General features: G+C 53.3%; 3 protein-coding genes across 4 annotated transcripts; 1 reads left to right on the plus strand and 2 right to left on the minus strand.

Annotated features, from left to right (window-relative positions):
• Positions 1–25614: 25614 nt before the first annotated feature.
• On the plus strand, positions 25615–30678 carry CTSB (cathepsin B). Its single transcript, XM_009488629.2, has 9 exons — positions 25615–25760; positions 26345–26430; positions 26844–26958; positions 27202–27320; positions 28031–28116; positions 28704–28850; positions 29534–29650; positions 30213–30341; positions 30454–30678. The coding sequence occupies exons 1-9, from the start codon at positions 25635–25637 to the stop codon at positions 30549–30551; spliced, it is 1023 nt and encodes a 340-aa protein (XP_009486904.1). The 5' UTR covers positions 25615–25634; the 3' UTR covers positions 30552–30678.
• Positions 30679–34402: 3724 nt separating this feature from the next.
• Positions 34403–52585, minus strand: FDFT1 (farnesyl-diphosphate farnesyltransferase 1). The gene is made up of 8 exons (XM_075707966.1): positions 52484–52585; positions 51343–51440; positions 45456–45639; positions 42772–42900; positions 42096–42287; positions 36243–36419; positions 35821–35973; positions 34403–34624 (listed from the first exon to the last, which is right to left on the minus strand). The coding sequence occupies exons 1-8, from the start codon at positions 52583–52585 to the stop codon at positions 34403–34405; spliced, it is 1257 nt and encodes a 418-aa protein (XP_075564081.1).
• Positions 52586–54792: 2207 nt separating this feature from the next.
• On the minus strand, positions 54793–60386 carry NEIL2 (nei like DNA glycosylase 2). 2 transcript variants are annotated; one of them, XM_075708369.1, is made up of 6 exons: positions 60227–60386; positions 60165–60194; positions 59230–59406; positions 57827–58158; positions 55579–55775; positions 54793–55109 (listed from the first exon to the last, which is right to left on the minus strand). In XM_075708369.1, exons 1-6 carry the CDS (start codon positions 60233–60235, stop codon positions 54793–54795), a joined length of 1062 nt encoding a protein of 353 aa, XP_075564484.1. In that variant the 5' UTR covers positions 60236–60386. The 2 variants fall into 2 exon arrangements, with proteins under 2 accessions (XP_075564484.1, XP_009488895.1); XM_009490620.1 differs by lacking the exons at positions 60165–60194; positions 60227–60386 and having other exon boundaries at positions 59230–59367.
• Between the last annotated feature and the right edge of the window lie 5925 nt (positions 60387–66311).

Below are 66311 nucleotides of genomic sequence, written 5' to 3' on the forward strand. Positions count from 1 at the left end.
ACGTTCCTGGCGAGGTGCTCTGGGCTCTTTCGGCAGCCCCACGTGGAAGAACAGCAGTGCTGGAGCAACGCAGCCCCCCTCTCCACGGGGAGGGAGCGCTGGCCAGTGGGGATGCTCCAAAAAAAACAGGGCGGCAAGCAGCTGCCGGGCTGCTCCCCAGCGCACCGACAAAGCCACCTGCAGCCAAAAGCTTGTGGTTCTTGGTGCGGAGACGCCCTGGGGATGAGAGGCGATGATGAATTTGGGGAAAGTGCAGGGGAAAGGCTTTGCCCCTGATGAGGGAGGGTGAATGAGCCCTTTCCCCCCTCCACCCTCCTCCCCAGGGCCACCGCTTACAGGACCCTTCCCCAAGACCTGCAAGCACTCGGCCCTTCCTCCAGGACCAGGTCCCCATGCCTGGGACGGACACGAAAGCTGTCAGAAGGCTTTATTGTCCAGATCTTCATGCCGCTATCAGCAACTCCCACACACTGGAAGTAAGATATGTGTGACAACATTTTTTCCATTGGTGAGCTTATCGTTGCTGAGAAGAGGGGAAGGGGCTGGGAAGGGCGATGGGGAGGATGGGGGAAGGAGGGGAGGTGCATTGGCATGAACGTCCACGCACTCCATCCTTCACCCAGCCCATGCTCCCCAAATCTATGGAAGAAGGAGAGGAAAAACAGGTTTTTGGAGGAATGTGTTGGCAAAGCAGTTGTGTCAGACCTACAGCCTCCTGGCCCAGTAGAGACAGTCCTAAATTCCTTGGGTAAGATCCGAAAACTTCCTTCCTGAAAACACATCTCTTAATTCATATGGGTGTACATACAAATGGAGAGACCTTCTGCAAGGATGTTGGCTGGGCTAGCAAGACCCCAGGGGGTATGACCCCTCCTTGGTGTCAGACTGATCCTTCCCAGGACTGGGGGAAGCTCCAGCCAGCAGGAAAGATATTAATACAGCAAAAAGCTCAGCTGTAACAGATGGAACAACTGGGACCCCATCACTGTGGCTGCAGTTGTGAACTATGCATTGCATCTCGCTGGGTTTTTGCAGTGGTCACTTTTATCAAGCCCTGGGAAGGCAGGGTCTTGGCCCACAACCCTGTTTTGCAGAGCAAAACCTGAAACCTGGCTTTCTTGGTCTTCATCTGGACAAGATGAAGGGAATAGAAGTAAGGCATGGTTCTTCAAGCCTGGCAGTCCATCCCCAGCCTGCAGGACCTGATGCAATGGTCCTGGGGCACCAGGAAACAGCGAGGTTTGTGCAGCTACAGGAGCTGTGGGGACAAAACCAAACCTGCTGCTGGACGATGGGAAGGCTTTAGGGAACTACAAGACTTGGTGAGTCTTCTGACAGAGGTCTGGAATTGGCAGCACTTGCAATGGCAACACGTCTCAGTGAGGCCTGCAGGACAAGGAGCTGAAGATACAGGTTTGATTTCAACGGGTCTGTACATTTGCTCTGGAAACCACTAGACTTATTCCAGGGTGGGCAAGTTCAAACACACCCCAAGTTTGCTATTAGCCCCTTTCCTCCCAAGCACTGGGTTTCTGCTTGGCCCATAGCAGCCCTTTAAAGCAGCCACCTCAAATAACACGTGGTTCCTGGGATTAAAAAAAAAAATAGACTAAATAAACTCTCCCACCAAGCTGCTGCTTGCAAGGAAAGCCCAAGACAACGCTGCTCTGGTTTTGCCTCAAGGTGAGAAGTTTGGCAATGCTGTCTTGGGACCATGGGGAGGTAATTGCCCAAAGGAGCTATCTCTGAAGGCAGAGGTGAAGCTCAAGTCCTCTTTTCTGGCATGTCAATAGCTTTGTCTCCCCAAGAAGGACAGTTATGGATTTGCCCGTTAAGTTCCTTATGGACTCTCCAGGTTGGTGTTTCCAAGGATGGAGCTGGATGACAATATAATCTTTTAATGTATGGTCCACAGTCAAGGGGCAGCCCTATCTGAGCACCAGACATCTCCTGACACTGAGCACATGTGAGAGAAAACACATGGGAGCTCACAGCAGGGGAAAAATGCTCATGTTTTGTCTGCTCAGTGATGTGATTACTTCTGGTAGCTGGTGTGGGGAGGTGACATGCTTCTGTGATTAATGGGAGGTTTCACCATCAGCATCGTCACTCCCAGGCTGCCAGTTCCTTGGGGAGCTGCTATCTGCTGGGAGATGATGGTCTTCAAGCACAGCTCGTTAGCAGAGTGCCCTGGGGGGTGACTGACTGCGGTGGGTTAAGCACAGGCTGGAAAAGGGTCCCTTGCATTTTGTGAGCTGACACAGTGGGGGATGAACCAAGGTTCTGCTGAGTGTAGGCAGAAGAAATTTTGGCTGGAGCTAATCTAGTTATCAGCCCCCACAACAGCCTTGTCACTCACCAGAGTCACGTGGTGAAAGCCTTCAAAATGCCTTCAGAGACGGGCAGAATCATCCCACCAGCTATTGCCAGCCCCCAACCCACCAGCTGGACCACCCTGAGATAAAACTGAATCTCAAAATATGTGTGGAGACCTTCTGGGACAGAGACGAGTGGGTTTGTCATGGATGAGTCTGCAGCAGTAATGCTCTCATGAGGGCAGTGGTCATCCTTAGACCAATAAATAAGGTTTGTGAAGGAAGGTGGTGTTATAAGGCCAATAAATATCTTCAGTAGAGTAGGGAAGGAGAAGGTGCCTTGTTTGTGTTTTTTTTTTTTAATTCTCTGTTATCTGTACATAAGAACAATGCATCCATGTCAATGTTGTGTTGCTCTTGAGAACAGAAGACTTCTGCCAGATTGCCCTTTCACCATCCAGGCAACTGAAGGGGTGAAGGGTTTTTCCTAGACCCCCAGAAGGTCTTCTGAACCTGACCATCCAGCAGATAAGCAGTCCACCCAGACTGCTGGGGTGACAGCCTGGCAGAGGTCAGAGACGTCTCCAGTTGTTTCCTTGCCCAGGTGCTCCTTGCCTATCCCTTTGCTATTCTCTGTCTTCACAGCCTGTAGGTCACCAAAGTGGGGAGAACCTGCTCTGGAGGGGTGGTATCTGCACCAGAGAAGGAAGGTGAGCTAATGGTACTGGAGGTAAGGGTCCCACTGCTGGGGTCACGGGCTAGATAACAAAGGCGAAGCATGGACCAACTTGCATGGACCAAGACACAACAGCACAAGGAACTAGGAAGCAGACAGGAATATACTGGCCATGTGTCAGAGGACAAACCACCACACACCATCAGGATCAGAAAGAAGCCACTGCTCGTGTATAGCAAAAGAGCAATCCTGTTTCCTTGGAAAGGTTATGTTTCTCAACCTGCCATGCTCACATGTCTATATGAGCTGTCCCTGAGCTGGCAGCTCTGCTCCCTGTGCCTGGGACTGTCCTTTGAGCTCAAGAGGTATCAGCGGACATCTGCGGGGCACCAAAAGTGATGGAGGAGGGACTTAGCAGACCTTTCCTTTCTCCTTTCCTCTCCTTTCCTTTTCCCCACAGGGTGGTGAGTACACAGATATGCTTGTTTTGAGGGATGTGGGGAAGGTCCTCCATTAGCCGGGAAAACTTGATGTAACAGATGGTAAAGCCAAGGCATCCATGCACCACGAAGTCTTTGGGGAACCCATCCTTGTGGGCCCATCCTGGCTTAGATCGAGCAACCACCCAGCAAGAGGTTATGAGGCTGCAGACCCAATTCCACAGCACGCAAAACAGCCACGAGCAAAACCAGGGTTCTCTCTTCCCTCCATAAGCAGTGGTAATACAGAGAGTTGGGAATGTCTGTGTCATTGATTTGCCAAAATCACATAGGGCATCGCTGCCTGACCCCAGTGATACATTTCTGAAAGGAGACAGCTCCCAAATTAACATTCAACCATGCACTGATTAGCTAGTGAAATCATTTGCACAGGGGAAACACTGAAGAGACTTCCCCTGATGGTTTGTCCTCCTTGAGAAATCCCAGGAATAAACCAGATTTTTTTGACTCATTAAGGCCCACTGTCAATAGACACACACAGCAAAACAGCTACCAACAATGTCTACTTTCAAGGAGGTGTTGCCTGTCTGGATGAGTGCATGCACCAGTCCAGAAATATCCCTTGTGCTGGATGCTCCTCCCAGACAGTGACAGAAATGTCGAATCAAAAAATCAGTCGGTTTTTTTCTGGGCTGAGCCTGCCTGCGTCAGTGCCCCGGCAAACAGGAGGTCAGTAAAGGCTTGCTGTGAGAAACAACCTTATTTAAGGTTTGGCGCTTGTTCAGCTTAAGGATGGAGTTTTTCCTACAGCATGCGACCAGGCACATGGAGAGTCTCTGCTCCTGCCTCTGAATGGCTTTGCAAGCTTTCCTGCCTCGGTTTACCCATCTGTACAATGGGGGCAAAGATAACTCTGTCTCCCAAAGCTGAATGCTGGAGAACAGCTCATGAAATCACAGAGTAACTGAGGCTGGGTGGGACCTCGGGAGATCTCTTGATCTACCCCCCGCTCCAGTCAGGGCAACCTAGATCAGCTGCTTTTGGGGAAAGCTGAAGGAGGTGTCCTAGCATGTCAAAAACCATTTATTAGATTTTTAAGAAATATCTTAGAATTATTATCTTTAAAATAACTTACAATAGTAACGGCTATCTTGGGACATGGGCTGTTAGAAACATCCATTCTGAAGAAAGTGATTTTTGACAGGGTTAAACCTCCCACAGAAACATCCTGTGACCCTGTGTTGTTTTTTTTAACTTGTGCAAATTGAAAAGCAAAAACATTCAGCCAAAAAAAAAATTCCATGAAACCTTCTTACCATGAAACTTTCCTTCTTAGGGGTGGTGGAGGGGGTAAACCTGTTTCCCTCCCCACCCACCATTCCAGGAGAAGATGGATTGACTGGAGGTCACCCAGCACCCACGCGCCGTCCGCAGGGGTCTCCCTGGGGCAAGCCCCCCGGGCTGCCTCCTCCTCTGCCGGTCCCCAGGGTGCCCAGCCGTGCTTGAAGAGACCGTGGGAGTTTGGCTACTGCTTCCCGGCTCTTATCGGCACTCATGTGCAGCCTGTCACCGATCCCACTTAGCTCAGCCACCGCACGCCCACCCCGGGGCCGGCCCCGTCTCCAGGGGACCCCCGCTATCTCCAGCACTGGCTGAGACCTTGGTGAGGGCTCATGGTTTTTTGATGGCAAAGGAGCCACCCCGGCTCCCCACCCTCTCCCATTTCCCCGCTCCCCTCCAGCCCCTACCACCGCTGCGTCTGGCACATGCTTGGCTGTTTCTTGCCGACCAAAATAGCAGCAGAGATAACCAACGCAGGCAGAGAGCTGGTGACAAATTTCCATTCAGAAGAACATCCTCCCCACCTCTTTGGGGAGGACAACCCAGCCACCACCACCTGGGTGGACCCCTGTTCTTCTCCCTCCTCACCTCCAGCCTTGCAGGCAGGGGAGAGGGGATGCAGTAATGTGACCGAGGTCGCACAGCCTGCCGGTGGCAGAGCTGGAGGCTGATGGGTTACCAAGTGCTCTCCCAAACCCAATGCCATTCATAACAATGTTCTTGCTGGAGTTTGGCTGTGTTTTACATATGTATGGAAGAAGCGAAGCCACTGCAAGGAGCAGACCGTGCCTCAGGGGCTGGCTTCTGCTCTCACTTGTTTCCTTCTCTCTTGCAGTGATGCTGCCCTTTGGGTGGCTCAGGAAGGGAGACAAACCCAGTCTTGGGCGCAGCAGTTCCTGGAGTGCAGTCCTGGAGATGACCCAGCTTTGGGCACTGCCACTGTCATGCGCAGAGTTACCCAGACTTTCTTTTTAGAGTCATTTTACCACCTAACAGGCCACAAGGGAGCCTGCCCTTCCCTCCAAAGGCTTTCTGATCAGGCCTGGAGAAGCTGGTCTGGCCTCCTTGGCCAAGGCACCCCCATGACAATGCACCAGGGCATTGTATGTCACTCACTCTCTTCTTTTTATGTTGGAAAAGAAAAGAGGGGCTGATCCTTCAAGCAGCCCACACACAAATGACTCACGGAGCCCACCTTTCTTTCATTAACTAGATGCACTTTAGGATCATGGTTCTCCCTTGTCATGGCCCATCCCAGGCACCACCTCCTCATAGCCTGCCCTCCATGTCATGCCCATGATGTGATCACATGTCCACCTCCAGGCCCATCTGATGAGGACTCATGGTATCCGTCTCTAGAGCGTGCTTGGAGACATCCAGATCAGCAGTAGGATGCTGAGGGACAGATCACACGATCACACAGCCCCTGGGATTCCCTCATTTCTTTCTCCAGATGACCTGGCTGGGCTTCACCACCAAGTTTTTGTGGTCAACCATGCCCCGCTGATGTCAGCTGGAGACCTGCCAGTGGTACCATGAGCACAGGCTCTGCTTCAGCATATCACTGATGTTAGTGGTGGGATGAGATGGACTGTCTGTAGAGAAGGCTTGTGGCCAAGCTCTTCCTTTGTCCCTTCTTCTCAAGGCTGCCCAAGCCATGCTGGGAAATGCCAGGGGAGTTTGTCTACCATTACCTAGCTCTTATCACCACATGATGTCCCACCCTGCCCTAGAGAGATGGGGATCTTGGTGGAAACACAAAGAGAAGAATGGAAGACTACCCTGTGGTAGGGATGGATGGAGGGATTCAGCCCACAGATACTTCACCTCCTTTCCTTTTGGCCCAAGTGCCAAATCCTAGGTGTTAGAGGAAGTAGTTCTGCCTTTGGTGGACACAAGCCATGTCCTGGCCAAGTCAGCCAGTTCCCTGTGTGCTTGTGGTTGTCACTCTCAGGCTGGGATTTTGGTTTCCATCCCCAGCACCATCAGTGATGGCTCCTGGATCAGGTTACTGAGATGATTCTGCTTGGGCTTTATGTGCCCACATCCCTTTTCTGGCAGCTCAGGCAGGTGTCTCATCTCATCACGGGGAATGCAGTCACCCTGTAGTTCTCTTCAACTTCTGGTGTATCTGAAGGATTGACCTCTTCCCTTCCAGGGTTATCATCTACCAGACAACCCTCACTGTTGGCAGGGTACCTTGGCAGGGCATGGATAATCCCTCCTTGATAGGAGGGAATTGAATAAGTGCCTTTGCCTACACTTCTAAATTACTAGGTCCTTGCTTTTAATGCTGACTAGTGAGCACTGAACTAAACAAGCCCTGGACACAGTTTGGCCATCAGTATGTTCCCAATAAGCTCTCCTGCAGTGAAGGGGTCTCAGACCTGGCATGCTCCCAGGAGCCTGTGGGTAGAGAAATGATTCTGAAGGGCCACCAGGTTAGGTGTCCCTCCATCGCACCCATCTGCGTTTTGGGGAGGGTTACACCAAAGGTTACAGCCATAGTCGGGATAGAAGATGGAAAGCTGTGTTGGGTTCGCATCAAGTCCTGTCCCCAGGACACTCCCTCTCTAGGGCTGTCTATGCACAAGGCAATAACTCGGTCTCACCACAAATGGAAGCATGCCACTAAGATTAATTAGCAGGGCTTCACAACAGGCTAATTAACCATTTCCCACAGCACTGTTCTTGGAATCTCCTGGCCAGGTACGACCCCGCTGGTGTGTGACAACCCCCCCGCAGACAGACCTGCTGGAGCACCCCCAGTTCCCACCTTGCTGTGAGGCTGAGACCTGTTTCCTCACGCAACAAGAAAGACTTTTCTGGGCTGCCTTTGTCTCGGCAGCTTCCTCTCCCGGCACGACGTCTGCCATAGGAGAAGCTGGGATCTTCGTTTCCCTCCTACCCTCCATTATTCCTCTATATTCCTCTTCCAGGGTCTTTTCCTTATCTGCCACCACCTTCCTGTTTTTCTTCCTCGCCCAGCGTCCTCCAGCCTCCCCGGCTCCTGGACCATTGGCTCCTGTCGAAGTGCTTCCTCCTCCTCTGGCCGATGTCCTCCCAGCGATAGCCCCAAGCATCCCATGGGAATGCAGGCATCCCATGGGGCCCCTTTGGGAGAAGGTGGCGGTGCTGACCCCGCACTGAAGGAAATGGTGCTGGGAGGAAACGACGGCACTGGGAATATCTCCGCAAAGGGCTACCCCAGGGATGCAGAGATAAGCAGAAAAAGCCTAATTTGGGGGGTGGGGGAGGGGAGGGGAGGAGGAGGTCAGGGCTGTTCATCTGAGATGTTTGCGTTTCTTCTGGCATAAACACCGGTCCAGGCTTTCTCAGCGGGCGCCAGTATCCTTTTTGGAGCAGGGACAATTGTTTATTCAGCCTCTGCTCACCTTGAGACGTGCAGCTCAGCACCGTGGTGGGGAGGAAGATGCTCAAGGCCACGGGGAGATGATGTTAGGAGGGTCAAGCCCTGACACAGCAGTTCCCAGGAGAGGGTCCCCTCTTTTTTGGTGTTTGTTGCCTTGGGTGGGTGCCAGTTGAGGGTTAGGACTTTACTGTGCCTGGTGCTGGAAAGACTTAGGGCTATCCCTTGCCACTCAGGTGAGAACTACAGGCACTTGGTGCATGCACAGGGCCACGGTGACACAGCCTATCCTGTGGGACAGCTGCCTGCCTCTTGAGGACTACCATAGACGATGTTCACCATGCACCTTGGTGGGCCAGTCTCAGGAGCCCGTGGCTCTTGCAAACACCAGCAGACAGTATTTGTTGGCTACAAGTCCTTGGAGAGGCTGCAGATGCTCCCTGCACTTGGAGCATGTAGTGAGGCCCCTCTGGGAAGACTCCATGGCGTTTTGTCAACCCTCAAATGCTGAGGTCCATCCCCCGATGGGTGACCGGATGCCTTAGCACGGTGGAGGCTGCAGCCAGAAGTCACCACCACCTTTTTCCCCATCCCAGAGGCTATCCATCCCAGGAACCTCTGGCAGCCAAGCAAAGCCCCGGGATGGGGAACAGGGACAAGGACCTGGCGGACAGCCCCGGGGCCCCCACTGCACAGGCACAGGTGGAGATACCAACAGGACTGTGCACAAGCGCTGTGTGTTGGGACATCTGCCTCCCTTTCCCCAGATGAGGAAGGCCACATCATAGCTAAAGAAGACCCATTTCAATCTAGCTGACTTGCTACCTCATCATCTGGGAAACAACCCAGCTGCCAACTTCCCCTCCAAAACTCAAGACTTCTCCAAAGTCCTAGAACAGCATAATTTTAAACTTAGGTCTCAGTTTAAATACCTGCACGTGACTCTGTTGCAATGAGTACGAAGCACGCTCGCTGTCTCAGAGCCAGCTCCATCCGCCCTTCCCAAGCCAAACCTGCTGCCTTCCTCCTGCTATATTTATCAGAATGATTTAGCTGGTTGGAAAGTGCTTGGGGAGCCAGTGAGGGTGGAGCGACCTTGGAAATCAGCCATGGGAGAAAACCTGCAGCCGCCTCCATCCTGATGTGGCTGTTGTGAGATGCTCTCACGTCTCCCTCGGGGTAATTCCAGTGTAAAGCTGGGAGGCCACTCACCATTTGTTGAATTACTCATGCTCTACAGATAATTTTTAAGTCTTTAGCACCCTTATGCATGGTCAGCTGGGATCATTGTCCCTGTGCTGGAGACCTGGTTGCCTTCCAAACCTTCACAATCCTCATCTCCAACTGGAGATTTCCAGGATGAGCTGGTGCCACTTTTCTTCTGCCCAGGAGAACGTCCAAAGCAATTTGTCCTCCTCCTGTCCCTCAGTGCTGTCCCTCTGAACCCACAGGGACAGTCAGGCTAAAATGGGAATTCTTACTGATGCAAGTGAGATTGCTGCATTTAAGTACCTAAACAAGTTTTGACACCTCCACACTATTCCGTGGCAGTGAGACCAGAGGAGAATAACACGCAAAACCTCTCCAAAACCCCCACAGTGAGAAAGAACAGGGTGCAACTGCCTTTTACTCCTTACTTTTTTGCATCCCTTGGTAAGGTCTGTTCCCAGCTGGAAGCCATGCCCGTGCCAGCCAGGAGGTACTCACTCAAATCTCTGCAGCTGCAGATGTTGAGCAAGTTTGGCAAGCCATTTCTGCTGTACACCACAGCACATGAACTCCTGTTGGGCAACCAGGCTTGCAGCTACAGAAGTTCAATCCCCTCTGCTGTGGAGATTTTATGGTGCTCAGCTTCCTGTTCATTCCTCACTCACCCCCCCTCTTGTATTTCAGTCTCTGATGTGGTTTTTCTTTCTTTCTGTGCCTTGATGAAGCAGGGCTCTGCAGTTGCTTTATTTAGCTGCCAGCAGGCACTTCAAATGCTCCCATCAATTTCTGTGGGGGTCAACACTTGTGAAATGCTGTGCAACGAGGCTGTTCCAGCCTGAGCAGCTGACAATGGTGTCATCAGGCTGGGACTTGATTCAATCTCTCCTGTAGACACAGATAAGGATGCTGCAGCTCCAGTATCTCATCATCTCCTGATTTTCCTCACCTCTGAAGCAGATCTGCCTTTGTTCCTTTTAGGGAGGGGCAGAAAAAGGAGGGGACCACCCGAGCCGCTCTGTAGGGAAAGAGGGAAATGACAACATCTGGAGAGAGTTAGGGCTGAAGGTGAAGCGCACCCTCCCTGCTCATCTCTCCCCACTCCCTTCGAGGGATGCTGGGGTGAGGGACCTTCCCCTAGAGGAGTTTAAAATGAGGTGGGATGAGATGGCCCAGCTCCCTGGAGGTATTCAGGGTGGCAATTGCCAAACAGACGTGGGATGAGGTGGTGGAAATCATCCTCCAGGAATGAGACCTGTTCAAAGTGATGGGGCCAAGGCCAGCTTTCACCATGCCCTGGGAATCAGCAGCAGGAGCTGGTTGACTCTGCAGTTTTCTGCCTAGCCAAGCAAATCTGCTCCACACACATCCCTTTGTAAAGCCTTCATGGACCACGAGATGGCATCAAAGACCAGTTGTAGCCTGACCCAGACTGGTTTCCCTTCCGGTCTGGCCTCATCCAGCAAACCCAGAGATCCTGCATGGAATCCTGCTGGGATGGACGGCGCAGCGTGGCCTTCCTCTCAGGGACGTCCCTTCTGCCCGTGGGAAACTCCCCATTAGCCTCCTCATCCTGCACAATTTTTATAAATAAATTAAAATGAAAATGTGCTTCCAGTTTCTCCCATATCCAAAATGGGTCCAGGCTGGCTCTTAGGTACCCATCTCACCCGGTCCACAGTACCTTGCCGCTGATGCTCAGAAAACCCTCCCAGCATTTTGCCCTTCCTGCCCCAGCTCCTTAAGAATGACCCCGATTTCCAGTCCCACCAGTTCTCCTCCTATTTCCATTTCCCCCCCCCCGAGGCTCATGTATAAACAAAGCAAAGAACAGGGGAAAACAGGGTTACCAGGAGAAAAAAAGGGTCCCTGGTGGCCGGTGGCATGTGACAGACCCGCACACGTCACTGAGAGCCTGGCATGGTGCCTGATGCGATAACCTTTCACTGGAGCACCAAAAAACACCCATTTCTGAGGAGTCTTGGAAGGTCTCCCTTCCTGCCAGGAGCCAGCAACCCTTCCAGCTTTGCAAGCAGGAGAAGGGTGCAGGCAGGGCGGCCAAGTGGTTGCAGCAGGGCTCCCCATGGGCCAGGACTTCTGCTTTCTCCATCCAGGGTCACCGTGGGATGGACCCTTTATGCCTCAGTTTCCCTTCTGCAAAGTGGACACTGAAAATGGCTCTGCAGAGAAGCAGGTATCTCCCTGAACCTGAATTCTGCAGATATAAGACACAGCCTCCACCCCTATATCATCTATCAAAACAAACACGATACAGAACAAGTATTTTGGCCTAAGGAACCCCCCACAATGTGTGTTTCATGCTGTGAGCAGGAGACATCACGAAATGAAGATAAATTCAGCAACACAGTTAAGAGTCTGGGGGTCTCTTTGAATAGACAAGGGCAAGTACAGCCCCGTTCCTTGGCCAGACGCTTTGGGAAAGTATCTTCCCAACCCTGTATTGGGAGGGAAGACTCATGTGAGTGTAGGAGCAAGCTCCATCAGCCAAGAGCCCAGGTGCCCACCTTGCTCAGGCTCTTGTCTTGGCCATGGACAACCTCTGGGCCTGCAGAGGAAGGCAAAATTGTTAAACACTCCCCCAAAAAGCTGTGCCCAGAACTCTCTCTGTAAAGTCAGGATGTCAAAGTTGCTCTCAATGGAAGGCACTGACACGCTGGCCCTGCAGGAGAGTAAGGGACACAAAAGGCGGGGGGGGTGCTTTATCTGTCCCTCTGTCCAGCACACACACAAAAAGGCTCTGGATGTAAATTTTTGTGGCATTTGTCAGTGCCCCGGCTTCTCTCTCACTTCTTCTTTCCAGTGGATTTCCTCCTCTGAGGCCAGCTGGAGGTTTCTTTTTGAAGCACAGGAGCTGTCCCCATCCTTGGCTTTTCTTACGCAAACCTGTCATCTGAGCAGGGGGTGACCACAGAAGGGCATGGGAGGGGAAGTCAGCTCCTGCTTTCCGTCACAAACCAAGACAGACAGAGATTGCAGCTGAGTGGCTCAAAAGCACAAGCTCAGCAAGTGACGGAAGGAAGAGGTCAGGATCAGGTGCCCAGGGAGATCTGAGCACTAGCCACCGCTCTTGAGCTTCCTGGAGGTTGGGGTACAGTAGGAGCAAGACCAAAGTCAGGCATGGACCACAAAGGGAAATGAGGCCACAGCATCTGCCCCAAAGTGTCTGAACATGCCTGACACCTCGTATGAAAAGCACATGATAAAGGTGTCCTGGAGGTAAAGTGTTTTCAAGAGGAACATCTTGGTCTACCTGGAACCATAGCAGTTGCCCCAACCAGCCCCACATTGATGGGGAGACAGCACTGGGGGGAGCTGGCCCAGCCCAAAGAGCTGAGGAAGAAGACCCCTTGCCAGGGGACAGAGTAGATGGAAAAAGTTCCCATAGATTCAAAAATCTGCCAGAGTCATGGAGGAACAATCAGTTCAGGGCTGCTAAACGCAAAGGTCCACCTCTGGCTCCAAGAGTACCGCAGCCAAAACTTGCTGGGAGAGCTTGCAAGAGAGAGTGGTGTGGCCATGCGGAACAGCTGAGCAGTAACATTCACACCTGGATGCTGCAAAGGTCTGTCTCAAACCAGATGTAGGAAGAGTTTTGCTCTCAGACTCCCTTATATGCCAGGCATGAAGAAAGACTTTCCCACCTTTGGATGAGAGCAGTTTGGCACCTCCTCGGGCGCAGCATGGACCGATGGTGTTTGCTTGAAGTAAAAGGAGGGGAGACAACCCGGAAAGACAAGATGGATGAAGTAAGGGAACCAAGGAGAGCTTTTCAATAGAAAATATGGAAAACGCTATTAATGTTTCATTTAGACAAGGATTTTGCCTTGCGTTAGAGCCAAGGATCAACTTTATTGCTGCGCAAAGGGACATAAACTTCGCAGGAGCAAATGACAGCCCTGCCATTGCTGCACCCAGCCAGGGCCAGCGTGCTCTGCCCTCACCACCTCTCTGCTCACCCAGACCTGGATGTGATCTGTCCCAGCAATGAGGGGAAGAAGCTTTTTTGTTTATGTCACCCATTCCTGAGTCACCTCCTGGCAAAGTCACCCACTTCCTCGTGAGCTCGGCTGAGTCACCGGGCGCTGCGGCGTTGCACAACCAGAGTTGCCTGTTTGCAAGGATTTGCAGGGAGCAGCGGGGAGGATGCTGCAGGATCCTCCAGATCCAAAAAGGGCCTTCAGCCTCCTAAGGAACATCAGCAATGCAAGGCAAAAGGGGTGCACAGGGTTTGGAGGACACCAAGACCCCACAGTTTCCACCTGCCTTCCTGCACGGGGGGAAATTCAGGGTCGGTGTTGGATTTAACTCTGCTGATACCCTCACGGCACGGCTGAGCGCTGCTGCTTCCTGCTCAGCCATTTTTGGGTTAGATACGGACCAAACCTGCAAGGGGCGAAGGAGCAGAGCTGCAAAGCCAGGCTCTGCCCTCAGAGCAACCCTTCCCACATCTCCCCCATGGCCAGGGGGCCATCCCGGTGGCATTACGGCTCCTTGTTTATCTTCCATCCACAACAGGAGCATGCAGACCCCTCACCCGGCCAGCAGCCAGGGCAGCCTGCCCAGCTTCTTGTTCAATGCGGACAGCAAAGCTCATTTTCTCTCTGGGCAGAAAAATCTGGTTGACAAACCCCCAGCAGCCACTGGACAAGCCTAAATCCAGTAGAATTAGCCAAGAGCCAGTCCCAGGCACGTTTTGGTGAATTTTTGTAAAGCCATGTGCTCCAGCAATAGCTCTGGCAGCTGTTGAAATCTTGGAGAGTGAGGATTTGAACTCAGGATGTCCCAGCTCCCATGGAGAGGTGAGAATCACATTGGTGTCTAACCCTTCCAGTGAGGATTTATCAGGCAGGGTTATGGCTTTATAAAATCCTGCTTACCAGTTGCCCTAGGCGAGTTATTTACTTGGGCAGCTGATCCAGCTGTAATAACCATTATTATTCCCATCAAAATCCAACCGATGGGTCACGGAAGATGTCCTGCCGCTGCGAGGGCATGCAAGTCAGCTGCAAAATCTACGGAAGTGACAGACCGCAGTTAGGGACACAGATATAACTCACATTCAGATCAATTAGCTTGCAAATTTGGGTACAAGATGTACATCTGATGCACCTTTTCAAATTGCTGAGATGCTGGTTTTCTGGTTTACAGATGAAAAACCCAGATATGTTGTCTAAAATGACAAGGGCGACCAATCTAGGCTGGCTAATTCTCAATTTAAAGCAATAAATGCTGATACACACCCTTGAAGTTATGTCGCTTAGGCCAAAAAAGCATTTTTATTTCATTAATTCCATCAATTCCATTTATTTCATTTATTCCCCAAATGCCTCGTGTTGGGTCACCTGCAACATTTTGTAGATTAGGTGGTTCAACGCCCCATGACAAGACAGATGGGAAGAGGAAAACTAGTATTGAGAAGGGCAACGTTGACTTTTTGAGGATGAATTGTGACGCTCAAAGAGGGACACAAAGTCAAGAACAAAAGACCTTCAAGAGCAAATATTGTAGTGCTGTTTCAGTAGTAAAATTTTAGTGTTTAAAAGTAGCTGATAAGGGTGAATTAGGAAAAAAATCTGGGTGGATACACCCAGAAGGAAGCCTGGCAGCCCAACTGCTTCACTCTTATCCTAAGCCAAGCCAAGTTATTTGCTTATTAACTAAATCTGCATTTCATACCCTTGTCCTAAGCAATAATGATTTTAAACCCTGGAGAGGAAAATAAACGTACCCGCATTATTTAGGACTTTTTTTTTTTTTTTTGGTGGGAGACAAATATGCATAGAAACTTTTTTTCTTAAACTTAGAGGTGTTGGTCCTGCAGCAGCTTTGTTAGGAGCTATTTACTGCCTAATGTTGAAGCAGGGACACTGTGAGTCGATCAGCAGTGATTTAACAAGCCATAAGAGAAGGTTGCCCAAGCTCTCCTGGCTGTTTTCCTTATCTCATTCCTGTAGCAGTGGATTTTGCTCCAAAAGCTGAAGCTTGCCATGGCCTCAGCAAACACCATTTATTTCTCTGACACACTAAAAAATCCTGCAAAAGCAAAAAAAGGGGTGTGTTTCATGCCTGGTTTGGGTACACAAGGGATTTACAGGCTCCCTGGAGAGCATCTCCAGGGGACACTTTCTTGGCTGCATTCAGCTTCATATATAAAAACAACTTACCTCAAAAATGAGCATGTTTTCGACCCAAACTGACCCAAAAAGGGACCGCAACCATCAGTCCGTGCAAAGTTTTAGTTCGCACTTTCAGTTCTTGAAAAAGCCACAAAGCATTTGCAGAAAAACAGGCAGCTGCTCCCCCAGGACAAACAGTGGAGGACACGGGCATAGCCCCAAGGATGGGCTCCCTGATGCCCCATAACAAACTAAAAGGTGTTTTATAGGACTGCACAGGTTTAAAATTGCTAATAGGCAACTTCTAGGCAAAAACCTATTTGGAAATAAGGAGGCATTGGGAATAAAGAGGAACATGCAGCAATTGCTGGGGAAAATGAGCATTAGCGGTGATTAACTGCAGCTCCCCAGCATCACGCATGGCCAGCGATGCCGAGAACTTCTGAGCCAGACCGTGCAAAGGGCAGGGAGAAAATCAGATCCTTTTGCCTATGTTTTATGTCAACAAAACCTCACGGGGCACACGGAGAACTGCAAAACCAAACAGTCATGAGCAGAGCAAAGAAATCCGGTGTGAGTCAGAGAGAGGTTAGGCAGGCCACAAGTGATTTATTTACTTTATTATTATTATTTTAATTGCCAAAGCATAAATAAAAACACAGTGAAGGGCTTTACTCTTTGCTGGTTAAAAATTATATGTAAAGGCAGGCAATGGTCCAAGGGCTTTTGCACATGGTGTACCGAAGCAAAAATACACTTAAACACAGCAACAACATCTCCAATTTTACTGCTTAAATACTATAGTATTTATACTATATATAGTCAAGTGGGGTATATAGTCAAGTGTATTAAACATTATTTTTCTGATATTTTTGATCACTTCACTGGGAAGCCTTCTAAACTGGAATCAGTCTTTAAAATGTGAATGTGACCAAAAAATGATTGGATATAAATGGCAGCAGGAAAAAAAAAAAAAGTATACTCACTGATTTTCTAGAGAAAACATATAACCAACCCCCACAAAAGCAGAATGCGAATACTAAAACGTATGTAAAAATATGTATATGAGGCGCAATGCTCATAAAAAGCCAAGAGAGGGAGAGGGATCTCACCAACTCCCAAGGGATGCGTTTGTTACCTTGCAGAAACGCTCTCAGGTGGCTGGAGAATTTGGAGCAGCCTTGCCCAGGCGCCACAAGCGAAGCTGGGAAGAGCCGAGGATTACTCATCTGCGTTCGTTCCATCCTGTTGGGCATCTCCTTGTGTCCTGCCACAAAGCCTGAGCTCCCATAAGGCATCTAAAGCTTTCCCCAAAGTCTAGAGAAGCCGCTCAGTCGCATCGCATCCCTCCGGCCCTTGCAGAGCAGCCCTTCAGCTCCGCGCATGCAGCACCGAGCGCCGCGGACCATCCCTGCCGCTCTCCGTGCCGGCGAAAAAGGGCCCAGGGTTCCCCTTTTCCATGTCTGAAATAAGCCCCAGGTGATTCCCTTCCCAGCCTTTGCCAAGCTTTGATTTTCCATGCCGGCTGCTGGATTTTAGCAGACTTTTGCGCACTGATCAGAGTCGTTATTTTCTATTCCAGGCCAAATGGTTCATCCATTTCGGAGGGTGGCGAAGAATATATACTATCCCTGCCTTCTCCCAGAGAGGGGTGAGAAGAGGAAAACATGGATGGTTTCGCATTAAAGAGAAGCTTTAGCATCATAGAATCATAGAATCATAGAATCGTTTAGGTTGGAAAAGACCTTTAAGATCATCCAGTCCAACCATTAACCTACACTGCCAAGTCCACACTAAACCAGTCAAGGGTAGACTAGACTAAACCACGTCCCGGAGTGCCGCGTCTGCCCGTTTTTTGAACACTTCCAGGGATGGGGACTCCACCATCCTCATGGTTTAGAGCAGAACGTGAAGCTGGCTCTTAAGCTGACCTTTCTGTGCTGTTCATACTTCTGAAAATCAGCTAAAATGAGGGACAAAAAGTCAGTTAACACAGTAAAAACCTGCTGGTCTTCCAGGTGGAAATTTCAAAGGATGCTGGCAGGATGGAGGTGGGATGGGGACAGGATGGTGGTGGGATGCAAGCAGGTTGGAGGAGGAAAGTGAGATGGGATGGGGGCAGGCTGCAGGCAGGCTGGAGGAGGGATGCGGGCAGGATGCGAGTGGGATTGAGGAGGGATGGAGGTGGGATGCAGGTGGGATTGAGGGGGGATGGAGGTGGGATGCAGGTGGGATTGAGGAGGGATGGAGGTGGGATGCAGGTGGGATTGAGGGGGGATGGAGGTGGGATTGAGGGGGGGATGGAGGTGGGATGCAGGTGGGATTGAGGAGGGATACAGGCAGGCTGGAGGAAGGAAGCAGGCAGGATGTGGGTGGGATTGAGGAGGGAAGCAGACAGGATGCCGGTGGGATTGAGGACGGATGGAAGTGGGATGCAGGTAGGATTGAGGAGGGAAGCAGATAGGATGCAGGTGGAATTGAGGAAGGATGGTGGTGGAATGCAGGTGGGACTGAGGAGGGATGCAGGCAGGCCTGAGAAGAAGCAGGCAGGCTGCAGGCAGGCTGGAGGAGGGATGCAGGCAGGATGCAGGCAGGATGGCAGAAGGAAGCAGGTGGGATGCAGGCAGGTTAAAGGAGGAAAACCAGATGGAGTGGAGGCTGGTGGGAGGTGGTGGGATTGAGGAGGGATGGAGGTGGAATGCAGGTGGGATTGAGGAGGGATGCAGGAAGGCTGGAGAAGGGAAGCAGGTGGGATGCAGGCAGGCTGGAGGAGGGGAGCAGGCAGGATGCGGGTGGGATTGAGGAGGGACGGAGGTGGGATGCAGGTGGGATTGAGGAGGGATGGAGGTGGAATGCAGGTGGGATTGAGGAGGGATGCAGGCAGGCTGGAGAAGCAGAAGCAGGCAGGCTGGAGGAGGGAAGCAGGTGGGAAGCAGGTGAGAAGCAGGTGGGATGGAGGCAGGGTGGCAGAGGGAAGCAGGCGGGATGCAGGGTGGCAGAGGGAAGCAGGCGAGATGCAGGGTGGCAGAGGGATGCAGGCGGGATGCGGGGTGGCAGAGGGAAGCAGGCGGGATGCGGGGTGGCAGAGGGAAGCAGGCGGGAAGCAGGTGGGATGCAGGGTGGCAGAGGGAAGCAGGCGGGATGTGGGGTGGCAGAGGGGTGGCAGAGGGAAGCAGACGGGATGCGGGGTGGCAGAGGGAAGCAGGTGGGATGTGGGGTGGCAGAGGGGTGGCAGAGGGAAGCAGGCGGGATGCGGGGTGTCAGAGGGATGTAGGCGGGATGCGGGGTGGCAGAGGGATGTAGGTGGGATGCGGGGTGGCAGAGGGAAGCAGGTGGGATGTGGGGTGGCAGAGGGGTGGCAGAGGGAAGCAGGCGGGATGCGGGGTGTCAGAGGGATGTAGGCGGGATGCGGGGTGTCAGAGGGATGTAGGCGGGATGCGGGGTGGCAGAGGGAAGCAGGCGGGATGCAGGGTGGCAGAGGGAAGCAGGCGGGATGCAGGGTGGCAGAGGGATGCAGGCGGGATGCGGGGTGGCAGAGGGAAGCAGGCGGGATGTGGGGTGGCAGAGGGAAGCAGGCGGGATGTGGGGTGGCAGAGGGAAGCAGGCGGGATGCGGGGTGGCAGAGGGAAGCAGGTGGGATGTGGGGTGGCAGAGGGAAGCAGGCGGGATGCAGGGTGGCAGAGGGGTGGCAGAGGGAAGCAGGCGGGATGCAGGGTAGCAGAGGGAAGCAGGCGGGATGCGGGGTGGCAGAGGGATGCAGGGTGGCAGAGGGAAGCAGAGGGAAGCAGGCGGGATGCGGGGTGGCAGAGGGATGCAGGGTGGCAGAGGGAAGCAGAGGGAAGCAGGCGGGATGCGGGGTGGCAGAGGGATGCAGGGTGGCAGAGGGAAGCAGGCGGGATGCGGGGTGGCAGAGGGATGCAGGCGGGATGCGGGGTGGCAGAGGGAAGCAGAGGGAAGCAGGCTGGCTGCAGGCGGGCCTGGGGCAGGGTTGGAGGAGGAAAGCGGGCGGGCCGGGGGCGGGCGGGGGCGGGGAGCCGGCAGGATGCAGTCACGCCGGGGCGGGCCGTCGCGGGTGACTCAGCCGCCGGAGCTGCCCCTTCCGCGGCCGCCGAGGGAGCGCGAGGCTGGGCGGGGCCGTGAGTGCCGTGGGGTCCCGTGGGGTCCCGGGGGGGGTGGGTCCGTCCCGGGGGGGGGGTGGGTCCCGCGGGGGCCGGGCATAAGGAGCGGAGCGGAGCGGAGCGGGGCGCGGGTGCGGGTACTGCAGCGGGGGCAGGTAAGGGGAGGGGACACGCGTGGCGGGGATGGGGCGCCCCTTCCCCCGTGGGAGCGCCCGCGGGGGGACCCCCAGCCCTGCGGCAGCGAGGGGACCCCCAGCCCTGCGCCCACGGGGGACCCCAGCCCTGCAGCAGCGAGGGGACCCCAGCCCTGCGCCCACGGGGGACCCCCAGCCCTGCAGCAGCGAGGGGACCCCCAGCCCTGCAGCAGCGAGGGGACCCCAGCCCTGCGCCCACGGGGGACCCCAGCCCTGCAGCAGCGAGGGGACCCCCAGCCCTGCGGCCGCGGGGTGCTGCGAAACCACCCCCGTGGGGCAGCAGCGGCGTCTCCCCCGTTTTCCAGCTGCGTTTTGGGGTCTTTTTGGCCGCGGTGGGCCCGGGGGGGGTGCTCTGTGGCTCAGCTACGGGCGAGGTTGGTTGCAGGGGAAATGCCATTAACCCTCGGTGCGCCTGAAACCCAGCAAACCGGCCTGTGAGGGGCAAGGGAGGAGAGAGGAAGCCCTGTTTTCATAATGAAGATGGAAAAAAAAGCCCCAAACCAAACCCAAACCCCAGCTCTGCTCATCAGCTGACGCTAAGGAGGCCGGTTTGGCACCCGCTGAAGTGCTTCTGGGAACATCCCGTGATGCGCGGCCGAGCTCCCGTCTGGCACCGGGACCGTGGCTTGGAGATGTCGCCGGATAAATCCCGTCCGTCCGGCCTGCGATAGATGTGTCGTCCCAGTATTGCGCTCCCGGGGTTCGGTGCAGGCGTGGTACGGCGAAGATCGCTTCCTTCTCGCATTGACCTCCAGGTTGCGAAGCGGTGGCTGCGGCTGAGGGCAAGGGAATTTCGGTAGCGCGGGGCGTCTGCCGCAGCAGCTGAGGTCTTGTGCAAGGCCCTGGTTTATGGGTTGGTCTGCAAGAGCGGAAAGAAAAAAAAAAAAAAATCAGTGCAGCTCCATTTGGGAGGGACCTTGCAACCTTGCACTTTCTGTGAATGCAAGCTGTAGAGGTGAGCACTGCAGCTTGTCTCAGGATATATTTATTTTGGCAGATACCTAACCTGTGCTGGTGGTTTGGCTTTCCTAGAAAGGAGTGGGTGCGGGGAAGACTGGTTCATGTTTTGGGTTGGTTTTTTTTTTAAAAAAAAAAAAAAGAAAAAAATCAAGCTTTGCTAATGCAGTAATGGCTGTAATGAAGTCACCAGGCCATGAGTTTGGTGCATGGCTGCGGGGCCACCAAGCTGACCTGGCGGCACAGCAAGCTAGGCTGGATTGCTTTGTTTATACGCTTGTTTTATTGTGGCTTTGTTTTATTGTGGCTTAGAGTCACGCAGAAATACTGGCAGCCAGAACAAAGGGTAAAAGCTCACTTTGGGTAAAGGGCTGCTTGCTGGAGGAGGACACATGACTTGGACTTTGCTGAGTGCCTCTCACCCTGGAAGGGTGGGGGGTGTTGTAGCTGCCAGGGTGGGACAGCTTTTATCTTCCTCAAACCCTTGGAAAAGGCTGCGTGGGTGCCTCCGTCTGTGCCTGGAGGGGTTTGGCCCAGACAGTGCTGAGAGGTGCTTCAGGGCTGTGACTTATCTCATGGTCTGACCTGCCTGAACTGAGTCATGTGAGCCCGGCTTTGAATAGCCTGGTTTGGTTTTTTGGGGTGGTTTTTGGTTTTTTTGTTTTTTTGGTTTTTTTTTTTGACTCTGCAGAGAAATGCCCAGTTAAATGGGACTTGTGGGCTTTGATTTCTGGGTGATACGGAGAAGACCTTCACGGCAGGGCTCTGCAGAGGGATTTTGCGGGCACTGCCCATCTCCCTCGGCTGCTGGGAGGAGGCTGTGGGATCCTGCTGATCTCCGGGATAATGTGGTCCAAATAGCTGGAGCCCTGCCCCTGGGAAAGCAGGCAGGGAACTGCCTCTGGCTCCAAGATCTCCTGATCAGGAGGGGTGGAGAAAGCACCTGGGTGATGCCACCTCCTCCCCAGCTCTCTGCCTGCGTGGATGCAGGCAGGATGCAGGCAGGATGCAGGCAGGATGCAGGCAGGATGCAGGCAGCAGCCAGCGGCGCAGAGGCACTGCGGGTGGGTGCTGCAGCACCAGCTGCAGTCATCGCTCCAGGTGCTCTCCTCCCTTGCCTGCTGTAGCTGCTCTGAGCAGCTCACATCAGAGCGCCTTCGGCCTCAGTGCTTCCTCCTCGCTGACTGGGAGCAAGGGGGGAGCTCAAGGGCTGCACTCAGGTGGCCCAAATTGCCTCTTTTTTTAAGCAACCAGCTGGCTGAACTGTGAAAGTCCTGCCCCGGGGTCTTGTGTGCTGGTGGGTAGCAGCTTTCTGGAGTTCTTTCTTGCTCATCTTTCAAGAAATTGCATTACCAGATACTTTGGATCCCAAAGCAGGGGATTGTTCTCAGCTCCTGAGTCTGCAGCCCAAGAGGAGGTGGAGCAGCTTGGGGGGGCTCTGTGCAAGCCCCAAACATTCTCGTGCCATCTGGAGGGTTTGCTAGGCTGAAGCTGCTGTGTCTTAAGAAGTCCAACAGCCCAGCTTTGCTTCTGTTTTCAAGCCAATAAGCTGTGGTGGGATGTGACCTGCGAAGGCAGCCTTTGCCAGGGTTATCCTGAAGCTGCGAGGCACCTCCAGAGACCTGGGGGGGTGCAGAGGGAAGGGATTTCCTGGGGTTGCTGAAGAAACTCCTCTGGCCCGTTCACCGTGCAGAAAGACGAGCAGATATCTGTCGGGTGCAGCAGCTGTTACGCAAGTTTGGTTTTGGTGCTGCTCTTTTGGTGGTGTTTAAAACATCCGTGGGGCTTTGGCAGGAGGGAGGCGTGTGCGGAGGAGATAGCGGCAGTGGGGGAAGCACGCACGCAGTAACGTTCCCACGGGAAGTGTCTCGCTGCTCGTATCTGTGGGGAGAGGGGGCTGATGGTGGAAACCAGCAGCCTTTTCTTGCTGTGCTGCCGCCGGGGTTGGTGTGCCTCCGGCTGCACGTGACTTGCTGTCGGTGGAAATTTGTTCTGCGAGTCCCGTGCCTGCGCTCTCTATATATAGATTTGCTGTACGTAGGGTGCTTGCTAAAGCTGGGGGGCGGGAGGGGGAGTAGGGAGGAATAAATCACGCAAGATTGAGGATATCTCCTTCCTTCTCCACCCAGATCTTGTGATACTCCCTGCCATGCAGCTGAGAGTATCAGCTCCTCTGCCAAAACTTCATGTCCATAGGAGACTTCATAGAACCACAGAAGGGTTTGGGTGGGAAGGGACATTTAGAGGCCATCTAGTCCAGCCCCCCTGCCATGAGCAGGGACAGCTTCAACCAGCCCAGGGTGCTCAGAGCCCCGTCCAACCTGGCCTGGGATGTTGCCAGGGATGGGGCATCTCCCACCTCTCTGGGCAACCTGTGCCAGTGCTTCACCACCCTCAGCGTAAAAAATTTCTTCCTTATATCTAGTCTGAACCTCCCCTCTTTCAATTTAAAACCATTACCCCTTATCCTATCGCTGCAGGCCCTGTTAAAAAGTCTGTCCCCATGAGATTGAGGATTTCTTCTTCCTTCTCCACCCAGATCTTGGGATAATCTGTGCCATCCACTGGAGGGTATCAGCTCCCCCCCCCAAAAACTTCATGCCCATAGGAGGCTTGGCAAGAGGCGCGTTTGCTGGCTGGCTCGCAGCGTTTTGGGTTGCGCTGGGCACTGTCTCGCTGGGTTTGCTGGCCGTCGGCCACGTCGTGGGGCAGAGGCAATGCAGCAGAGCTTAAAAGGCGAGCGCCTTTCGGAGGGGAGACTGCCTGGTATCTCTTTTCAGTTTTGTCTCGGGTTGCCTGGAGCGCCTCGTCTGCAGCCGGTGTGGTCTGGTAACCTGAGGATGCGAGATCTCCCGTGTCCATCCATCAAGAGCTCTGTGCGAGCAGCCGTATCGACGCGGGGAGGCTTTGCAGGGCGGGTTTCAATGTGCCAGCAAATTTACAAGCATCCTGCTGACAACAAAAGCCTATCGGGTGGCTTCTGGCCTCAAAAGTGCCTCCCTTCCGTGCTAGAGAAAATTATAAAGTTGACTGCAGGAAGTACAGAGGTTTTGGGGTTTTTTTTTAAAGATTTTTCATTAGAAAAGGTGCTTCAGCTCAGGCTGGTCACCTGTAGGCCTATGGCCATGTTGATGGGGCACAAGGCAAGAACCTTGTATATTAGAAATGTATATTTGTTTCTCTGGATGTAACCTCCTCCCTGCTGTGTAAGCAGGGGAGCACGGCGGGGACCCCAGCAGTGCCAGCGAGTGTCTTGTCTGGGAGAAACCTCTAAGCAAGCAAATATGCATGAAAACCCTTCAAAGAGGAGAGATTTAAGGGTAGGAGGACCCATGCGCTGCTGAAACTCAACTAGCTTTTGGGCTGAGCATCCTGCTGAAAGCACCGAGAGTGGGAAGAAAAATAAATAAATGGTGGAAGGAGGAGGGGGAAGGAAAAAAAAAAAAAAAAAGCCCCTTTATACAGTTAGCTGCAACTGCCTGGGCTTGTCGCTGGCAGAAAGTAGGACACTCCTGCTGGGTTTTCTTCTCTGGAAAGGCTAAACTTGGCTGTGAGTGGGTGGAGGCAGCCTGCATGGAAATGCGTGTGTGTGTCCCCATCCCTTGCGCCTGCTCAGCCGGCTTCGCTGCCGTGGGGCTGGAGAGCTGCTGGCCAGAGCTGTGCGTCCGGCTGCTCGGGTGTATTTGCCCAGAAGGGTTTAAGCCCAAGCTTGCAAAGGTGATTATGCGTTCAGCTCACTGAGATGAGTAGGAATTAGAGCCTAAATATCTCTCCTGTTCAGGCTGCTGTGGAGTATCCGGGGTCTCTGGTCGCTCACCAGGACCTGAGCTCGTCAGGGTGGATGCGGGGTTGGTGGAAGAGGAGCCGGGAGGTTTTGGAGGAGGAGAAGGGTACCCTGGCATGGTTGCAGAGGTCGAGCAGCTCATGGCCTCCTTGCATGTCTGAGTCAGGCAGAGGGACGCGGAGCAAGCGGTGGCTGCTGGCGTTGGGGGTGAAGTTGGAGTTGGGGAATTTAATGTGAATTAGCTTAAAGGCGGCAGGAGAGCAGAGAAACCACCGAGCCCTGGAGCATCTTTGGGCCGGGTGATGCTTGCGCTCCTGTATGGGAGGCTGTGGTCCGCTCTTGCCGTGCTCCTGGATTTCCCCTGTGTCTCTGTTCCCTAAACTGGACTTTCCTGGTGCCCTGTGCCAATGGACGTGGCGTCACAGCCTCCCTGGTGAAAAGCCCCGGTGGGAGGAGAGCGCAGGCAGCAGCCACGGGCAGCTCCGGTGCATTCGGACCCCCCCCTCTGCATGGGCAGGGGGTCGCTACCCCAAGGCTGTGACCTTGATCAGGGTCCCCGGGGCAATGGGCTGGTCAAAATGAGGCCGTAAAGTCCAAAAATGTGATTTGGAGTGGTATCTTCAAAGGGGAAGAGCACTGCAGTAGGGCAGGGGCTAGCAAATCCTTGGGGCTGCAGCCCTGCCTGCAGTTTGCCGTGGTGGGGGGAGTTACCTATTCCTTCTCCGAGTCCTTACTCTCCAGTGTTGCGGAAGTAAACACAGCATTTAATACCCTCCAAATTCCATCCTTTGGATCTGCTTCAAAAGAGACTTTCCTGTTGCTACTAATCCTGCAGCGGCCAACTGAACAGGGTTGCCTTGTCTGATTTCTCCTGAGCTGCGGGAGGGGGGTTATTAGTCCGCTCCTGCGTCTCTCCTGACCTTTGGGGTAAATCGGGATCGGGAGGGACTTCGTGCAGCCACGTGTTTTATCCTCCCACGTGCTGCTGCAGCGGTCTTTCTGCCAAGCCCTTGCTCACGGTCCGAGCCCGCCTTGGGAAGGTTTCCAATGATGTCCAAATCTGGCTGCAGGTGGAGTGTCCTATTCTGTAGCCAAGATGTGGCCATCCGTGTCCATCCTGTGTGTCCTGGTGGCCTTTGCCAATGCTCGCAGCATTCCTTACTACCCTCCCCTCTCCAGCGACTTGGTCAACCACATAAACAAGCTCAACACCACCTGGAAGGTGAGTACTGGGTTGCTTTTTTGGTTTTTTGTGGGTTTTTTGGGGTTTTTTTTTTTTTTTTGGATGCATTGATCGACAGTCTCTGTGTGGGACTCAGTAGCTGAGCTTTGGGAGTCTCACCATGGTGGTTGCATCAAACCAGCCTTGGTCCTAGTTGACTTCTCCAGTGAGTTGATGCCGTCAGGGATTCCTGCAGTGACAGTAACTGTGCAGCTTCTCCTCTTTGGAGCAGAGCACTGATGAATTCATAGACTAGGAGCAGTGCCAAGAGGAGATTCTGTGGGAGGCTGGAAACAAGCAGCAAGTGTCAAGCTGTGGTGGTGACCTCGCAAGACCCATCTCGGTCAGGCTGCTGTGGCCAAAGCCTAGAGTTGGTTGGACCTTCCCTTGCTGGTCATGGTGCACTGATCCTGGAAGGGGCTGCATTCTGTGTCTGTATGTAGCTTGGGCCTTGGCCCCTGGCTTTTATCACAAGTGTCAGACACTGGTTGGGTTTGAGGGAGATCTGGAGCACCAGGCAGGTCCCAGCGATGCACTCGATGGCTATGGAGAGTCACGTCCCATTTTGCTGTGTCTCTTCCCAGGCCGGGCACAATTTCCACAACACTGACATGAGCTATGTGAAGAAGCTCTGCGGCACCTTCCTGGGTGGGCCCAAGCTCCCCGAGAGGTGAGTGCCAGGAGAAGATGATGAGGGCTCTGTAAAAGCTTGTGTGGATGTTCCTGGTGTGTCCGGAGTGGGTGAGGGTCTCTCCTGGCAGACTGTGAGCGGGGTTCCCCTGGGTGCAGCTTGGTGGACGTCTTGCATGGAATTAAGCACAGAAGCATGCGTGGGGGGAACATCCATCCTCTGTCCTGCCACATACTTGGCCAATCGTGTAATTTGTGCTGCTTGAAACTTAAAACACTGGAGGAGCTGCTGACCTGGTCTGAGGACTTCAGAAGTATTTATTCTCCTTCAGTAAGCAAACAACAAGACCACTCATCCCCCGGGTCATCTTCAGAAGAAGTTGGAGGTTCCCATGCACCCAGTCCTGTTACACTGGCATTCCCATAACAGGACTTCCCTTTTCTCACTTGCAGGGTAGATTTTGCTGCAGACATGGATCTGCCCGATAACTTTGACTCACGGACGCAGTGGCCTAACTGTCCCACCATCAATGAGATAAGAGACCAGGGCTCTTGTGGCTCTTGCTGGGTAAGAGCGTGGGCGGTTTAAGGTCGTGTCGTTACAGAGTTTGCTGGACAAAAAACACGCTCTTGAGTTTGCTACTGAACTGCATAAATGGGGGGACACGGGGGATCCTGCAGTGTCTGAGCTTCTCGGTGGGCTTCTCCCAGCCAGGCTCATGCTTGCTGCACTCATTCCAGAAGGTTGCCTGGTTTCTCTCCCCTGGCCAGCTCTAACTGTCTTCCCATGGGTTTTGGGGGCTGCCCACAGGCTTTCGGTGCCGTAGAAGCAATTTCGGACAGAATCTGCGTTCATACAAACGCCAAGGTGAGCGTGGAGGTCTCAGCAGAGGACTTGCTGTCGTGCTGTGGCTTCGAGTGCGGCATGGGGTGAGCTCCTCTTGGTACTTCTGCTCTTAAAAGGTGGGTGGGAGGGGCGGGGACACAGCCCGAAGATGCTGATTGTTTCATTCAGCCCTGTCTTCCTAGTCTCCCTAATGAGCAGGAAGCCCCACCAGCAGTTTGTGCTGTAGATGCTGGAGTTAGGTGGGAACATGAAGGTGACTGCATGGGCTGAAAGTCCCTCTGGGCTACATCCTGCCCCCAGCAGTAGCTGGATGATGATGGATGGTGTAGGGAAGGCAAGCACACAGTGATGCTTTCCCATACGTAGTTGGCAGCTGCCTAAGCCAAAGGATGGCTCTTTTAATAGCCCCAAAGCCTTGGATTTCAGGCACAAGCTTTTTGTCTGTGGCTTTTGCAGTTGTTCAGAGCAGGTTGGGGAGTTGGGTCTCCAAGTTGTGTGGCTTCTGCTGCTCCTAGCAGCAGAGGTTGACCAGGGACCTGGTTAGGAGGCTCCAAGACAAGGAGACACCACTGCTTTGGATTTAGAGGCATGGATGCTCTTAGCTCCTTCTTGCTCCAAGGCTTCAGTGTCTTGAGGCCCAGAAGTCCTGGGGAAGGCAGGGACAGACTTAAACAGGATCAACATGCTGAAAGCTTCTCTTCAGCCATCCAAAGCTGGTTCCATTTCCTCCACCTTCCCCAAAAGGGGATGGCTCTGAGTGGGCTGGAGTTGGAACTGCTGCCTCTTTCTCCAGGTGCAACGGTGGTTACCCCTCCGGCGCGTGGAGGTACTGGACGGAGAGGGGCCTCGTGTCCGGGGGTCTCTACGATTCCCATGTGGGTAAGTCCTGGCAGATACCCTTGTGAAACATCTCTGCTGCTTCTGTGTCTATGGCTCCTGGTCGCCCCTTTTGGACAAGGGTCCCTGAGCAGCACCTAGTGGCAGGAGGCCCAGCCAGAAAGGGAGCACAGTAGCCGGACCTAAAAACCCCACAAGGTTCCTGCTTCCATAGCAGGAATGAATCAGGCTGTGAATTTTTTGTTGTTGCTGGTTTTGGACCAGCTCAATACGCTTTGGATGAGGGCAGGAGTCTTCCTGACATGTTTCCTCCTCAAAAAGCAACTTCCAGACTGGAAATGTCTGCCTCCTCCTAGCATGGCCATGAGTTGGTTCATGTTTTCATCTTTTCCCTCACCTTGTCAGGAGGGAGGTGGTGGGAAGCAGGTCCAGAGGGAAACCCATTGCCGATGCAGGGATTGCTCATGTGGCGGCGGAAGACCTACTCTTGCTCGCACCCCACTGATCTGTGGGGTTTCTGAGTCAGAAAGGTCGTACCCTTTCTTGGGGCATCTGGTGCCTTCTCTAGCATGGCTGTTGGACAGGGGTGCTTGGGGATGGCCAATTCATGCCGCCTCTGTCCTCGACAGGCTGCCGTCCCTACTCCATCCCACCCTGCGAGCACCACGTCAATGGCTCCCGGCCACCGTGCACCGGGGAGGGAGGGGAAACCCCCAGGTGCAGCCGGCACTGCGAACCTGGCTACTCGCCCTCGTACACGGAGGACAAGCACTACGGTAAGGGGGGTGGCCTCCAATGCTGCTCGATGCACAGCAGCTCCAGAGCTGCTCCTAGTGGTAGCTCGGTGGGGTTGGCGGGGTTGGACCTCTTCCTAAGCTGTTTTATGGTGGCTATTTTCCGTGCACTCAGGATGGGTGGTCCTGGAGCAAACATAAGCCTGGCAGATGCATGGTTTGTATTTGCTGAGACTCAGCTGAGATGGGGGAACTGATTTGAGTCCTCGCGGTGCACCTGCCTGGGTTGAAGAACATGGTGCTGAGCCCTGGGTGGCTGGTGTTAAAGCCACTTCCTTCCTACTCCTTGGTGGTAGCCAGCACTGTACCTGTAGGAGAGTCTGGCTGCTTCTTGGAGATTTGCCTTAGACTTGAGTAATTTGGTTTGTTTTGGAAAGAAGGATGTACAAGGGGACAAACTCCTTTCCCGATGAAGCTGTCTGGAATAGGTCTTCGGGTACAGAATAGGATTCAGGTTAAATCATTCCCTCTGGAAGAGGGATGGTTGGAGCCTGCTTTCCCTGCCTGGCTGTGTCAGGGCCTCTGGAGCAGCTGGGTTTGAATTCGGCCTTTAAGTGGAGAAGGCCTCTTGCAGGGGCATGCTGAGCAGTCTCTGTCCAGCCATCCCAAGACCTGTGTACCCTGGTGGTGCCATACTAATGGTGGGACTTTTTTTTTCTCCATAGGCATCACATCCTACAGTGTCCCTCGCAGTGAGAAGGAAATCATGGCTGAGATCTACAAGAATGGCCCAGTGGAAGGAGCCTTTATTGTCTACGAGGACTTCCTGATGTACAAGTCTGGTGAGCATCAGCACCAAGGCTGTTAGGGAGCCCTGTTCCCTACTTCATCCATAGGGTCTGTCTTTTGTGGCCCTTGTGTCTCTACTCAAGTCTGAAAGGAGATCTCAAGTTCACACTTGAGTAAACAAGTGTTGCAAGAACATGGGCAGATACCAACCATGTCTTGTATCCATTTGCTTATAGCAAGGGCAATAGGTGCTTGGGACTGGCTCAGGGAGGAAGCCCCAGTGGGGACCCCGCCAGAATTGTGGCTGAGAACAACAGCTAGCATTTTAGGTGAAATCCTGGCAGATTGCTCTCCTGGTGTGGCCTCAATCCCCTGTTCCTGGGGTGTGCTGCCTTTGGGGCCCTTGCTGAGCGTCTCTGGGTGCCCTGCGTGATGAGCTGATGCTTAGCATCAGTCCTTCCTCCAGACTCTCCATTAAGCTTCAGGTTTCCATTTAACCAAAAAACCTTCTCAGCTGGTCTCTGGGCTTTGATCTCAAAGGTCTCACAAGCTGGCAGTGGTCTGAAGCAGGGGGAGATGCGGCGCCCGTTGACGCGTTGGCTTGTTGCCTTGCAGGGGTCTACCAGCACGTGTCCGGCGAGCAGGTTGGAGGCCACGCGATCCGGATCCTGGGCTGGGGGGTGGACAACGGCACTCCGTACTGGCTGGCCGCCAACTCCTGGAACACCGACTGGGGGGACAATGGTGAGGCCACCCCTGGATGCTGCCTGTGGGTGGGGGGCTGCCGAAGGGAACCCTCTCCCCGTTCTCCTTGGTGCGGTAGGGAGGTTGACTTTTGCTCTTGGTGTGCTTCCAGGCTTCTTCAAAATCCTCCGAGGAGCGGACCACTGCGGCATCGAGTCCGAGATCGTGGCCGGCATCCCCAGCACGGAGCAGTACTGGAAGAGGGTGTAACCTTCTTGATCAAACCACAAATAATCCTGAGTCCCTGATGCTTTTAACTGATAGCGGGTTGGGTGCAGAGCCCCCCTCCTCTAAGAGACTATAGTTGAGGTTACTTTATTAAAGCTTTTTATCTTTTTTTTGGATTTTTTTTTTTTTTAATTGTATGGTGTTGCTGGAGGTGGAACTGCTCTCTGCAAGCCCTCTGCTCCTGGTGGGTCGCAGCTATGGGGCATTCCCTGCTCAAAGGACTGCTGGAGGGCTCGCTGGCCTCTCGCACCATGGCATTTGGTTAGCCTGGACCCCTTCCAGCCCACTCTGTTACTGGGAGGGTAGGAAGCAGTAGCTTTGTGCTGGGACTAGGGATTTGATGGGGCAGTGGAGATGGATCCTGCTGGGAAGCCACGGCCAGGGGTGATTTGTGCAGCCCTGGCTGGGTTGGTCTGACTGTTGGCATGCGCAACAAGGAGGGTATGTTAGCATGTGCCTTGAATTGGCTAAACTTAGGCCTATTGGTGACAAAATACTGACGAACTTGATGTGGGGCTGGCTCTGACCTGAGCTGCATTAAGGCCCCTCCCGCCTGCAACAAGTCCTTTGCGCATCGCTTGCTCTGCTCTGTCCTTTTGGCTGTTTTTTTTAAACCACTTGTTCCTCAGCTGTTTATTTGGGTTGTTTGTTTGTTTGTTTGTTTGTTTTTTTCTGCTGTAATCTGGGGTTATTGATCCTAGGGAAGGGCCTGGCTGGAGCTCCAGGAGCCTTTGATCAAATGTCCTGCAGGCATCTAGGAGCACACTGGAAAGAGCAAACCACTTTTCATCCATGGCTGGGCAGCTTGGTGCATGCCAGTGGGTCATGCCTTGGCAAGGGGGCCGTGTCCAAAATTGGTGCGGTGCTTTGGGACTGCAGGTGCTGAATGCTGAGCAGAGATGAGGGATGTTCCCCTGGGTCTGCTGCAGGGAGCTCATGCAGGTGCTTGGAGGGATCTTGCTGACTTGCACACGGCTGAAACTTTTTTTTTTTTAAGCCACAGGCTTTAAGGAACAAAAAACCTTATTTTTGTTACCCAGGGGGCGGTGTGATAGCTGTGTAGGAGGAATCATGTGATTTGCCAACACTAATATAGCAAAAGAGCTTGCTTTTTTTTTTTTTTTTTTAAAATTTTAAAGCACAAAGTATATTGCTGAGCTGAGGCTACAAGCCTGAAATGTGTGAAGCAGGCTCTCCCTTGCACTGTAAAATAGCCCCTTACCTCTGCTTACTCAGACACCAGCGAGAGAGCTGTGGTGTTTATGAATGGAATGACTGTGCCAATAAATGATTTCTCCAGTGTCTTGCCTCCTGGCTCTTGGTTGCTTCTGCTTGACTTCAAACCACCTCAAACTATTGTCCTGTTGCTCTGTGCATTGCGGAAGCCAGGTGAGACCCTTCTGTCTTCATGCAAGTGTGGTCAGTCCCAGCCCTGTCCTCTGGCCATACTGGTGACAGCATGACTTGCGTTGACTCCTGAGGAGCCCCTGGGCATTGCTTACTCCTGGTGATGGGGAAGGTGCTTCAACATGGCCTCAAGTTGCATCAGGGAGGTTTAGATTGGATATTAAGAGAAATTTCCTTCAGTGAAAGAGTGGTCAAGCATTGGAACAGGCTGCCCAGAGAGGTGGTGGAGTCACGATCCCTGGAGGCGTTCAAAAAACGGGTAGACCTGGGACATGTTTTAGTGGGCATGGGGGTGTTGGGCTGATGGTTGGACACATGATCTTAGAGATCCTGTCCAACCTTAGTGAGTCCTAGTTTTTACTTTCATTAAAAAGTAATCCAGCCACCAAGCCAGGAAACATGAAATTAATTATTATTCTATTCTTAGTTGGTTTAGTGGTGGACGCAGTAGCGTTAGGTTAATGGTTCAGTGGTGGACTTGGTAGTGTTAGGTTAATGGTTGGACTTGATGATCTTAAAGGTCTTTTCCAACCTAAATGATTCTATGAACATGGCCCAGAGTGCAGCCAGGACTGCCCCCAGCATCTCTGTGCGCTGGCACAGGGGGTGCATGGGGAGGAGGATGCACCAAGGCATGGGAGAGCACGCCTGCCGCCCAGGGCTATGCCACCGCTCCTGCTGCCTGCAGTGCGAGGTCCATTAAAAGTTAATTTACTGACCTTTAGCCATCTCTGTTAAAATTCTGCCTTTGGGTCTGGCACACAGGGTGCCAGAGTGTGATGCCCTGAGTGGCAGCAAGGAAGCATCTGCATTTCATCTGAGCTGAGGTCTTGTGGCATGGTGGGGGAATTACCAATGTAAAAAAAAAAAGTGACAGCTAAAAAAAGTTATCAAACACTTTTATTTTCACCAAAGAGAAGTTTAATTTCAACAAGACAGGAAGCTGCACAAAGAGAGCTACCGCAAGTTTCTTTTGAACAACAGCTTAAAACTATCTACATTGGTACTTGTGGAGTAGGGGTCCTCCTAAGTAACAGTGGCCACAGGGGCTTGGCCTTGCAAAGGCCACCGAACTGCACCCGGTAGACAGCTCTGTCCTGTACCAGGACACGGGCTCTCCTTCCCTTCACAAAGGCAAAGCAGCATTTGAGGGAGGGGTGGGTAGGGACCCTGAAAACAAAAATCCACCCCAGGAAAACAGGACTTGCCTTTAAAGTGTCATTTCCTCTTGAACTAAGTCCAGCCTGATGCGTTTCCAAACAGCCTCTTCCAGTTTGCACGTCAGTCTAACCCAAAATATCCTCCTAAGCCAGAGCCAAGTGAGCCAAGGAAACCTGCCCTGGCCACCCCCTCGGTGGCTCGAGCCTTCCCAAGCCTGTGCCCGGGATCACTGCTGCCTTTCAGGGTGGCCAATGCACCAAGGCCCCCAAAGAAGCATCCCACGAGGGACAGCACGGTGCAAACCCTCACTGCCCTGCCTTGCAGAGGCACCCGGAGCTCCTGTGACGGTGCGGCTCTGCCACGGCCACCCCTCCCCTTGGGCTGAAGAAGGGGTTCAGAGCCCAGACCCCACAGTGGAGGCGGACATGGGGTTATTAGCTCAGGGCCATGCAAGCAGCTCCTGGCTCCTCTGCTTCACCACCTCCCCAGCTGCTAAAATACGAAGCTTTTGCAAGTGCAGGGTGCCATCTGCTAGAGGGCAGGGAGCTGCAATAGATGACTTTCAGCTGGGGGCACGTTAAAGTGGACAGAGCATCCCACCTCCTAGCTATTTAACATTGAAAGGGCTTGTTTCAAGCCTAGCAGACTCCTTCAGCACAACAACGGAAATGTGACGATTGCCTCTGCCTGTTTCCAGGCTTCAGGATGTCAACCCGCCTGGGCTGAGGGCCAGACGGTAGCCAGAGCTTTTTCCCCTGGATAAGGAAGCGTATTCCTCTCCTGGCTGAAGCAGCATCCTTCCAGTGCAGATAGGGAAGAGGCTGCCTAAGGAAGGGAGGCAAAACTCCAAAGGTTTTGCTCAGCTCTGAGCTGGAAAGGTGTCTCAAATCTCAAGCAAGGAAAGAGGCAACTGGAGTTTCTATTTAAAACCATCCTAACCAAAACCAAAAAAGTAATTCAGGTAAACTGTCCAACAGGAAAGCAGGGTGGGGGCGGGGGTGGAAAAAACATACTCAACCCCAAACAGTAAGACTCCGATTAGCGTTTGTAACCATCCAAGCAGATGGCAAGGGTGGTGAGGAGCGGAGTCCGGCAACGCCGCACCGTCGCCCTGGGGCTGCAGCTCACTGGCATCCCGTCCTCGTCACCGTCCCAGGCCCCGTGGCATCCTGCTGCCCGGCCATCCCCGCCGGCAGGGGACGAGGAGCCTCCTGCCTCCTCTGTCCATCCGCCGACCATCTCTGCCCCCACCCGCCCGCTGCCCATCAGTTCTCGCCCGCCTGGACGTACTCCTCAGTGGCCTTGGAGATGGTGCTCAGGTACTGCCAGCTCAGGGCAGCCAGGAGCATGGCGCACGACAGGTAGATGGGGGAGTAGTGGTGGCGCGATGCCATGGGGCCGCCGGGCAAGCTCATGGCGCGGATGGAGGCAATGACCTGCTGCGTCTTGTTGGATGATGGGTCCGTGCTTGGGATCTTCTGGTAGATCTGGGGAGGGAGGAAGGAGGAGTTACGGTTCCCACCCAAGGTTGAGGAGACAAACGGGTCCACTGGGTGAAAGAGGAAGCCTTCAGGGCCACCATGTCCTCAAGAGCAACCTCAGTGGTGGACTGCCACGGAGCAAGGACCAGCTGCAAGGGATGGCTGGATGGGGCCAGGGCCCATTTCCCTTGAGAAGTGCACTAAGCCAAGCAGCCTCTTGAGGGCACCCCATGATGGGAGATGGACCACACGGCCTCAAACACAATCCCTCAATCCCAAGTAGCGCTGCTGGGACCGGCGGTTCTTGCCTGGCAATTCTCACTGCCAGTATGCTGCAGCCCACCTCAGATCAGTGAGGACGCCCCAGTGTGACCAGCAGCCGGTGTGACTGCCAGGAAATGGCCACCGCCATCAGATAACCCCATGGTCTTTGGGGTTTTCTCTCCATGGTCTGCAGCTCCCATGGCCTTTGAGATACTTGTCTGCATGAGTCTTAGGGAGGCGTTCACAAGCAGAGACTGTCTCCTGGCCTAAGATGTTGAGGTGTCACTGTCCCTTGCCATGCGGTTGGCCAGTCCACAAAGGGAGCTCTAATAACCCATGGTTTGGGGTCTCCCTGGTGCAGAAGTAACATCTTTTTATTTAACAGCCCTCGCTGGATTTGGGGTTGAGTTTTTTTTTTTCCACGAAACCACCAACCACGGAAACTTTTAACCTCCACAGTACCCTGAAGTTGGGAGTCCCACTGCTTTAACCACCTCTGAGGAGCTACCCTTATTTACTGTTGGTCACGCAGCACAAGGAAACAACCACCACATCATGCTGCCAGCTGCAACTATAGACACAGAGGAAACAAGACTGCTTGCTGGAGCAGCCCATGGGGAGATGATGCAACCTGTTCAGAATTGTGTTGTAGGAAAGGTCCTCTGTGTCTGCTCAGCCCAGGTGAAGCCTGTGACAGCTGGCTCCTCTGGTTCTCCACCAAAAGGACTTCAGTCTCTGCCTCTCAACACAGGCACAGACCAAGTGTACATTCAAGGGAACACATCAAGCACACAGTTTGGTCCAAGCCAAAACCATGTCAGGGTCACCGTGCCCTGGCACCACTGAACTGACTAAGAGACATAAGGAAAGGATTAACAGACACTGGGAATGAGGATGGGACCAGCCAGAAATTACTCAAAGCAAGCTGCTCAACCTACCTCTTCTACATACTGGTACATGATGGCTTTGACAGCTTGTATGTTTGTGGCATCCATCATTAGAGTGACAGCTTGTCCCTTCCGGATCTTCACGACACCCCTGAACACCTGCTTGTTGTTATAGCAGGCAGCCAACGTGGCGATAGCCATCACCTAAGGAGAAACACCAAGAGCCCTTACTGCGTTGCGAGGCATCTTGCCAAGGGAGTAACCTTGGCTCTAGTGAAATCGATGGCAAAACACTCTGGAGTGGAGCCACGATCTCACCGACAGCAGAAACGGGAGGTATCATGAAAGAAGAAAGAGACCGAAGAGATGGAGACTAAAACAGGCTCATATTGACATGATACATAACCTCCTTCACCCGACTTCTCATCAGCTGGGCTGCAGATGATGAAGAACCACTTGAAAACATAACTCACCTGGGGGATAGCGCAGAAATTGAAGACGCTTTGGTTTTTCAGGCGGGATAAGTATGTGAGGACATCAGGGACATGGTGGAGGGCGTTGGTGATGAGCTCATTCAGACACTGGACAGCCATATCGATGTTCTCTGGTTTGGCAAGATCTGAGAGCTTCTTTGCGTATCTGCTCCAAACCTAAACACCAAGATAAGGACTCACAAGTTGGAGGGTACATTCATGCCATAAGAGACATTAATAACAGTCTGAGGTCTGGGAGAGCAACAAGAACCACCAGAGACCCATGAAAGCCTTGAAGGATTTGGGCTTGCTAGGCTAAAGGAAAGACGGAAGGGCAGGCTCTGGAGACATGACAGTGGCCTTTGTATATACAAAGGGATTGTAAAGAAGAAGGATACTTTTTTTTTTACACTTTTTTTTTTACATTGGTAATTCCCCCACCATGCCACAAGACCTCAGCTCAGATGAAGAAGAAGGCAGTCACCGAGGCGAAGGGCTCCGGAGCGGACGCTCGTGCCGGGGCACCCTTGCTGAGGCGGCAAAAACAAAGCGCGAAGGGCAGGAGCGGGCAGCCCAGCCCCCTCCCAGAGCAGGAAAGAGCGGGAAAGGGCGAGCTGCTGACGTGCGGCAGCTCTGACGCGGCGTGGGCGGGGCCAGGAGTGACGGCGGGCAAACCCCCCCTCACCTATAAAAGCAGCCCCCAGGGAGCGCGAGCGACCAGGAGCGCGGCGACCAGGACGGGCAAACAGGGCGTGGCGCGTCAGGAGGGCGTGGCGCGTCAGTTGGCGCGTCAGGGCGCGCAGTCAGTTCGCGCAGGAAAGGCTGAGTGTCCCCCCCCTCCAAGTTCCAAAGGGGAACCCAGGCAGTGGTCACCGTCCTCCCAGGAGAACACCTGGCAGCCATGGTCACCACCCGCCCGAAAGCCGCCGCCAAAAGGAATGCGGCGACCCAGACGGAGCTCCCGCACAGACACGCGGCCGTCCAGGTCTCCGGCTGCAGGGAGTGCCTGGGCCTGTCGCTTGTGCCAGACGGCAGCGGGGACGGCAAATGTCTTCGGTGTGAGCAGGTGGATGATCTGCTCAGCCTGGTGGCAGAGCTGAAGGAGGAGGTGGAAAGGCTGAGGAGCATCAGGGAGTGCGAGCGGGAGACAGACTGGTGGAGCCGCACCCTGCTGTCCCTGGGGCCAGGGCAGCAGGCGGAGGCCCCACAAGGAGCGGAGGATCCCCTGCCCTCTTGCCGGCAAGCAGAAGGAGGGGATCCAGGAGACGGGGGGGAATGGAAACAGGTCCCTGCCCGGGGAGGCAGGCGAATCCCCTCCCGGCCTCCCTCACCTCCCCAGCTGCCCCTACACAACAGATACGGGGCTCTGGAGGTTGAGGGCCAGGCAAGCGGGGAGGGAGGTGAAGGGGAAGGTCCAGCCAGGGGGTTGCCGAGGGTCAGTCAGTCACCCCCACGGATTACGACTGCCCCTGTTAAGAAAAAAAGGAGGGTGATTGTGGTGGGGGATTCCCTCCTGCGGGGAACTGAGGGCCCGATCTGCCGCCCGGACCCATCCCACAGGGAAGTCTGCTGCCTCCCTGGGGCCCGGGTTAGGGACATTACGAGGAAACTGCCTGACCTCGTGAGGCCCTCCGATTATTACCCACTGCTGGTTATACAGGTGGGCAGTGACGAGATTGCAGAGAGAAGTCCTAGGCCAATGAAGAGGGACTTCAGGGCACTGGGGCGATTGCTCGCAGGATCGGGAGCACAGGTTGTGTTTTCCTCTATCCCGTCAGTGGCAGCAAGGAACACTGAAAGGAATGGGAAAACTCACCTGATTAACAGGTGGCTCAGAGGCTGGTGCCATCGCTGGAATTTTGGGTTCTTCGATCACAGGGAGGTCTACACGGCACCGGGCCTGCTGGCGGCTGATGGAGATCGGCTGTCTCCAAGGGGGAAAAGGATTCTCGCCCAAGAGTTGGCGGGACTCATTGAGAGGGCTTTAAACTAGGTTTGAAGGGGGAAGGGGATATAAACAGGCCCGCTAGTAAGGAGCCCAGGGGCGGCATGGCAACATTGGGGGCAAAATCGACAGCCCAGCTTAAGTGCTTAAGTGCATGTACAGCAATGCACGTAGCATGGGCAACAAACAGGAGGAGCTGGAGGCCCTTGTGCAGCAGGATGGCTATGACATAGTCGCCATCACGGAAACGTGGTGGGACGACTCTCATGACTGGAGTGCTGCACTGGAGGGCTATAAGCTCTTCAGAAGGGATAGGCAGGGTAGGAGAGGCGGTGGGGTGGCTCTGTATGTTAGGGAGTGTTTCGATTGCATAGAGCTTGACAGTGGTGATGACAAGGTGGAATGCTTATGGGTAAGGATGAGGGGGAAGGCTGGAAAGGCGGATGTCCTGTTGGGAGTCTGCTATAGACCACCCAACCAGGAGGTAGAGGTAGATGAGGCATTCTATAAGCGGCTGGCAGAAGTGTCGCAATCGCTAGCCCTTGTTCTCATGGGGGACTTCAACTTGCCAGACATCTGCTGGAAATACCACACAGCAGAGAGGCAGCAGTCTTGGAAGTTCCTGGAGCATGTGGGGGATAACTTTCTAATGCAGCTGGTAAGCGAGCCTACCAGGGGAGGTGCCTCACTTGACCTGCTGTTTACCAACAGAGAAGGGCTTGTGGGAAATGTCGAGGTCGGAGGCCGTCTCGGGCTTAGCGACCACGACATGATAAAGTTCTCAATTTTGGGTGATGCTAAGCGGAGGGGCACCAAAACTATTACTATGGACTTCCGGAGGGCAGACTTTGCCCTCTTCAGGACCCTGGTTGGGAAAGTCCCTTGGGAGGCGGTCCTGAAGGGCAAAGGGGTCCAGGAAGGCTGGGCCCTCTTCAAGAAGGAAGTCTTAAGGGCGCAGGAGCGGGCTGTTCCCGTGTGTCGTAAGACCAACCGGAGGGGAAATCAACCGGCCTGGCTGAATAGGGAGCTTTTGCGGGGACTCAGGGAAAAAAGGAGAGTCTACCGCCTTTGGCAGAAGGGGCGGGCAGCTCAGGAGGAGTACAGGGATCTTGTTAGGTCCTGCAGGGAGGAAATTAGAAAGGCAAAAGCCCAGCTAGAACTCAATCTGGCCAGTGCTGTAAAAGACAATAAAAAATGCTTTTATAAGTACATCAGCAATAAAAGGAGAGCCAAGGAGGATCTCCATTCTTTGCTGGATGTGGGGGGGAACATTGTCACCGAGGACAAGGAAAAGGCTGAAGTACTTAACGCCTTCTTTGCCTCTGTGTTTAACAGCCAGACCGGTCATCCCCAGGGTACTCAGGCCCCTGAGCTAGAGGATAGGGATAGGGACCAGAATGGAGCCCTCATAGTCCAGGAGGAAGCAGTTAATGACCTGCTATGCCACCTGGACGCTCACAAGTCTATGGGGCCGGATGGGATCCACCCAAGAGTACTGAGGGAGCTGGCAGAGGAGCTTGCCAAGCCACTTTCCATCATCTATCAACAGTCCTGGTTAACAGGGGAGGTCCCTGATGACTGGAGGCTTGCCAATGTGACGCCCATCTACAAGAAGGGCCGGAAGGAGGACCCGGGGAACTACAGGCCTGTCAGCCTGACCTCGGTGCCGGGGAAGATTATGGAGAGGTTCATCTTGAGCGAACTCCACAGGCAAGTACAGGTCAACCAGGGGATCAGGCCCAGCCAGCATGGGTTCACAAAAGGCAGGTCCTGCTTGACCAACCTGATCTCCTTCTATGACCTGGTGACCCGCCTGGTAGATGATGGAAAGGCTGTGGATGTCATCTACCTCGACTTTAGCAAAGCTTTTGACACCGTCTCGCATAATATCCTCCTCGGGAAGCTGGCAGCTCACGGCTTAGACAGGCATACTCTTCGCTGGGTAAAGAACTGGTTGGGTGGCCGAGCCCAGAGAGTAGTGATAAATGGTGTTAAGTCCAGTTGGCGGCCGGTCACGAGCGGTGTTCCCCAGGGCTCTGTTTTGGGGCCAACCTTGTTCAATATCTTTATCAATGATCTGGATGAGGGGATCGAGTGCACCCTCAGTAAGTTTGCAGATGACACCAAATTGGGTGGGAGTGTCGATCTGCTCGAGGGTAGGATGGCCCTGCAGAGGGACCTGGACAGACTGGATCGATGGGCCGAGGCCAACTGTATGAGGTTCAACAAGGCCAAGTGCCGGGTCCTGCACTTCGGTCACAACAACCCCATGCAACGCTACAGGCTTGGGGAGGAGTGGCTGGAAAGCTGCCTGGCCGAAAAGGACCTGGGGGTGTTAGTAGATAGCCGGCTGAACATGAGCCAGCAGTGTGCCCAGGTGGCCAAGAAGGCCAACAGCATCCTGGCTTGTATCAGGAATGCTGTGGCCAGCAGGAGCAGGGAGGTGATTGTCCCCCTGTACTCGGCGCTGGTGAGGCCGCACCTGGAATACTGTGTCCAGTTTTGGGCCCCTCACTACAAGAAAGACATTGAGGTGCTGGAGCGTGTTCAGAGGCGGGCAACGAAGCTGGTGAAGGGTCTGGAGAACAAGTCTTATGAGGAGCGGCTGAGGGAACTGGGGTTGTTTAGCCTGGAAAAGAGGAGGCTGAGGGGAGACCTTATCGCTCTCTACAACTACCTGAAAGGAGGTTGTAGTGAGGTGGGTGTTGGTCTCTTCTCCCAAGTAGCTAGCGATAGGACAAGAGGAAATGGGCTTAAGCTGCGCCAGGGGAGGTTTAGACTGGAAATTAGGAAAAATTTCTTTACGGAAAGGGTGGTCAGGCATTGGAACAGGCTGCCCAGAGAGGTGGTGGAGTCACCATCCCTGGAGGCGTTTAAAAAACGGGTAGATGTGGCACTTCGGGATATGGTTTAGTCTGGTCTACCCTTGATTAGTCTAGAGTGGGCTTGGTAGTGTAGGTTAATGGTTGGACTGGATGATCTTAAAGGTCTTTTCCAACCTAGATGATTCTATGATTCTATGATACAACTTATCTCCACATCTTCTCTAGGCAAGGCAAGGAAAAGACACCTCACACATCAGGCTGACCTCAAGAAATGCTCTGAGACAGGTCAGCCACATGGAGAAGGAGAGAAAAATTCTCAGAGGACTTCAAGAACAGTGGACAAGCATCTGCCAGACACAGGCAGAGCTGATCCTGCCTTTGGGAACAGACAAGGTAACTGGTTGGACTGGATGATCTTAAAGGTCTTTTCCAACCTAAACGATTCTATGATTCTATGAACCTCTCGAGATCTCACCCAGTCTATACACCCTCATTCCTAGAACCTGCGTAACAGAGAAGGGGTAAAAGCTGCCCAACAAGTTTGTTCTTGGCAGTGTGGGGACACATCAACTCGTGCCCATATCTGTACCCAGACAGCTGTAGACAGATGTGGAACTTAGCTATCATCAGCAAAACTGTTATTACTGAGGAGATGTACAACCAACAGTAACGATCTCGCGCAGCAGAGCTTTACTGTAGGGTCTTAATACAATTAAAGCAGACTGTCAAGTCTCTCCTGTTAACTTTGATTTAAAGGGACATGAGAGACGCTACAATTTTAGTTGTGCACCTTCGGCTATGCACCCTATAACATTCCTGAGACAGGTGTCCTGGGAAGCACGGCTGGTTGGCTCCGTCCATTACAGGTCTTGGACAGAAGTACGAAAGACTGTCAAGGGACACCAACAAACGCTGGGAAAAACCCTGGCTTTGGGGATTTCAAAGGAAATTCCAGCAGGAACCTTTCTAACAAGAGGATGCAACTCACTGTATCAGAGCAGCAACAACAGTACCTTCAGTCTTAGTGCATTTCCCAAAGAGGCACAGCAGAAATGCTTGCCCCAAGGCAGTGTTCTCCCTTACCTCTCTGGGCCAGAACTCCCTTCCCTCCAGCTGGTCCTCCAGATAATCACGGATGATGTTGGTTTTCTGCAGGAAGAGGCCCATGGAGTTCGCCAGCTCCGTGTCTTGCCCGACAATAGGATCTTCTAGCTCTGATGCAGAGAAGAGACGGGAAAGGCCAATCCCCACCAGCCCAGCAACGTAGTGACAATACTGCGAGGCACCGAGAGGGGAAGGGGCAGAAAAAAGAAGAAAAAAGGAGCAGTTACAAGGAGCTGCCTATTTGCCACAGAGAATTTTACAAAAATGATGCTCAGAAGTAACTGACAGTACATTTTTTGCACATTCTCACGGCCCTCCCTGGGATATCTCAGCTTTCCCATGCCCAGAAAACACCTCGCACCAAGAATGACCCACCAAAGTGTCACTCTGCCTCCAGCAGCCAAATAAACCGCGCACAGGGGAAGAGCTGATGTGATGGGCCACCCAAAACATGGGCTGGTGGGCAACACCAGCAATCCACACCATCCTCCTGCTACCCACAGGACCAGCAGTCTCTCAAAACCTTCCCCAGCCCACACAGCCTCTCTCATCCAGCTGAACCCTCTTCCCACAAGGATGCTCTGTCTTCTCTTCCCACAGAGGCAAGGTGGACCCTACTCACATTCAGCCCACTCCTCTGTCCAGGCTGACTTACCTTATCCCACTCGTGCTGAGAGTCCACTTTCTTCTCCAAGAATTCCGCCATCCCGATGCCCATCTTGTGGCAGATATCCGAAATCACGTCCTGGTAGACCTTTGACAGGTTCCTGAACTCCATGGAGATCTGCAGCACAAACCACCATGAAAAAAGACAGCGTCAGGAAAAAATAGCAGAGCTCAACGTTTATTAAGAAATCAGAAAAAGATTGTTTACCAGGCTCTTATCCCACCCTGGCTGGAGATCTAGGACAACTCCCACAACCAGAGTTGTTTCAAGGCCCTTAAAGCACAGGCTCAGTCTGTTCTCAGTCTAAACGGTATGGTCTCTGGCGGTAGATCAGACAACAATATCTTTGGAAAGTCTTTGTGGCCTTGGACTGGTATCATCTGGGAGTTGCAGGACAAAACTAGCTACACTTGGTGCACAGAGTTGGGTTTTTTGTAATTTGTGAGAGCACTGTCGTGCCAACTGCGGAAAAAGACAAGGGAGGTTTCTGGCGCTCTGTTCTCCTGAGCCCTCTCCAGCTCTGGCTCCGCAGGGCACATTTTGCACAACTGGAAAGGCATCAAGCAACAGGGAAAGTGTGAAATCCTTCTTCTGCATGTCCAATAACATGATTCAGTGACTCAATCGCTCTCACACTGAAAAAAATTAAAAAGCGCATCCTCCCCTTCCCAAAACGGTGGAGCATCACGTTTTATTGTGCTGAGCTTTATTCTCCATCAGTGGGTAACCACAGCCAGGCCAGGCTGCGTGTCCAATAAGGACAGCAGTCTGAACGATGACAGCTCAGACACCACAGCAGATCCAGGCTCTCCTCCTGACTCTATCCACGGCTGTGGGCACGTCCTTGCCCCGTGTCTCTGTCTGCCTGTAAAATAAGTGCATCGACTCTGCTTCTGTCTCGATGGCTTCGATCGACTACACAGAAAAGCACAACCTGTCAGTACACCTCTACCAAATATTATTAAAATCATACCCGAATATGAACTCAGCTTGCCCCAGTGAATAACACATACACACCAGGAGAGAACAACGAAGTGCCATAAACACCTTCTCAAAAGCTTTTCTAAAGTACCAAATACCTACCATATCTCTATCACTATACATCAAGAATCCCCTGGCACAGCCATCTCCTACAGCACACACGCCCCTCCCAGATAGGGCACAGCCACTGTGTTATCCCAAGGCCAAGCATCAAAATTTACAATACACCTCAGTTTTCCAAACAATTATCCCATTCCCACTGCTAGGGAAAGCCCGATAAGGGCAGAATAAATTTAAAATCACAGAATCGTTTAGGTTGGAAAAGACCTTTAAGATCATCCAGTCCAACCATTAACCTAACACTACCAAGTCCACCACTAAACCAACGTCCATCTTTTTAGAGGTAAATGGTAAAAAGCTGAACAAAACAGAACTTCCTCAGAAAGCAAAATGCTCCTCACTAGAACTATTATACTTTTTTCTTAAACAGAGCTTAAAAAAAATCCTAAAAAAATAAACCCAGCTATTCTTGATCAATGTGAGCAACAGCAAAGCTGCAGCATCCACCAAGGGCTGATCCTTGTGCCCTCACCAAAACCAGAGATCTGTATCCCCGCTCAGCAGCCTCGCCTTCCAGCCACAGCATCTCCTGCTGTCAGCTTGATGGGTCCCCTCTCGGACAACCGGCCAGACGGGCTCCCCTTCGGCGCTGGGAGATGCTGCATTTCTGCACGGCAAAGCTCCATCATCCCATTGCTCCTGCTAGGGCTGAGACCTGGCAGGAGACCTGCAGAAGCATCGTGGTTTCAGCTCTGCTGCCTGCCATCCTGAGCACCCACAGCACAGAGCCAAGGCCCTACCGCTACATCTGCACCAGTAACTTAAATATCGAGCGTGGACTCAATCACCTGCACAGCTACGCCGTTAGCGTGGCCCCCGGTGCGCTTCTGACTCCAAGCAATCCCCAGGCGGAGCTTGGGAAGTAGCGTGGGCCAGAAACCACTTCTTAAGGACAGTCTGGGATGCAACCACGCTGTCCTGGATGCTGAGAGTTTAACAGCTTGGACATGGGCAGACTTTCCCAATTGGCCTCCAGGTCAGAGAAGAGGCTCCAATACTGCCTAGTTTGCTAGTAGAGATGCAGACTCCCTGTGGCTTCCCTTTAGAAGAATCCTTAGAGCAGTAAGACTTTGGCAAATACTGTTACTAAGAGTGAGGGTGCTTTTTATCTTACGTGCACGTCACAGATCTGCGGACAGACTCCTGTAGCTCTAAAGCAGATCCTGCAGGACCGCCGCAAATGCCGGTCCACCCACAAGCCAGATGCCAGACACGCTCTCCTCCCCTCCCTATCTGTTAGGGGTCACAGGACACCCAACCCATGCAACGCACAGCACTGGGCAACAAATCCAAACTGCTCTCCATTTACTCTTCCGACAGGGGAGGCAAAAAGCCATTTTTAAGAGCTGGCACTTTTCCACAGCCAGGTTATCTCTGGCTCACGTAGAGAGTTGCACAATGTTTGGGTTTCTCACTCCAGCTCTGCATCCAGCCCCACGTGCAGGTGACGCAGCTCTTCCGAAGAGCTACGGGGTCACCAGGGACTGAACGAGCTGAGGAGTAATGTGGAGAAGCAACCATGCACAAAAAGGTGACACAAAGCTGCTGAAGCAAGGACATGGACATCTTACCGTTGGGAAGTCCTCGAGCACCTGCCGGTCCTTCTCCTTGCTCTCCAGGTATTTCCACTCTGGTTGATAGAGATAGGAGTGAAACTCGTGCAGCATCGGGACCTTTACATCTAAGCTGATGGTCATGTCATCCTCTATAGTATCCAGGGCACGGAGAACTAGGTAGAATATACAGACAGCATGTCTGGAGGGGGAGAAAAAAACAATCGTCCCTTACTTGAGATTGCCTGTTAGGCAGGACAAACAGTTTCGATTAGCCACACAGCCTTCAGCAGCGTTCCAGGTCAACACGACACGCACCAGCACCACCACGTCACTGATGCCTTGGAAGATAAAAGCACTTTCAGCATAATTCGCTTTTGTGTTTCAAGTGATATGGTACTTCAGCCACCGAGCAGAATGGAAAGTGGCGACGTGAAAACCTTCCTGGCCCCCACTGTTGTTTGACAGTGTCTCCCACAGTTTGGAAACCAGCTTTGGTCAGGGGATACCCACGTCCAATCCCTCCTCCATCAAATCCCGGGTGTCAGCTTCCCCAGCCCTCTTTGGCAGTAGCCAAAATGCTGGTGCGTTATCAACGCCTTTCTAGCTACCAATACGAAGCACAGCACTGTGAGGGCTGCTATGGGGAAAATTAACTCCATCTCAGCCAGACCCGGTACAGGGACCTTAAACACCACCCAGTTCCAACCCCCCTGCCATGGGCAGGGACACCTTCTGCTAGACCAGGTTCCTCAAAGCCTCATCCAACCTGGCCTTGAACAATTCCAAGAAGCTGGCACCCACAGCTTCTCTGGGCATCCAGGGTCTCACCACCCTCACAGTAATATCTAATCTAAATCTACCCTCTTCCAGTTTAAAGCCATTACCCCTCGTCTTATCACTACACTCCTTGATAGAGTCCCTCCCCATCTTTCCTGTAGGCTGCTATAAGGTCTCCCCGCAGCCTTCTCTTCTCTAGGCTAAACGACCCCAACTCTCTCAGCCTCTCCTCATAGAGGAGGTGCTCCAGCCCCCGATTATCTTCACAGCCCTCCTCCAGACCCCCTCGCTCAGGTCCATGTCTTGAACCACCACTCTGAGCAAAGGAGCTGCCTCCGCGCAAACTCCCCATGGGCTGACGGCTGTGAAAGCTGCAGCACGCCTGACCCGGGTTAGAAAACCCAGGTTTTTCCCTTCATGCAGAGGACTACAGCATGGTTTTTGGCTTTCTAAGACACATAGCGGGGAAGCGATGGGCCTGTAAGGTCTCCCTGGGCAGGGCAGGGCACTGCTAGATCCAACTCTGCAAGCAAGATCTAACCCTGCAAGCAAGATTGAAGGCTCTCGGCCAGTGCTCGCTCAGACCTAGAGGACAGAGCCCGAGCTCAGATTATTGGAAAAAGCAAATGCAAAATAAGGAAAGGGAAAAAAACAGGTGTACTTTTCCTATCACCTCCCCTTGTCTGCATCCAGCACCCTTTTATCTTGTTTGGGGGGGAACAAGGGGGTCACTTACTGCACAACAGGAATGTCAGGACTGGCAGATAGAGCCATAGCACCCTGTATTTTTAAATCTCAATGCACAAGATGCCAGAGCCAGCCCACACGTCCAAGCATCCCAGCGGAAAGCTGCTGGAAAGCCGCTTCCCCTCCCGCTCCCACCCAGGGTCCACATTTCTGCAACTGAAGCAAAAAAAAAAGTCCTGATGGTGAGAAATACCAGCTCAGACTCCAGGATTTATATAAAATAATCCCCTGGCTCTAAATGAGCACAGTGATACTTCAAGGGGATGATGCGTTTATTAATTGTTTGACAAATGGAAACTAGCTTGGACTGCTTAATTATGAGGTGAAAGCATTGCTCTCCTGGGATGACAACGTGCAAGCGGTGATTAAGCAGCCAGGGAAAACTGACTGGCTCTTAGAGCCAGTACTGCTAAATTTGGCATTTTTTCCTTAATTCAAAGGTATTTAATACCTCCATCAAACCACGCACCCGAGTGCTCATGAGCAGCTGCCTCGTGCCCTCCTGTTCCTTTGCGCGACTGAGTTTTTCCGTTTCAACCAGGCTGCGAACGTTCATCCGACACGATGCAAGCGCCCAGGATTCCTACCCCTTTCAGCAGCAACTTCCACCGGCAGCAACCAAGACAGGCAGAGCAGAAGCTGAAATGCCATCCCAGAAGCACCTCTCACATCTACACCGTGCCAGGGGAAGAGCTAGCAATAACTCCAGAGCCCAGCACGGTTAAAACGCTTATTTAATCCCTCTTCTGCATCCAAAGCTTAACTGCATCCCCAGCTTCCATCCCATACTGAATTTAGCTCTGTGGTGATTTGGGCAAATCAAATACAAGCCCATAAAACAACTCCGCAGTGAGTGCCGTCTGCCTGCAGCTCCCCGTTTCTCTGCAGGGTTCCCAGGCACCACGGTCCCAGCTGGGCTCCATCCTGAGATCCATGGGGATGACAGGGGCTCATCAAAGCCACAGCCTTCACCAGAAAAAAAAACAAGACAGTGCTGGGAAGAGGACATCCTGGCATCACCTCCTCAACTGGAAGCGTCCGCTTCCAAAGAACGAGCCCGGTTTCATCTCGGGGCTGAAGCTCCAGCCCTGCGCCAGGCGCAGCTCGCCCTTTCCCAGGCGAGGAGGTCTCTCTTCTCCTTGCCACCACGCTCACGCTCTGCCAGCACAAGGCTGGTCCTCTCCACAAAGCAGCTGAACCTGCAGGAATTGATCCTGAAGGGTCCCAGGGACAGGCAGGACCGCAGGGCCGGCAGCAGGGGAAGACAGGAGCATCCCTCTCCTCCTCTCCCACACCAGGAGTTGTGATGTTGGCTCAGCTGCCGATGAAGCTGCAGCTTTGAGCTTCCCACCTTCCCAGAAAATGCCCTAACCATGGAGCAACCGGCCCTGGCCAGCAAAACACACAGTTTATGGGGCCAAAACAAGTAATGAGGAAGAAAGCAAACATTTTAGCTCAACTCCCTGTGCCCCAGGCTGGGGGGCATCGCTCCGAGCACTCATCCACAAGCTCTCCATTTTCCAGCAGTCCTTGGGGGACGCATGGAAACTCCCCCAGGAGCAGGGATGTGAACCAAGGAGCAAGAGCTTTCACGCTTCCCCAGCCTTCAGACGAGGAGATTCCACTCCAAAGAAGTTGCAAACAAGGTTGCAGCAGGGGAGGGGACCGGGCTGTGGCACAGGGCACCGCACCGGGGAGCGGACCCCGGGCAGCACCGTGTTTTCGCAGCACGACGCGGTTAACGCTTGAATCCCACACCACCAAGCTTCTCCAACCAGCACAGAGGCAACTATTAAGCAGTCTGTAACCACAGGGGTCCAGTTTAACCCCCGTTACAACATCAGTGAAAGCACTTCTTTGACACGATCCAGCAAAATTAATTCCTTTGGTAAGCTTGCTGCTCTGCCCATTCCCATATTCTGCCTATTTTGCATTTCCCTCTTTCGTCCCTAAGCTCTTCAGGGGAGCTGTTGTGCTTTGAAAATGAGTTTCTTCTGATCCGCTACGGAGCCAGCTGTAATTCAGCAGCAATCCATGCCCAGCCGTCGGGTGCAAAGATCTGGCAATAGCATTTTTAGGATGGCAGAAGCTTCCTGTGCCCTGAGGGGAGGGAGCCTTCCCAATCCGAGCAAGCTGCAATGCAAAGATTAAAGAACAGGAAAGACAAGACAAGAAAGGTAACTGCAGGAAGATGAAGGCAAGCACACTGCATACTGGCACTGCTAACAGGTTTCAAGGTGGTTTATTCATTGGCCTTTCATTTCTTAATTTCTACATTAGCTAATACACCAAGCATAAAAAAAAAAAAAAAAAGTTTAATTCTTGGCCCCACTCACACCTTTCCACACAATCCCGGCCAAGCCACTGAATTTCTTTGCATTTCCTGCAAAACAGGCTGCAGACGACCATTTTCAACGCTGGACAACAACTACGGGGCACCGTCCAAAATGCCAAACCAGGGCTCAGAAACCCAACAGCTCTCACGCCTGCTCGGCGGAGTCACAACCGCAGTGTTAGACGTGTCTAGTGCAACTTAAATCCCTAATTTTGACTATTAATCCATCTTAGGTTTAACCGGAGAGGGATCTACACGCTGAAATCAGTAAATACCGTTTGAATATAAGGAATTATAGAGAGCATGTGTGTGTGTGTGTGTGTATATATATATATATGCACGAGGCCCCAGGCCAGCTGAGCTTTGCATCCTCTGTTACTATTACCACCTGAAGCTTTCCTGCACTATTTTATACAGCAAAAAATGAGTGCAGAGCAAGCTCCCTCTGATGATGGTGCAGGTTTTGAGGCAGCTGCTTCCAAAAGCACCTTCCAAGCAGGGTGCAGACCCTCGGGCAGCCCGGGGGTTTTCGCCCACCTCCTCCCGCCGGCGCGGCCACGTCCCTCCGGCCGGCCCGAAGGCCAGCACCAGCCTTGGCGCTGCCAGGACACATTCCCAGGGTGTCACAAACAGCACAGGGCCAGGCGCTGCGTTTAACTGTCCGCTGGCCAAAAAGCTGCGGTGCCCGTCCTCCCCCCAGGCCTGCTCGGCCGAGGAAGCGAGCTGGGGCGGACGTGAAAAACTCCACGACCGGCTGCGTGGGGTGGAGCTGCACCGAGCGTCTGCCCGCTGGCTCAGCCCGGCACCCCGGGGATCTGTGGCACAGAAACGTGGCGTATGGGGGTGCACTGCACGGGCCAGCTCCTGGGCAGCTCTGCCAGGGAGCACCAGTGTCGGGGGGGGAACTGCACCCGCCACCTCCCGGGGAGCCCTGGGTTCAGGGGGACATTGCACCCACCATCTCCTGGGGAACCCCAGTTTTGCAGGAGCATTGCACCCACCGCCTCCCGGGGAGTCCTGGGTTTAGGGGGGCATTGCACCCACCACCTCCTGGGGAGACCCTGTTTTGGGGAAGCATTGCATCCACCACCTCCCAGGGAGTCCCGGATTTCGGGGGGGGGCATTGCACCCACCTCCTCCCAGGGAGCCCCGGGTTTGGGGGGCTGACAACACTGCACCCACCACCTCCCAAGGAAGCCCCAAGTTTGGGGGGGGGGGGGGGCATTGCACCCACCACCTCCCAGGGAGCCCCAGGTTTGGGGGAGCATTGCACCCACCTCCTCTAGGGGAGCCCCGGGTTTGGGGGGGCATTGCACCCACCACCTCCCGGGGAGCCACGGTTTTGGGGGAACATTGCACCCACCACCTCCCAGGAAGCCCTGGCTTCAGGGGAGCATTGCACCCACCACCTCCTGGGGAGCCCCGGGTTTGGGGGGGACATTGCACCCACCACCTCCCGGGGAGCCCCAGGTTTTGGGGGGAACATTGCACCTACCACCTCCCGGGGAGCCCCAGGTTCGGGGGAGCATTGCACCCACCTCCTCTGGGGGAGCCCCGGGTTTGGGGGGGGCATTGCACCCACCACCTCCTGGGGAGCCCCAGGTTCGGGGGGGGCATTGCACCCACCACCTCCCGGGGAGCCCCAGGTTTGGGGGGGGGGGGGGGCATTGCACCCACCACCTCCTGGGGAGCCCCAGATTTGGGGGGGGGGGGGGGCATTGCACCCACCACCTCCCGGGGAGCCCCAGGTTTGGGGGGACCATTGCATCCACCACCTCCCGGGGAGCCCCAGGTTCAGGGGGGGCATTGCACCCACCACCTCCCGGGGAGCCCCGGTTTTGGGGGCCATTGCATCCACCACCTCCCGGGGAGCCCCAGGTTTTGGGGGGACCATTGCACCCACCACCTCCCGGGGAGCCCCGGTTTTGGGGGCCATTGCATCCACCACCTCCCGGGGAGCCCCAGGTTTTGGGGGGACCATTGCACCCACCACCTCCCGGGGAGCCCCGGTTTTGGGGGCCATTGCACGCGCCCCCCGCTCACCGCAGCTCTCCGTCCAGGGCCTGGATGACGGCGGCGAAGCTGCGGCTGGTCTGGTTGAGGTACCGGTAGCAGGTCCGGAGGCCGCGTCCCAGCGAGTCCTGCGGGCAGAGCGGGGTGCAGGGGGGCGGCTGGAGGCGGGGGGCGGCTGGAGGCGGCGGGGCCGGGGGGGCCGCGGTAGAACCGGGCCGCTGCAGCCTCCGCCCGCCGCCCCGCAGCCGGCCCAGAGCCCGGGGGGGACCCCGCGGCGGGGACAGGGCCAGCGTCCGCTTGAAGAGGGACACGGCTTTGGTGCTGGCCGCCATAGGGGCGGCGGGGGGCTGCGGCCCGCTCCGCCCCTCTCTCCCGGGCCCGCCCGCCCCCTTAACCCGCTCGGTGCCCGGCCCCTCCGAGCGCCGGAGCCGTGCAAAGCCCGGAGCCGTGCAAAGCCCGGAGCCGCGGCCCCCTGCGCTGCACGGAGCGGCCTCACCGGTGCAACGCCCGGCGAGCACCGAGCCGCTGCAAAGCCCCCGGGCCCTGCACGGCCCGGTGCCGGTGCCATGCAAGCAAAGCGCCCGGGCCCCGCAACGCGAGGGAAAACGGCACCGGTGCAATGCACGGCATGCGCGAAAGCCGGTGCGAAGCCCCCGGGGCTTGCAGTGCCCGGCGTCGGTGCGATGCACCCGAAGCATCAAGCGCCGTGCGAGGCCCGGAGCCGGTGCAATGCACGGAAAGCATCAAGCCGGTAGCACCGCGTTCGTGCGGTGCCCGGAGCCGGCGCGGTGCACGCCAAGCGCGGGGCCAGTGCGATGCACGGAAGGGCCAGAGCTCGTGTAAAGCACCGGGCCGGTGCAACGCGTGGAAAAACTGAGGCCAGCGCAAAGCACCGGGGCCGTGCGTCGCTGGGTACCGGCCCCGAGCAATGCACGGGAAGCCAGAAACCGGTGCGAGGAACCGAGAGGCCCGAACCGGTGCAAGGGCCGGGAAGCGCCGAGCCGGTGCTGCCCACGGCGGCCGTGCAACGCTCACCCGTGGCAACCCCGCAGGGGGGTGACAGCCCCCCCTCCCCACGGCAGCAGCACCCCCGCCCCCCGGCACCGCGCACCGCCCGACGGAGGGAGACAACGCAGCGCATCCCGCCGGCATCGCCTCCCGCGCCGCTCACCGGGTCGACCCGCGGCATGACGGCCCGGTAGCCGCCCATCTTGAAGCGCAGGAGGTGGTAGATGTCCTCGGGGTGGCCCAGCCATTTCCTCAGCAGCTCCATGGGAGCCGCGCTCATCCCCCCCGCCGCCGCCGCGCGCCCCCGCCCGCCGCTTAACCGGCGTCGGGCGGGGCCGCCCCTGCCCCGCCCCCCCGCCAATCAGCTCGCTCGTCCCATCGCTCGGTGGGCAGGCGGGGGCGCCCATTGGCCGAGGCGCGCTCGCACCAGGGGAGAGCCGGCCAATAGGAAGGCGGCGGGGCTGGTGTGACGGCCGGCGGCGGGCGCTGAGTGGCTAGCGGCGCCCGTCACCACTCGCGTGGCGCCGGCGGAGCGGGAAGGCGGCAGCGGGCGGCCCATGCAGGACGACGGGGCCCCGCGGAGACGGCCCCGCGGAGGCACCCCCGCTCAGGCCCGCGGAGGCACCCCCGCTCAGGCCTGCGGGGCCCGCGGGAAGGCGCACCACCCTCCCCCGCCCGCCCCGGGGCCACCAGCCCCGCTCCACGGCTCCTTTCCCGCCCCCCCCGCCATTGCAGCCAGGCCCTCAGACGTGAGGTGGTTTTTTTGTTGTTTTTCCTTGTTTTAAGTCACCTTCTGTCCTTTTCCCTAGGGACACCTCCCCTCTGGAGTTACCCTTGGCTCAGCAGCATCATCCCAGCCTGCTGTGTATCACCATGCGAGGCATTGCAACCCTGTGACCTCGGCTAGCTCTCCACATGTGACCCAGCCATGTCCCCTGCAGCTGCTATCGCATCCTTCAAGGTGCGAGGTTCAGGTTTGGGGGGGTCTTTTCTGTGTGGTTTTTTGGTGGGGTTTTTTTTGTTGTTGTTGTTGTTTTGCATGCTTTAAAACAACACTGAAAATACCATGCCTCACTTCCAGGCCTTTGCTAACACTCCGGAGGGTGTGCTCAGAAGCAACATGAACCATCTTCGGCACCGGAACTCCATTATTATTCAGTAAGCCCATAACCTTCAAGGACTCAAGGGCAGCGCAGTTCACAGGCTGTGCAAGTCCTGTTTGGGAAGCAGCCCACCACTGAGGTCTCTAACTCCAGCATTCCCAGTTGATTTGCAATTCACTTTTAGATGCAGTTGCCATGACAAGAGGTTTCCTGCTGAGCCACCGTTACAGCTGAGGAAAGCTGCTGGTACCATCCTCTAAAGGGCAGCACCAAATGCTGGACATTCCCTCTACACCTCAGTTTTTAACCAAGAAACTACCAGAAATGACACACTGAACACAGGATGAACATCACCAGTTCTAACTCCAGTTTTTGTTTTGCACTCAAGTCAACAATCTATCATTAAAATAAACCCAGATCCAGAGAGAATTGACAGTGACTGCTTCTACCTACTGCATAGAGACAGACAGCTTAAAGGATGGACATCATCTCTGTTTCCAAGCCTTTCTGCTTTCACACTACCTTGCAGATCATGAGTTTTATGCAATCCCTGCCCACAAACACTTAGACACCCTGCCAGATCTGTCTGGCTTGTGATCCCAGTTGTAACTGATGACTTGACTGAGCCTCACAGTCCCTCCCATTAGGGGCCCAAACCCTATAATCTGTTAAAGCAGAATATTTTTTTTTCCATGGAGATCTGGAATTGGCGGTTTGCCACAAAAATCCAACCTGTGGGAGCAGACATGACAGGCAGGCAGAGACAAGCTCCACCAAGCACTGCTTAGGTTTATTTTCACCCCTTGGAAGAAGGCAGCCATTCCTGTAAGAGCTGACAGAGGGAACAGCCACTCACTTTTAACCACACCTAATCACAGCCCAGCACACAGGTATTCAGCTACAAGCAGACTCAGGATTATCTAATAGTGAATCAATCAAGCTGTTTGGGCAGAGGGATACTCTCCTTCCTGTGAACTCCACCATAAGCCATTGCACCTGCAGCAAGGTCAAGGGACAGGGTCACTTCAGACCACAGTCATCACCTGCTCAACACTCTACACTCTCCATTCACCACAGTCTGAATAGGGGGACCAAGACACCTCAGAACTGGTCAAACTATTCATGCTGTTGTGTCACTGTGACAAAAAAAGAAAAAAACCCAAACATTTACAACCACTTTCCTTTTTGCATCCAGAGGCACACAGTACTTCAGCAACTCCTGTAACCTCCACTGAACACTTAACCCTGCCAACTCACTGTCCCTAAGGAGCAAACTCAACAGCCTCAAAGAAACCATGAAACCCTTCTCAGGGCAACTGAGAGCACAGTTCAGAGACCCTCCAGAAAAGGCAGAACAGAGAAATCCAGATCACTCGATGACTGGGGAAGGATCCCCATCCTGTGACAGCACCTCAGGCTGGCACTGAGGACACCACCATGTAAGTCTCTTAAAGCCACCTGATGGTCCAAGGGTTCCCTTCACCACTGCATGCCCAAGGGGACACTGGTCCTTCTGGTAGATCTGGGGGTGCAGCCTTTTGCCACGCAGCTTGCTGTGCAGCCAGGCAGAGCTGAACTGAATGGCACAGTCAAGCAGACGCTCCAGATCCGAGAGAGCCAAGGCAGAGCCTTGCGTTAACGGGTGGATCTTGGCCAAGTACAAGATCTCATTCTTAATGATGTTCCCTGGAAAGGATCAGAAATAAGGAGACAATAAGGATATTTCTTATCAAGACAATGAAGACTTATGGCTCCAATCACTGCGACTTCTGCCTCAAGGATCACAGCTAGCAACGCCATTCCCCATACCACAGGTGGCATGCAAGGAGTAGACTTACAGCTGGGATCGAACTGGAAGATAGTCTCTTCCCACTACCCCTGAAGGAGACCTTCCTTTCTTCCACAAGTACAAGCCAATCCCTACTCACACACATAAAGACAGTTCGCTGTGCTCATGTGGTGTACTCAAGCATCTGAAGCCTGTGGCTACAGACTGCAAGCCCTGTCCTCAGCAAGATGACCACATACCCTCAGCTGGATCAACCAGAAGCCACAAGGCTAAGGAGTAAAAGGTTCAGACACGCAGCTCTGGATCTGTGGACATCCCAACCGCTTTCCTCCATTTTTTGCTCTGCCACTATGCCCCAGAACTCACCCAGTCCTGAAAAATATCTTTGGTCTAAAAGAGTGTAACAGATGGGATCGGGTGCCTGGAGGGCATCCAGTGCCCGGCCACGGTGGAACTCCACAGACAGGATGTCAGAAGCAGGATCAGCCCTTGGAGATGAGCACCAGTGCATTCGGCAGTTGTAGAAAACGAGGAAGCCTCCGCTCTCAAAGTGCAGAACCAGCCTGGGAGAAAGCAGAGAAGTTAAAGTGTCTCTCCAGAAACATCCCGGAACTATTTGTTATATTCTGCTCTGGCTGAAGAGGCTTGCACAGAAAGGAAAGAGCAGAAAGACAGCAGCGTAGCAATGAAGTGAAAAACCACTGGAAGGTGAGAAGAGAGCCTGTACATGACATAAGCTTAGGGAGAAGCACACAGCGAGGCATCAGCCCTCATACATGCCTACCCATTCTCATGAGAGCCAGGGAGACATTCTGAAATACCAGTTCCCCAACCCTGTACCCTAGTCCAGATAATCCTTCCCTGCAGCTTATCACTATGCATGCTTGTGTGCACAGGGTCACAGTAGGCATGCCAACACACCAGGCCAACACCTTAATGCAAGGCAGCCTCTTCAATGATTTCAGCCAAGAAACTTGGCTGTGAAGCCACACAACTTGTGGACAACTGTTCTTTCTGCTACCCCAGCAGGCAAGCCAGATGAGCAAGGGCTCCAGCAGTAGGGTCCACACTCACAGAATCGTTTAGGTTGGAAAAGACCTTTAAGATCATCCAGTCCAACTATTAACCTAACACTACCAAGTCCACCACTAAACCAATTAAGGGGAGAGTAAGAATTTAACATTTCCTGGCTTGGTGGCTGGATTATTTTTTAATGAAAGTAAAAACTAGGAATCATTAAGGTTGGAAAGGATCTCCAAGATCATCAGTCCAAGCATCAACCCAACACCACTATGCCCACTAAACCATGTCCCCAAGTGCCACGTCTGCCTGGTTTTTTTGAAGACTTCCAGGGATGGTGACTCTACCACCTCTCTGGGCAGCCTGTTCCAATACTTGACAACCCTTTCCATGAAGAAATTTCTCCTAATATCTTATCTAAACCTCCCCTGACGCAGCTTGAGCTCATTTCCTCTCATCCTATTGCTAACTACTTGGGAGAAGAGACCAACACCCACCTCACTACACCCTCCTTTCAGGTAGTTGTAGAGAGCGATCAGGTCTCCCCTCAGCCTCCTCTTCTCCAGGCTAAACAACCCCAGCTCCCTCAGCCACTCCCCATCAGCCCTGTGCTCCAGACCCTTCACCAGCTTCGTTGCCCTCAGGGAAACTGATGCTCAAAGTAGCATGCAAAACTGACATCATCTGAATCTATTGCTGTAGAAATAAAGCAATCCTTCAAAAGATTGCAGGGTGGGGGAGCGTGGCCCTGCCAAGTACACCACATACACAGGGGCCAGACACCCACCTTTTACATTATTAACCACTCAGGTTAAACAGCTCACAAGAGCAGTGTCCACACTGTCTTCCAGTATTTACCCCTTCTTTGTTCAGTACGCTTCAGTACACAGTGGGACTTAGGACACAGACTGTTGCCCGTGTTCTCAACACCCTACTGCCCTTTATCAGCATTAGTCCAACCAGCGATTCCAGCTGCCATAGATGTATACTATTTATCCAAGGCTTTTTTTTAAAATACGTAATTAGGAGAAACTGGTATTTTCAGGGCATGATTCAGTTTGGCATCCTAAAAGTTCTCTCTTTGAATAAAAATCTTAACTGAGCTGGTACTATGATCCCCAGGCTGGCAGGCAACATGCATCGCACAAGTGTAATCACTTAAATCTCTGATCACATAAAACAAAGGAGATGAAACACACAGAGACAGCAGAAAAAGGAAAGCATTGGAGAGGATATGGCTGGGAGGAGGAAGAATGCAGCAAAGGGCAGGAAACCCAATTTCTTACTAAGGGTAGAAAGACATGCCGTGCTAAGATAAGGTATGTCCAAGGAACACCGTGACCAACTGATACTGTTGGGAGACCTGCAAGACATCTGCAACACAGAACACCCAGACAACAATCTACTGTGGATTCCCTGGTTGAACACACCCCACACCCACTCATGCCATCCCTCATGCCTACTTACCTTAAGAATTATCAGAGAAAGACAGGACTAAAAGCATTCCCACACAAATTTAGTGTGAGACAGAAGGGTGCCTCTCCAGAATGAGAGGCAGGGAGAAAGCAGAGTTTGTGAGGACCCCAACAAATACCTGGGTATAGGGTCTTTCCAGTCCCCTCTCTTATTGGCTTTGTTTGCTCTTGAGAACTCATTTGCTCGAATGCTGCCAAACAAGCCAAAGTGGAAGCGCAGCCAGTTGCCTGGACCCTCTGCTGCATCTGGAGGTTCAGATCTTGAGCACTGAAGTTCCTGCAGCCCCTCAACCTGGGAATGCGTCTGTGGAGCACAAACCTGTTCTTGCCCACCCTGAGCAGGAGAACTTTCCCCACTAGCAGCCTCCCTTTGCAGCACTGTCTCTTCTGCAGTTGGTCCTAAGGGACCTTCAGCTGCCACAAATGCCAGGTACAAGTTCTTCCCATGAACCTGAGAAAAAAGGTGGGATGTACTGAGGATCCACATAACCTCTGGCTGTTTCCATACAAATGACTACTTTCTACAACCTCTTTTAGATAGAAGACACATCACCCCACCCTGAACACAGGATTCATTAACATCAGAGCCATTCCCACCAGAGCTGCAGTCATCCTCCCAGCATCCCTTCTTTGTCTACATGAAGCACCAGGTGCTCAGATGCCACTCCAGTGTGAAGCCCTCTCAGAGGCTCCTGTCAGGCCAAAGAGACATACTGGGACAGACACTCAGGGTTTCAAAGTCTGTCACCACTACTTCTCATCCACCTCCCCATTTTGTGCTGGCCTCAAGTGTCTCAGGCTAGGGTGACATAATTCAAGGGTGGCTCTGAAGCCACAGGCTAGTCACAAATGACTTGAGCAGCTCACATCTGTGTCCCCAGCTGAGACTATCATGTAGTCAGAGGTGAGGCTGCACTAGCTTTTGGTCAGTCAAGTCTAAATCATTATCTGAAGGTCAGGCAAGTGAAACCCCCAGCAGGACCGACCCAGCCTGACTATCTCACAAGTGCCCACAGCACAGACATTTCAACCTGGCCAGGTGAAACCCTACCCTCTGGTATAAAGGAAGCAACCATGGTGCGAGTTCACAGCCGAGGAAAACAAGGCAGCTGCTGCTTCTGACCTCAACCATACTGAAGAAATCAACTCTCATCTTCTACAAACAGCTCTCACCAACTCCTCTTCCCTTGAGAGGCACAGAACCAGTGCATTAGCATGACTGACCAAAACTGCAAATAATTCTGAGCATCTCCGTGTCTAGCCACACCCCTGCAACAGTCTCTCCTCACAGTAACCTTGATTCCAAACTTTGCAACGCAGAGCAGTACTCCAAAATGCACATTCACATCTCTTTCGCCACATGCGCCTATTTTGTGGCTATAAACAAAGACAACGGTCCACCTCAGACACAAGCTTGGTGCCATTTCTCACGTTATGCACCTTCTGTGACTCAGATGCAGCACAATGGTGGTTTGCCTCAGACTTGCCGTGGACCAATAAGTTCATCTTTAGTACAGCTCACCTGGGAGTCCTGGAGCCTCAAGGCATTCAAGTCATTCACATTGATCTTCCGGCTGCTTCCCCCCACCTTGACCACCACTTGTCCTACAAAAGGGGAGGTCAGCAGCTGGAACTTCCTCACTGATGGGCCCTCTGGCATCTCCAGCAGCTGTTGAGGGAATAGCAGGTCCTTCTCACACTTGGTGCCCTAGACTTGAAGGAAAGTTGCAATTCAGAAATACACAGAACTGATCAGAAGCTGAGCTCCCCACAATCTCCTCACCCCCATTTTCCTCCTCACATCCCTGTGGCAAAGTCCATAGAGATAAACAGGGTTCTTTCAGGCCCAGGGAGGTGGGGGAATTCCCATCCTTGGCGATATTCATAATTCAATCAAATAAGGCCCTGAGCAACCTGCTGTAATGGTAGTTTTCACCCCAGAAGCAGGAATTTGGCCTGGGGATCTCCACAAGTCCTTTCCTACCACAGGTTCTCCAGGAGTCATAGAGGACCTTCAGTTACTGTTTAGCATCTCTCTCCTCACCAGGAACAAGAGCTCACCGAACTCCAACCGTTCCCTCAGTCACAGCCTTGATGTCCCAGTACAAAGGAGGAACACAACCTTACATAGATATTAATGAACCAGAACCAGCACAGGCCACAGCGAGCCATCCTTTTCCTGATACAGCCACCAAGGCAAGCACTGCTCCCGGATCAGCACTGGAGTTAGCTCATCCCCTCCCCTTGCTTTACCAGCTGCTTGCCCCACTGACTGCAATGGCATGGAGCCAGTTAGGGAGTGTTCATACACTCTGCTAGCAGCATCTGGGGATCAGAAGACTCTGGATGAGGGGGAGATGAAGCAGCACCATCCTCCAGCATCCTGTAGCTCCCTCCAGGAAGTCACACCAGTATATAAGGGTTTATTTCTGGCACAAAATCCCAGCCACATGTCACTTGCAGTTCTTCTGAGGACTTCTGCCAGGACTGGGTGTGCAAGAAAGCAGGTGCCAGGACACAGAAAGCATGGTTTGGCTTTCATCACACTGCCAATTCCCCCTGCAGAGTAATCCCAGAGACCAGCACTGACCAGAAGCTCAACTTCAAACTCCACAGCACTCGGTACAAGGCTCTGAGCTACCTGGCACAGCTCTGAAAGAGCTTGATGTGAAAATCAACAGCAATCTTGTGCATGGTCCCCCACCAGAAGAGGCACCCCCAACTCATGCTAGCATCTCAGCTTCTCCGCTGTCTGGGCTAGCTCAGAAAAAGCAGCCCACGCTTGCATCAGCTCAGAGTGACTGTGAAACCAGTCTTCAGTGCCACATGCTCCTGCCACAGCAAGGGGACATCCTTGTCCACTGAAGCTTTTAGCCCAGAAGAGGCACTGAAGCCAGCAGCCACCTCCACAGGGCTGTGAACAGCAGCGAGGTGTGGACATGCTCTCAACAGGAACAGGCAAGGCAGCATGGCTGTAAAAGCCTTCATGTGCTGCAGCACAAACCAAATCCCTTTTGGAAGAGCTCAGGAGGAAAACATATCAGGGAACGTTACCTGGATCCAACACATGAAATTAAAGATATTAATTGGTCAAACTAGCTTTCTCGGGGTAAAAGACTGAGCTTTATTCCTGTCCCTCCTAGGGCATGGGATAATTACTCACAGGCCTGCTCCAGTTTCACCCTAAAAAAGCTGCATACTGTGTCCAGGCTTTAGTCAAATGCCAGTTGCGGATCAAGAGTCAGCTAAAGAGATGCTCCTGCTGCCAAAGGCATCAGCAGCAATCCAGATCCCTGGGAGCAGCATTTGGCAGCTGGACACAGGTCATCCAAGGGGTCTGCCCATGCCCCGGGCCCTTTGGGTCTTCCTCCTGACTATTTGGGCACTGGCTTCGTGTCAGGCAGCACGGAATGAGCCCCAGGACAGCTCACACAGCCCAGAGCTCAGGCTCCAAGGAAGCTCATCACCTGCAGAGCTGCACAGCTCTGATTACTACTGATTCAGGTCACAACAGGCTCATTGTGAGAGACTACAAGTGCTGAGCACTTTTTAAGGTTTTAAAGCACACAATTCCCCAGCTGTAGCCGCTCTGGACAGCAGAGCTGTTCCCCCTCAAGAGGGGAGCCTGTCCTTTCCCCCAGGGCATCAGAAGAACCAGCATCTGCTGTCTCTGGTCTCTTCCTTCTCTCCATGGACCTCTCTACTTCACCTTTTCACTCCAAACCTACTTCAGTCTCTTCCAAAATGCTCCCCCCTCCAAGGAGGAAGAGGAGGATAACAAGCCCCAGCCCTCTGCAGGGCATGACACCCATCTCCCCAAGAGCACGACTACTGCACCCCAGAGCCTGTCCCAGAAAGCCACCTGAGCTGGTGCCACTACAGGTCTGGGGCAGGGAGCCAGGCCTCCAGGAGAAATCCTCCCCATGTACAGGCTCATTTCCAGTCCTCGTGCTCAGACAGAAGCCAAGCACCCACACCGGCACATAACAAGGTCAAGGCTGCCAGGCTGATCAACCTCAATCCAGCTTTACCTCCACACCCATGCTGCCAGCTCACCTGCACCCACAGATTGCAGCCCCATGCCCTGCTGCAGAGGAAGATCCACCATGGCTTCACACCCCTGCACAAGGCTCCTGCAGGGATTTCAAGGCACATCCCTAACACTCCACATGCAATTAAGGGAGGGCAGAGCTCATCATCTTCTTGCGCTCATCCAAGCATCAACTGGCAGCTCTCCAAAACAACTGAGCCCCAAGTTCCCCCCAGAGCAGTGGAGGCAGTCTACCTGCACTAGAGAGCTGAGGAAGGAAGAATCACCCAACACCTCCACACACACTGTGCAGAGCCCCAAAGCAGGCACCCCTAGCACACACCCCTTGAGCCCCACATCCCTGCAACAAGCCCTCAAGCTGCTGCCCTTCCCAGGCTCACCCTGTGCACGCATCTGGGGAGCCCACCACCCAGCCTTCCTCCCCTGCTTCATTGCCCACCCCTCCTTCCGCTCCTCCATACCCCAGAGCTCTTCCTCTGCCCCCAGGCCCCCTTCCAACACCCCCAGCCACCTCCCACAGCATCTCTACCCTAACCAACATACCTACCCTCAATATCACCTCCTGCACCCAAAACCCTTCCATCCACCCACTTTCACAGGGGAGGACAACCCTTCCTCCCCTCCCTCCCCAAATACCAGGGGAGCTCCCTGATTGGCTGGTGTGGGAGGAAGGGGTGGGGTTTCAAGTGCTGTCTATACTCACCCCACCTGTGTCGAGGGACTGCTTGGAGTGGGAAGGAGTTGGGCAACTCAGGAGGAAGGCTGGGTGCTCGTAGGAGGGCTGTGCTTCTGCAGAGGACAGCGGTGGCTGGGCACAACCCTTGCTGGAAATGTGATTTTGGCTTAAGGGTGGTGTTTCTGAGTTCGGCTGGAAGTAATTAGGCTGAACAACAGCCTGCTACATAAAACCATGCTAGTGAGCAGACCAAAAAGATGTCATGATGGTATTAAAGTGCCCTGAGGAGCTTTTCCCCTCTCTGCTGTGCTAGGGGGATTACCAGGTGCATGGAAAACAAATTGGGTGCTTCCCCCCCCTTTGTATTAAAATCATAGAATGGTTTGGGCTGGAAGGGACCTTAAAAATTATCTAGTTCCAATGCCCCTGCCATGGGCAGGGGCACCTTCCATTAGATCAGGTTGCTCAAAGCCTCATCCAGCCTGGCCTTGAATTGCTCCATTGCTGGGTCTGTCACTTCTGGTGTTTGTCATCCTGTGTTGGCCACCCCAGTTCCTACCTACAAGAAGGAGCTCTGTGTGACTCCTGGGCTTGGAGACAATGTCCAGTCTCCTGCAGTGACTCATTGCTTGGGAGTCCCCAAGTCTCAGCAGTTAATTTACCAATGATTTTGCCTCTCCTTAGAATCTAACATTTATTTGGAAAAACATTTCCACCATGAGGGTGGTCAAGCACTGGAACAGGAACCGAGAGAGGTTGTAGGCTTTCCATCCTTGTGGATATTCAACACTTGACTGGACAGACCCCTGAGAAACCTGATCTAGTACCTTCTGATTTAAATTACTCTATAATTCCATCATTACGAGCTCCTTAGGACAGGACCCGTTGCACCATTGCTTCTCCAGGTGCACTTCATATGTGATCAGTCACCCCCAGCCCTCTCCAAGAAGCCTATGAGGGTAGTCAGAGTCAAGCAGCAGCCTTCTGGTTTTATTATCATTCTTTTATTTCCATTAGTTCTAAAGGTGTAGAAGTTACGTGGATTGGTAGCCATACTACTTCATAATATATATTTTTTTACATCTTTAAATAATTACAGCTTGTTCAGTTGGTTGGTTTCCCTCTCCCCCTTACAAGTAAGTGTCTGTTTCCATGGGACCTTCCCAGGTGACCTGGAAAGCTTCAAACTTTATACATGGGGAGAAAAAAGGCAAAACAAAACACCACCCCTGACATAGTCACAGCTTCAATGTTATATTAAGAGTTGTTGATCGGTTTTAAAGCTCCCTTAACGATATTCCTGAGCTCCTCCTGATTGCACCCTCTGCAGCCAGCCTGTAAGATTGCAAGTGAAATATGGTTCTCTTCTGATCAATTTACAAAAGAATAGCTGAAGTGATTCAAGATATTGCACTTCTACAGAGAGAAAAGACATTTAGAAATGGTTAAGTGACCTTTCTACCCCTCTAGCTCCCTGTCCTGGCTCTCATCTGCCCATCTCACTCTGGTGACCACTGAGCCATTGCAAAGGTCTGGTTTGGCACAACAAAACCTTGTGCTGCAAACCCTTTGACGTCAAAATTTGCATGTGCGATTAATGATGACCTCTAAGAGAACAAGTTCCGCAAACGCATTTATGTACATGCGCAAGTGTTTTGCAGGACTGGGCCCTTCCCTCTTGCTCCTCAGGGCAGGAATAGTTCTCGGTCCTGCATTTGTGTAGGACCTGGCCTGGTACGGTCCTCACTAGGTTCTCCAGCCATGCTGGAATGAAAGAAATTATTACAATAATAGCAATAATTATCTTGCCTTAACGAGTCTCTAATAATTGTGTCTAATTTAATTAGCAAAGCAGGCTCTAGATGCCATAATGGGAAGGAGAGCAGAGCTCAGATGGAACCCAGAATTTTGTAAGTTGCCCCTCTTCCTAAAATGAGCTGAGTCTCCTGAAACTGGTAGCACTTTTGTCCTCTCCTCCTGTGAGTATCTCTTCATCTGTCACTTCTGGTGTTTGTCATCCTGTGTTGGCCACCCCAGTTCCTACCTACAAGAAAGGGCTCTGTGTGACTCCTGGGCTTGGAGACAACGTCCGTCTCCTGCAGTGACTCATTGCTTGGGAGTCCCCAAGTCTCAGCAGTTAATTTACCAATGATTTTGCCTCTCCTTAGAATCTAACGTTTATTTGGAAAAACATTTCCACCATGAGGGTGGTCAAGCACTGGAACAGGAACCGAGAGAGGTTGTAGGCTTTCCATCCTTGTGGATATTCAATGCTTGACTGGACAGGGCCCTGAGAAACCTGATCTAGTCCCTTCTGATTTAAATTACTCTGTAATTCCATCATTACAAGCTCCTTAGAACAGGACCCATCTATTATGGAGTGTTTGTACAGCACCTAGCATGATGGTGCTCTATCTGAAGTCAGCCTCTCACCACCTTGATATCAGTGTTGGCCAGAATATGACAAATGCTCCTGGACCAGCCATAGGTCTACAACAGTTTTGGGTGATTGAAAAGAACAACAGAACCAGGAGTATCTGGACTTCTACTGCTTGTGGTGCAAAAGGGGGGCCAAAAGAGAGCACCAAGTTGTCCTCACAGCCCCCAGAGCCTCACCTTTTGAAAGGCAGACATCTTGTTCTGTTATTAGGCTCCTTGTAAATGCTCCTCACTGTGCTTCAAGAATTATTTTTAAGGCTTTAAGGAAGGCAGAGAACCAGTTAACAAATCTCTACCATGGTCATTTAGATAACCTGAGGGAGCATAAGGCTATTTTTTTATTTATGTTCTGCAGGGGTTTTCCCCTCTTGCATTGCAAGCAGACTCCTTTATGGCATCTCAGAGTGTGTTTTAAGGGCAGGAGAAAAATTCAGCCAGGGAGTTTAGCTTTGAGGGCAGTAGGAGGAGCGCAGTAATAAGGCAAGGTGGACAGAGCCTCTGGGAGCATCCGTATGGAAAGAGAAATGGGGTGTGTGGTTGGTCTGGACTTTAGCTCCTCTCCAGGAGGCCACCTGCTCCCCTCCCTTTCAGGTTGTCCAGGGTAGTCCTAGGTATCTCAAATGTGTGCATTAGCCAAGTGGCATCTTTGTGGTGTGTGCTTCTGTGTTATGGACAGGAATTCACAGCCAGATCCCAAGAGAGCTCAGTTGCCATTTACAAAGGAATATAGTTCAAGGAGGAGGCTGGCTAAAGACCTGCATGCCCAGGGAGAAACGCCTTTATGTTTTCACCCCAAATTCATATTTTTAGGTGCTACTTCTGGCCTCTTCTCTGCAGCCTACCAGGCTTGAGCAGAATCACAGAATTTCATTTATTTTTATTCATGTTTCATCAATGTCTTTTCCTTGTCTGTAATTAACACTAATGAGGCTAGACCCTGCATTAGCTCAGCAAGACAGAGTGGAAACTCCGGTGCAGACACCATCCAGCCATTCCCATGGCATCACTGCCATGGTGTTTTTCTCTGGGGAGTGCAGAGGCTCTCCCTCCAAAACCCTGCAAATGTGAGTTACGCAGCGCACAGGGAATGTGGAAGGGTCCAGGTCTCTACTGTGACTCCAGTACCAGTCTTTATCCCAACCAGTCCAGTTGAATCCTTCTCCTTAAAGAAGCTTTTCTACCATCAGGAGGAAAATGGCGAGTTCAAACAAAGGCAATACAATGCAATTCTTTTGCTTCAAATATGTATGTGGCTTTCCTCTTCGCAAAGCCGTGTACCTTGGTGTTTGGATGGAAACACTCTTTGTGGGAATGTTAAACAGTGGGAGACAGACGATGGCACATTTGGGAGGGATGCACAATCCCTCTTCTAGATTTTCACTTGGTAGTTCCGTACTTGGGTTCTGGATGCAGGGAGGAAAGAGAGGAGCTGGGAAGG

Source organism: Pelecanus crispus, chromosome 3, assembly GCF_030463565.1.
Source record: "Pelecanus crispus isolate bPelCri1 chromosome 3, bPelCri1.pri, whole genome shotgun sequence".
NCBI lineage: Eukaryota > Metazoa > Chordata > Aves > Pelecaniformes > Pelecanidae > Pelecanus > Pelecanus crispus.

What these genes read in the sequence shown, in the direction of transcription:
- CTSB (XM_009488629.2), top strand. Translation starts at nt 25,635, where the DNA reads ATGTGGCCATCCGTGTCCATCCTGTGTGTCCTGGTGGCCTTTGCCAAT. An exon ending in GCTCTTGTGGCTCTTGCTGG is followed by an intron (nt 26,959 to 27,201) that starts GTAAGAGCGTGG and finishes GGCTGCCCACAG; the next exon opens with GCTTTCGGTGCCGTAGAAGC. An exon ending in TCTCTACGATTCCCATGTGG is followed by an intron (nt 28,117 to 28,703) that starts GTAAGTCCTGGC and finishes TGTCCTCGACAG; the next exon opens with GCTGCCGTCCCTACTCCATC.
- FDFT1 (XM_075707966.1), bottom strand. Translation starts at nt 52,585, where the DNA reads ATGGAGCTGCTGAGGAAATGGCTGGGCCACCCCGAGGACATCTACCAC. An exon ending in CTCAGCACGAGTGGGATAAG is followed by an intron (nt 42,288 to 42,771) that starts GTAAGTCAGCCT and finishes GGTGCCTCGCAG; the next exon opens with TATTGTCACTACGTTGCTGG. An exon ending in ATTTCTGCGCTATCCCCCAG is followed by an intron (nt 35,974 to 36,242) that starts GTGAGTTATGTT and finishes GTTTCTCCTTAG; the next exon opens with GTGATGGCTATCGCCACGTT.
- NEIL2 (XM_075708369.1), bottom strand. An exon ending in TGGAAAGACCCTATACCCAG is followed by an intron (nt 55,776 to 57,826) that starts GTATTTGTTGGG and finishes GCTTTCTCCCAG; the next exon opens with GCTGGTTCTGCACTTTGAGA. An exon ending in AAGATATTTTTCAGGACTGG is followed by an intron (nt 55,110 to 55,578) that starts GTGAGTTCTGGG and finishes GATCCTTTCCAG; the next exon opens with GGAACATCATTAAGAATGAG.